Source organism: Salvelinus sp. IW2-2015, linkage group LG36 (assembly GCF_002910315.2).
Source record: "Salvelinus sp. IW2-2015 linkage group LG36, ASM291031v2, whole genome shotgun sequence".
Lineage (NCBI taxonomy): Eukaryota > Metazoa > Chordata > Actinopteri > Salmoniformes > Salmonidae > Salvelinus > Salvelinus sp. IW2-2015.
The window spans coordinates 33,545,537-33,617,625 of NC_036875.1; the positions used below are offsets into that span (position 1 = coordinate 33,545,537).

A 72,089-nucleotide genomic window follows, 5' to 3' on the forward strand; every position below is an offset into this window, starting at 1 on the left:
GACAAATACAATTTGATTTGATTTCATAATACTATTTTATACAATCGGAGCTGGTTTGCTGGACACAGATTAAGTCAAAAAATACACCGACCATGTTCGGTACACCGACCATTTGAGTTCTAATCTTGAACTTTTGAACTTTGCTTTTGTATGTTTATCTCCCATTCCCCCCATAACATAGAGCAGGGGAACTTAAGTATTATTTATGAAGGTCAGGTCACACAAATGTCCTAAATGACAAAGGTCCGGATGGATATTCTCATTTATCGGCGTAGTATCAAATCCCCACCTCCCAACCCGTGCTACGTATAAATGTCAAACCTGTTCACACCCCTCTTGTTGACGGAGAGAAAATGTTGCGGTTTTAAAGCAAATTTCCTTGAATTTTACACAATTTCTACATGTCTATATGTACAGTACCAGTCCAGGGTTTTGTAGAATAGTGAAGAATAATATTTAAAAACTATGAAATAACATATTTGGAATCATGTAGTAACCAAAAAAGTGTTAAACAAATCTAAATATGTTTTAAATTTGAGTTTCTTCAAAGTAGCCAAGTGTGTGCCTTGTTAATTTCTTTTCTTCTTAATGCGTTTGAGCCAATCAGTTGTGTTGTGACATGGTAGGGGTAGTATACAGAAGAAAGCCCTATTTGGTAAAAGACCAAGTCCATTTATGGCAAGAACAGCTCAAATAAGCAAATAGAAACGACAGTTCATCATTACTTTAAGACATGAAGGTCAGTCAACCCGGAAAATGTCAAGAACTTTGAAAGTTTATTCAAGTGCAGTTGCAAAAACCATCAAGCGCAATGATGAAACTGGCTCTCATGAGCACCGCCACAGGAAAGGAAGTCCCATAGTTACCTCTGCTGCAGAGGATAAGTTCATTAGAGTTACCAGCCTCAGAAATCGGCAATTAACTGCACCTCAGATTGCAGCCCAAATAAATGCTTTACAGAGTTCAAGCAACAGACTCATCTCAACATCAATTGTTCAGAGGAGACTGCGTGAACCAGGCCTTCATGGTTGAATTGCTGCAAAGAAACCAATACTAAATAATAAGCAGAGACTTACTTGTGCCAAGAAACACGAGCAATAGACAATAGACCGGTGGAAATATGTCCTTTAGTCTGATGAGTCTAAATGTGAGATTTTTGGTTCCAATCGCCGTGTCTTTGTGAGACGCAGAGTAGGTGAACGGATGATCTCCGTATGTGTGGCTCCCACCATGAAGCATGGAGGAGGAGATGTGATAGTATGGCTGTGATTTGCAGATGACATTGTCTGTGATTTATTAAGAATTCAAGGCACACTTAACCAGCATGGCTACCAAAGCATTCTGCAGCGATACGCCATCCCATTTGGTTTGTGCTTAGTAGGACTATCATTTGTTTTTCAACAGGACAATGACCCAAAACAGGCTGTGTAAGGGCTATTTGACCAGAAGGAGAGTGATGGAGTGCTGCATCAGATGACCTGGCCTCCACAATCACCCGACCTCAACCCAATTGATATGGTTTGGGATGAGTTGGACCGCAGAGTGAAGGAAAAGCAGCCAACAAGTGCTCAGCATATGTGGGAACGCCGTCAAGACTGTTAGAAAAGCATTCCAGGTGACTACCTCATGAAGCTGGTTGAGAGAATGGCAAGAGTGTGCAAACCTGTCATCAAGGCAAAGGTTGGCTACTTTGAAGAATCTAACATCTAAAATATCTTTCGATTTGTTTAGCACTTTTTTTCCATCAATTCGCAAGTGGCTGAATCGCACCGGAGAAATCATCCGAGGGAGGGAAACAGCGCCCCTCTGTGTCAGTATGTGTAGCCTATGTATTTGATGCTGTCTGGAACAAAAGAGTATGAGGGAACACAACCAAGGAACAGACAGATATACAGGGGGTAATCAACAAAGTGAAGGAGTCCAGGTGAGTCCAATGAGCGCAGCTGCGTGTAGCCTGGCAGCCTCGAGCACCAGGGAGGAGGAGCGGGAGCGGGAGCAGGCGTGACAGTACCCCCCCCCCCCTTCAGGGGGTGTCTGGGCGAACCGGCCGAGACATGAGCGCTGGGCAAGCCGGTTGGGGCGTGGAAGTCCGATGAACCGGCAGAGGCATGGGAGCCTGGCGAACCGGCTGAGGCGTAGGAGCCTGGAAATCCAGTCGAGGCGTGAAAGCCTGAAGATCCCGCTGCGGCGTAGAAACCCAATGGGCCGGCTGAAGCATGACATGGGATGGGAACCTGCCGAGCGAACCGAGGCAAGGAAACCTCTCGAGCCAGCTAGGGCGTGGAAGCCCGACGAGCTGGCTTAGGCATCCCCGGTTCCATCGGTGGCGGCCCCCGAGTCCGACGTCACTCACAAAACAAAAATAACTCCCCGATGCTTCTTGTAGTGGTGTACGCATTCTGTCACATATTGTCACGGGAGCGGCGCAGGAGATGAGAAGCAGGTACGGGGAGTGAAGGTTTATTAGCTGACGGATATGAAACGGAACAGGAACAGCGTCTGGACAGGAACACATAACAAACACAATACGGAACAATGCTGACACAGGGAACACAACCAAGGAACAGACAGATATACAGAGGGTAATCAACAAAGTGAAGGAGTCCAGGTGAGTCCAATGAGCGCAGCTGCGTGTAATGTTGGTAACAGGAGTGTATGATGACGGGTAGCCTGGTGCCTTCGAGCGCCAGGGAGGAGGAGCGGGAGCAGGCATGACACATTTGGCCTCACTTGATAAAAAAATTATAAAAAAATTAGCCAATCAGTGTTGAGCTGAGCTCAACTGTCGGTTGTCCTGTCGCAGCAAAACGTCCCCCAAGGGAGGCCAGTTTGTATTTGGCTTCACACCAATCAAATCACATCCTAAGCAAAACCTCATCACTGACAGACAAATGTGTCTGTTTCTGGTCTGCTTGTGTTGATGTCCTGCAGTAGCTAGCTTGCTAAATTAGCCCTTTCCTAAGCCATGGATGGAGATGTGGATTTGGACTTGTGGTTTTTACTTAATTCTGTGTACAGGCCAATGATTATGACGCCGATTCTGATCTGACCATAAATTAATATACTGTGCCACTGGCCTGAGACGATTGAAGTCCAATATGTAGCCTAGTAGGCTCAAGTTAACTAGCTAGCTAATTTAGCTGCTTAATTGTTTGAGAGGCTCAATTAAATATGTTGCAGAACTGCTGTATTTGAAGCACCACTTCCTTCTGTTTCCTTGATGTTGCTACGGCAGTCAAGTTGTTTTTATCATCCCTCTAACTGTTGCTTCTATGGAGAGATCATTTTCTAAACTAAAATTCATAAAGAACTGCCTAAGAAGCATTGGACTCTGTGTCTGATATGCACTTTTGAACACCGGAGTAAACTCCACTCATTGCACTTGCGCCGTCGTAGCTTTGATCACAGCACTTGTTCACCGATATCCCCTTTTACGTTCAATCAGTTAAATATTTTTATTTTTCAAGGCCTGAGGCACTTTTTCAGTCACAGTCCTGAATCCCAAGAAACAAACACTTAGCTTCCTAGTACATATGGAAATAAAAAAGGCTTAGGAAATACTTTTTGAAGGGTTACTGTCAAAATAAGTTATTACATTTTAGAAAACAAGCATCGATGACAAGCGCATGGGCCCTCACAGCTCGTGCCCCCCCCCCCCCCCCCCCCCCCCCCCCCCCCCCCCCCCACACACAAGTGGATCTACAGGGGTGTCCCGTACGCCAGTGAAGGTACTCATAAGCAATCATTTCTGGTGAAAAAAAATGGATATAGCATTTTGGAAATAAACTCTTCATATATAGTATTTATAATTTTTTTTGTCAGGGACCCACGGTCCGCCAGTTGAGTGTTGGGGCCATAAAAATCACACCAGGCTTTGACACGGATTGACATCAAGCTGTTTAAAAAGGGGAGTTGTGCTGATAACGTTTACACTGAAATAGCCAACCGAAGCCATTTCCACTTAGACAAGGGCTGGGGCACAGGCCATGGACAGAGCACTGTTCATAGAAATTGATTCCCTATAGAATTCCATACGGAAGGATTCCATTTCTATGGCACTATTCACTCTCCTGACTAACAACAGAGCAACCGAGAGGTTGATGAGGAGGAGGTTTGTGTGGGAGAGGAGAGAGAGACACGAAGTGACTCGGGTGAGAAAGGAAAGCAGTGAGGTGGATGCAATAAGAAGGGACTGGTGGGGGAGGGATAAAGGGAGGAATGAAGGGAGGGAGGATAGTGCTGAGCGATTAACCGAAATGTCGGTTATTTCTCATTTTTTAAACAACTAATTGACCAATGTGGATCAAATATTTTGATTCCATTTCTTTCTTTCTTTTTGTGAGCTCAATGCCCACATTGTGCATTTCTCTACAGATAAATTAGATCAAGCCCATCAAGAGTTATTTTAACTTGTTTTGTACAGTAGAGGGCACTATATGCTGGGGTCATGGGTCACTGGTCACATGTATATAGGTAGCACAGGTGACCAGGAAGGGTTAGCACAGATGACCAGGAAAGGTTAGCACAGGTGACCAGGAAGGGTTAGCACAGGTGACCAGGAAGGGTTAGCACAGATGACCCGGAAGGGTTAGCACAGATGACCAGCAAGGGTTAGCACAGATGACCAGCAAGGGTTAGCACAGATGACCAGGAAGGGTTAACACAGATGACCAGGAAGGGTTAGCACAGATGACCAGGAAGGGTTAGCACAGATGACCAGCAAGGGTTAGCACAGATGACCAGGTAGGGTTAGCACAGATGACCAGGAAGGGTTAGCACAGATGACCAGGAAGGGTTAGCACAGATGAGAGGAGAGGGCATACAGTTCTTACCTTATCACAGCTTATAGAATCCATCTCCCTTCACCTTTTGTATAGGAATATGTGCATTGGCGCTATTTATATTTTATATGCGCAATAACTGGGAACTTCACCCGAAAAGAGTAACGTTTGGAAAGCTGATTCTTGTTAACGCATTATGGACGGCTCTCCTGTGCCAGTGGCTTTTCATAGGCAATCACCACTACACGTAGTAATGAACTACAATGACCATAATCCATTGCGCGATCGAGAGGGATCAAGAGCATTTGCTTTGTGAGGTATCTCTACCTGAAAATACATGATCTAAGTGATTGATAGTTGGTATTCAGCAGTCATAAAAGTATGCCTTATTTACTTTGAAGAACTAAAATAGTGATTTTGTCAGACAGAATAGGCAGCAGCTCTATAGAGATGAGATGATGACTTGGAATGAAATAATAAAGTCATCAAATAAAACAAATGTAATACACACAACAACTGACATATTTGATTAAAGTAAATGATGGTTAATACTGTAAGAAATAAGCAGTAATGGGCAGTCACTACCATCATGGGACTTGTATTAATTGTTTAATTCTGTGTTATTACAGCGTTCAACCCACATAATGCAAAGTGCTTTGAATGTTTAAAAAAATAATCAAAACCGAAATAGAAAACTGTGATTATTTTTTAATAATCGAACCGAAACCAAACCGACCTCAAAAAGCACTATTCACTCAGCACTAGTAGGGCGAGATGGGATGGGATGGAGGGAGGGAGGAGAGGAGGGAGGGACTGGCGGGGTAGGGTAGGGAAGGAGGGATGGGATGGGATAGAGGGAGGAGAGGTGCTGCTCAGCTGCTGTGATTATCACAAAAAGGTCTCCCTGTCCAACAGTTTCTCAAAGCAGTATACCTGGGTCTCTTTCTGTTGTTATTATCCTCTCTTTCTTGTATTTATGAATTGTTTTTATCTAGCAGGTGTGGACTGGGCCATGGTGCCTCCCTCTGTAATGATTAGGCTTAATCAAGTCCATGTTGTTCACAGTGGAACGTCAATAAAGGGGGTAAATAAAGTGATCAATAACGTGTAAACCAGAGGGCAACATTTGGACAGAGCTATAGCCTCTGCTTTGTGTCTTTGGCCAGAGAGAATTCTGAAGAGTAGAGGAATAGAAATGCAATGGCAAAGGGGTAGCTAAGAGATCATAAGAGATCCTGTTGCATGTGATATTGACTGGATCAACATTCTACACCTAAAACCTCTGTAATAACAACTAACATGATACTAGAAGATAAAAGAAGGAGGAGGTAGGAGGGGAGGTTAGGTTAGGGTAAAGTAAATCAAATAACACTGAGGCCAGCTGTTTCTCAATTATCTCCAATTTGAGCCTACATCTGTAGGCTTCGTCCCAAATGGCACGCTATTAGCTATGAAGTTCACAAAAGTGCACTAAATAAGGAATAGGGTTCCATTTGGGGTGCCAGTGTACACTCAGCGGCGGGAGGGAGGGTGAAGAGATGAAAAGACAGAGGTCTTCTTGCAGGGAAGATCTCTCTAAGAGGTTCTGGATGGTGTTGTGTTGTGATAAAGGGCTTATGTTGCTAAGATACTGGAAGCAGTGTGCATGCAGGATCTACGGGGGGGGGGTCACAGCCAAAGTGGTTTCTGAGAGGTGATGGGGATGATGACGTTTGGTCCTCAAGATCAACTCCAAACGCATGGGAAATACACCTATCTACTGGGCTAACTTTTGACCCTAACCATTTTTAACCCTAGCCCTTTTTGACCCTAACCCTTTTTGACCCTAACCCCTTTTGACCTTAACCCCTTTTGACCCTAACCCCTTTTGACCCTAACGCTTTTTGACCCTAACCCCTTTTGACCCTAACGCTTTTTGACCCTAACCCCTTTTGACCCTAACCCCTTTTGACCCTAACCCCTTTTGACCCTAACCCNCCCTAACCCCTTTTGACCCTAACCCCTTTTGACCCTAACCCCTTTTGACCCTAACGCTTTTTGACCCTAACCCCTTTTGACCCTAATGCTTTTTGACCCTAACCCCTTTTGACCCTAACCCCTTTTGACTTTTCCACAAAATGTGACTTCCCTTTTTACTTGTACACACCTCATTGTACATGTGGTCACGGGAATCAACCAAAAACCAAACTGTTCTGATAGAATACACCTGGACATGGACAGACACAAGAGGGAGATTGGGGCTGCCAGATTGCTTAAGTATACTGTATAGTATACACTGAGAGTACAAACCATTAAGAACACCTGTTCTTTCCATGACATGGACTGACCAGGTGAATCCAGCTGAAAGCTATGATTCCTGATTGATGTCACTTCTTAAATCCACTTTTATCAATGTAGATGAAGGGGAGGAGACAGGTAAAAAAACAATGTAAGCCTTGAGAAACTTGAGACATGGATTGTGTACAGTATGTGTGCCAAAATATTTAAGTGCCTTTGAACGGTCTAGCGCCAGGTGATTCAGAGCCTCAGTCCCCGGACCACTTTCAGCGAGGGCTCGTTCTAGAATGCACATACTCCAGTACTCAGGAGGTGGTTAAATGGTTCCATGGGGGTTGAATCTCAGAGGAAAATTAATAGCAGATCTGTCGGGGGAGATTCACGTTACGGCACAGGGGAATTCAATTACAGTGGCTACAAACCTGGTTACAGCTGGAGGGGAGCCAGGAGAGACTTGAGCCCGCTCACCTACACAGTCAAATCGGCAGAATGAATTCAACTACCATGGAGTCAAATGCAACACTATTTGACCCCCATTTTGTGTTAAAACAACTCTGGTCATGGTGTTGATGTTTTGGAGGTAATTAAAATTATATATTTGTTGTTTTTAATTAACTACCTGAACATTTTACACTTTTCTGTGTTGTTTTGAATTAACAATCAACTACAGCAGAGTACACTTACCTTTCAATTGACTTCCTTTGAGTTATAAAGGTGTAAAGCTTTATTTGAATATTTCTTAATGTGTCACATTATGGTGGTTTGCAGTGTGATATTCAATCTCTTTTGGAAGCCAATGAAATGGAAGATGACCAGAGCTTTTACGTCTCTCAAAACTTGCATTTAGAATGCCTGACAGAGTAGGGGAGGAAATCCAGCACATGAAGACTACCTACACCATGTAAACTGGAACAACTATCTCACTAACAGTTGCTATATATCCAACCACATACAGATTGGATTAGTATAAAAAAATATATATTTCTTATATTTGTGTAGCATAAGATCCCTGTCCGAATACCCATACTAGATAGAATGTGAAAAATGAATGTTTTATAGTACTTGACATTTTGAAAATAGTGCTAAAAATGTGTCATATAATGCGCGATTGCGTTGACTCTAGCCATTCGTTCATTTTGGAACAGCATGTCAATTTATCTGATTAGCACTAGAACCACGTTTTTCTCCATCCACATTGACTTAAAACGAAGGGAGCAGAGAAGAAGAGGAGTGAGCTGGCTAACTGCCACACAGCCCTGGCTGGTTCATTCTGTGCTGTGTGTCACCTGACTGGACGTCCCCCCTCTGAAGGCCCCTCTCCAGCCAGGCGAGGCAGGGACAGTGGCACTGTCTGCCAGAGACAAGCCAGGTGATATGGAAGGTACTGCAGGTGTGAACTCCCTAGGGCTTGGGAGGAGCAGGGCAGTCTCCTCCTTCCTTAAAATATAGAAACTCCTGTCAAACCAGGAATTAACCCTTCATAGATGGATAGAAGAGAAGGTCAACACTATATTGAAGCATGTCAAACTATTGTCGATGTAGCCATTTTATCAAGGTGAAAAGGCTAAAAGTCATATTCATGGTGATTTTAGCCAATAAGCATCCAGTATCTAAACTACCAGGTTTATAAATGTTTTTCTGGTATTGTCAACTTTTAGACAGTTCAAGGTACCTCACTGTTAAGGAAGAAGCGGGTCATCCCTGCAGGCATCTGGAGTACAGTGCACATACACAAAATACAAAGCCACCATCTCAAGCCAAGACTCAGCCAGCATGGTTATTTTGTGCCTTGGGCTAATTCATGTGATCACTCCTGATACAAGCATCATCTGGGGAGCTTACATAAACATACAGCTCAACAGTGGAGAGCTGCTGGGACCTATATAAACAGGGGGAGTTCTGATATAGTAAAAACAACAGGATCGTGAGGAAAGAGAAACAAATACAGCAGTCTGTTCCCACACTTAGATATAAGGGTCACATGTCTGTATCACAAACTCTCTGACTGATATAATCAAAAGACAAAGAAAGTGGATAAGACTGATCTAGAATGCTGTATTGGAACACAACACACAACTGACCCATTGTAGCCTATGGGAAAGAGGTGGTATTGTGTGGAGTCTTGATTTTAAGTTTGAGTAATCTTTTTCACTTGCTCAATAATTAATTTACAAGCCCTTAAATTTCAATAGGGGACTGATGAACTCTTTCCATTACCCAGGTTTGTAAAACAGCAGTTCTTTGGAAGAGCACATCTTTATATGTAGTAGAGAGAGAGAGAGAGTGTAAGAGAGCGAGTGTAAGAGAGAGAGAGACCCCCAAAGACCCAAAACGCATCCTATTCCCTAGTGCACTACTTTTAACCAGAGTCCTATATGTCCAGGTTAAATGTGGTGCACTATATAGGGGATACTGCCATTTGGGATGCACCCTTAGTCTCCTGAATTGTTTTTGGAATATTCTACAGAGCACATAGACATGATCTGGTGAGGCTCGCAAACACAAGTTCCTTCTGACATAGAACTTGATACTAAAAATGTCTTATCTCTTACAAACATCCTAAGTAATTTAAGTGGCCGAACCAAACATTTCCCCTACCTCAGACACAATCTATAAAGGCCTAGTTTATTGTAAAGCAATTCACATTTCAATAGGACAGACGCAATGATACAAAGGGCCCCCAAGTGGCACAGCGGTCTAAGGCACTGCATTTCAGTGCCAAAGGCGTCACTACAGACCCTGGTTTGATTGCAGGCTGTATCACAATCGGCCGTGATTGGGAGTCCAATAGGGCGGCGCACAATTGGCCCAGTGTCATCCGGGTTAGGGTTTGGCCATCATTGTAAATAACAATTTGTTCTTAACTGACTTGTCTAGTTAAATAAGGTAAAATAACAAATAAAAATGATTTAATATACCATCAAAACGCCAAATGATCAATAGTAAGCCGAATAATAAGAGGGGAATGAGAGATGACATGCATGGAGTTTTACAAATCAAGAGCTCTGAGCTCTGATGGTCAAAGTTTTTAAAATGAATAAAATAGAGCCGTGGGCCTCAACATTTTATTAGGAACATAATACAACACAATGAAACCAAAACAGCATATAACTGTTGTTTCTCTACAGGCATATCCTTCGCAAAATCTCAATAACAAAATAACCCCATGTTCCATCCCAATTCTTCTGAAGTCTACAAATCCTAAACAGTAAACACTGTAACTTCAGGAGGATGCTCATCTGTGGCAGCACTATCATCTCCATTCTGCCTCATAATTCTAGAACTTCTTCTAGAACTGTTATTTTAATTTTATTTTTTTCCTAAATTCTTAAAACTTCCGTTTTACCCAGTGCGCTCTGATTGGCTTCGTATACGTGTTTTTTTCGCTATCTAATATTAAATGGATGCTTTTGCTAATGGTCTTCTCCATGATAACAACTAGGGAACTGAGCAATGGTCAATCGAGACCGTTTCCGTAGCAACAAGCATCAGCAGCACCTCAAGACAAATGCAGCATCATTATAAGTCACTGTCTATTAACCAGTGAAAAGCGTTGAATGTGGGAAACATTAGTTCTAGCAATAATGAGAGACATTGCATTCCTGTATTTCCTAATGAGTATTCGGTCAATTATGAGAAATTGAATTATTTGCAATAAAATAGGCCTTTGACTCAGCAATTATGCTCCAACCTGGCGTAATAACATTGCCACTTGGTGGAAGGCACCCCCCAAAATCCATCTTTAAACTAAAAATATTTGGTAGACTATTCCATGCGTAAAGTTACTTTCACATGTATCAATTTATTCATGAGTAATAAATGCGTCGCCTAATAAGAAGTTTATAAAACAGGACTTACCTGCTTCCATACAAAGGCATCCTTTTCGTTTAACTTCCAAGACCCGACCACATGGATGGCAGACAGTATAACTCCAGTGATAACAGCAGCCCGCATCCGAACCGGGAGCAGCGTGTAAATGACATGGATAAAAAACACTGTCCACCAAATTCCCTCAGAGGCACTTTGCGGATGTACGAGGAGGACCCCAATCACTTGTAATACCAGCACGACTAGAATGACCACATAGCAGACTATCCACATGTGGTCCTGATGAAACCCGTTCCGATTGCACACCACCATCAAGATGAGGATAAGTAAGGTGGCCAAAGAAAAGACCACAACGTAAGCTATCCGGCATCCTCCCCCCGCGCAATGGAATGTCAGCATAACCGCGCACAGGAGCACCAAAACGGCCATGAGCATGGTCAAACTGCTCTGGTTGAGCCGGAAAAAGTAACGCTGGTAAAGCCTCTCCAACTTCTCCGATTGGAATTTCTTGGATCTGAAAATCTGCATCGCGCTGCTGCAGCACGCGACCATGGAAAAGTGTACTTCAGACATGAGTTCCTCCTCCTCGGGTTTGGTGCCCTTCACTCTACGGTCCTCCAAGCCCAACTCCACAGACTTGGGTCTCACTTCCCCGGCTCCATCTGCGTGTTTAGGGGACGATCGGTTGTTGTTACGGCTCTCCTCTCCAGTGCCATGCTCTTGCCACGCAGATCTAGACCTAAAACTGACCCTGCTAACCATTGTCGTGGCTCGTCCTGGTCTGGGCTGTCGGTCGGGATCATCATCTCCTTCAGTCCATCTGCTGTTCGAACGGGCGAGCTTTTTGCTCGGAGATCTAGCCGAGTATGGGCATCCGTTGGCAATAGACTCAGACTCGCCCCAAGCTGATCTCAGTTCAGTCCCTCCCCTCAGCCCAGGCGCACCGATTCCGGGCGGGCTAACACTGTTAGATCGGGACATGATATTTCTCAGATAAAAAATAATAGAAAAAGCAACGCACAGGACCACACACGTGCCTGCTCAAAGTTTCTTATGAAAGCCAACTCGACCCTAACCTTTTTAAGAATTAGGCTATTGTTCTTATTACAATTTTGTTACATTTGTTACATTGTTACAATGTTTTCTTCAGCGGCAGGTCTATGAAACGCCTGGTAAATCAGTGACGAGTTAATTCTAGAGGTAAGGTAACAATCAGAGGACGTTAAAGTAAATTAAATGTGTCCAGTTAAAAGTCCACTATGGTAGAACAAATGTGTGTCCAGGATACTTTTGAAAATGTGATGCATAGGCCTATTCATGACTTGGGATACATTTGGCAGCAGATGGTAAAATGCTCTGAAAATCACTTAAAATCAATGAAATAGGAAGAAAAGTCACCTGGGAGATATACGATAACAACAAACGCAACTCTGGTGGATAATATATTTCCAGGAGAAGTTCGTTTTAATTAATTATAATCCAAACATGAAGCTCTGTATGCAGAAATGTTGCCGAATGTTGTTATATAGGCCATGGAATAAAAACGTTACACAACTCCAATAGTTGGCCATACAAACATCTATTACGTTGCGAATATGTTGCCCAAACACTTTATTTTAAAAAATTATGAAAATAAAAAATGTGATGTTGTGGGGGACACTCCCATATTGACGTCTAGGCTACATTAGTTGAGCGTCTCATCCAGTGCTAGAAGTCGTACACCTGTGCATCTCATTGCAGCCTTGTCGATGCTTGGATGGTTACATCCTTACAATTAATATGAAAATGTATCCACTCACTACTGTACATCGCTCTGGATAAGAGCATCTGCTAAATTACTCAAATGCAAATGAAATGTAAATTACGAAACCGTCACAGCACGACCCTCGCGCGCTTTCATTGCCGAGCAGAGGAGAGGAAGACTCCGCGATTCCACACACCCAAAAGCCCACACACCCACATCCAAAAAACGGTTCTCATCTGTATTAGCCTATGACTGCATAGTATGACAAACTGCTAAATCCCTGAAGACTCAATCCAGTTTTGATCCATGCGATTCATGCAGCACACATCACCAAACGACACCGCAGCATTTGGTCCTAGTTCCGTCCCCTATTTGGATTCCTGCAACGTCGAACGTAAAGTATTCAGACCGATTGACCGGAATTTAAAAAAATTCTGCGCGCAATCCCTGCAGGGTATGATATGGAGTCATGCATTGTGGTTGTAGGCGATCAATCAGGCAGGCATCATCGGTTTACTGCTCGTTGTTGTTGGGTTGCCATTCAACCAAATCTGATTCCGAAAGTCGGCCTTTTGCTCATTCCCATTGGATATGCAAGAGTATGACTTTCACTTTGAAGCTTTTCATTGGCTTTCGACCGTGTCACTTGGAGACGCGACTCCTGCGCGGTCTCCTGCGTTTGGATAAATCGGCGGGTCTGTGATCACAGCTGGACCTCGAGCGAAAGCAAATGAAACCCCCGAAGTGCTGCTGGACCCCTATGTAGCTTATTTGGTGGGGCATATTGATAAGCAAATAGAAGACACTTTTGCTGTGACCTGTGCAGCAGACCTAATTGATTTTGGGTGTGACTTCTGCCACCCTGGAAACCAAGGGTCATTTTCCTTTTATGGTCTCTAGACCAAAGCCTGGAGGAGACTGCTATAAATTTCAGTTGACAGCCCTGTACCTTGCAAGTCAATGTCATTCTTGAGTCAAATGGCCAAGGTATTTGTTGAGTTAGTGAGATATAGACAAGTTGAGCAGTATGGTGGGGCGAAATCTTTATTCTAATAACTTTCCAAACTTGTTCTCTCTCAGTTATCATTTCAACTCATAATATAGTCCATGATAGTAATGATATGAACATAGGGTTACATAGGTTTAGGTTAAGAATTAGTAAGAAGTCATTGGACACACAGCCAGTGTCATTACGATTTACGATACAAATACAACATCTAAAACGAGCATGTTCTTAGGACGTGCTGCGTGCAACACGATATAGATAGTAGACACAGTAGCATATTGTCTCTCCTGGTTGTAATTCATGCAATCGGTTTATCAGGTGACCAAAGAAAAAAACACGGAATGTATAAAATGGTGACTTGGTGTGGTTGGGATCTTAGCTTCCTGTTTTTTTTATGGCCATATAAGGAGTTATACATGTGACAGAGTCACAGAGAGCTCCTCTCAGCATTAAAAACCCCTTCACCAAGCGGTCATATGACAAACATGCCGTTAAAATTGCGGAATTTAGATCGACATGTGGTTTCAAGAGGCTAACCTCTTGAAAGGCGAATAGTGTATATGTTTCACTTTCCAGGGACAGGACATTCTGGAAACAAGCATAATAGGATCACTGAAACTACACAATGGTAAGGAACTTGATCGCATGTTTCAACATCAGAGTCCGTCATTATGGCATACAGTATCATTGCCTTTGTTGGTGAGTGAAACAAATGGCTCTGAACAAAACGAACACAAAACACACAGAGTAGGGAAGTGCACGTGACCCTTGTCTTTCCGACAGCTCTACTATCTGTCATTTTTTTTTTTTTTTTACCTTTATTTTATTTAACTAGGAAAGTCAGTTAAGAACAAATTCTTATTTACAATGAAGGCCTACCCTGGCCAAACCCTTCCCTAACCCAGATGACGCTGGGACAATTGTGCATCACCCTATGGGACTCCCGATCACGGCCGATTGTGATACAGCCCGGGATCGAACCAGGGTCTCTAGTGATGCCTCTAGCACTGAGATGCATTGCCTTAGACCGCTGTGCCACTCGGGAGCCCCAAGCATTAAAAAAACTACCAACATCTTGATCATTAATTCTGCTGTTTCCCGATGAACAGTTATATTACTGTGGGAATCACAGTGAGGATTAAACCTGTATTCAATAGGCATTCGTGGAAACGTGAGACTCACCCCATTTCTTCCAATGGAAACTGATGTCTTTGCCTGTACCTGGACATACTGGAAATGCAGTGACCCTGGCCTGTGTGTAGCATCAGCATGCGTTTCAGTCCTCAGTTTTGATGTACATAAGGGGCGTGGTGGTCAATATAGAACAACAGGAATCTGATTTATGGGATAAAGTTACCCTGCTAAAGCAGTCGTCCACACGTGCACTGGCAAAAAGTGTCTGAATATAGTTATTTATCTAGGGGGAAAGGGTACAACTGTAACATCTGACATAGCTTTGGCATAGAACATTACTGCCATCATGTGAGTGGTAAATGCATTTGTTCCACATCAGTACTGCTTCATCGCTCTCTCACATACACACACACAGACACACAAGTACAGTAATCAGATCACAGATGTGGATCATCAAAACAGTCCTCAAAATTGAAAAAATAAAACATGAAATCTGTTTTACTTCCCATGTTAAGAGTTTATTGTAAATATATAGTTATATAACTAATCATACTTATACAAAGTCTGCTGGTCCCCATGCAAAACGTTTGTATCAAAAAGTTCAGTAGAACCGGTGGATGGAATAGCATTGTGCCATGCTTTTTCCATACTGTAAATTGTACCAAAGTATCATCACTTTGGTACATGCAAATGTACACTCTAAAAAATGCTGGGTTAAAAACAACTCAATTTGGGTTATTTGGTTACCCAGCGCCAGGTAAATATTGGACAGAACACGTGCTGGGTTATTTTGACCCAGTCAGTTGAGTTGTGTGAATAACCCAAAATGTTTGGTTGTCTGGATTACCCAAACATGGGTTAATTTTACCATCAGTTTTTTGTAACCATCAATTGGGTTGACCCAGCAGCTGTTTTTTTATTTTTATAAATGTAATCCATAGGTTATTTTCAGGAGGTGTGGCCTACAAGGGGCGTGGTTTTCAGAAAATGTTTGGCCACCTGTAAGAGTAAATGTAATTCCTGTGCATCATGTTAGGTTTGTATACGGCAAATTCCAATTTTCCTTCAATATTTTTTGCACGTTACATATTCTAATATAATATTCATAACATTATTTACATATCCCAAAATTGGGATATGCATAGGCACTCATTCCTCTCGCAAGCATTTCCAACAGTTCTGGCCACACTTAATAAATGTCCTCCTCTACACCAAGGGAATGTTAAATCAAGTTAGTTGGAATGTTGGGTGGTTGTTGATGTACTAAAGGCACCTTCAGTTCACATTGCTAGCTCAACTCTTTCATAGGGGTGTAGACTACATTTAAGGTCAACAAAGAACAGAAACACAGGAACTCAACAACTACCAGGACAACGGGACATTTGGAGAAAAGGAGGGAAACAGACATTATTTATGAGAACAATGGCTTGCAAATAGTAGGCCTTTCACAGCATCATTCAGGGTATCATAAATATACGCAGCTCAAAGAACATCAGGCCAATACCCGTGTGAGGTAACTCCTGATCGATGTCTACAACTGCATGCAGAGATGCAGTCCCACAGACAGGGATCACTACTCAGACACAACCTGGACACTTTGTTTGTAGGCTAACAGGTATTCATTTGGATGTGAACAGTAACTGCACTGCATGAGCATTGACTGCTCAAAGAACCAGATTTTCATTTCAGCTACTAAATTGTTGTAGAACAATTGTGAAAGACAACCTACATTTTGTGGACTTAAAAATGGTTCTACAACAATTTAGTAGCTGAAACAAAAATCTGGTTCTTTGAGCAGTCAATGCTTGTGCAGTGCAGTTACTGTTCACATCCAAATGTACTCATATGCAAAATAATTTCTCAGTTAATTTCTAAGCCAGGGAGATGGAAAGAAACTCTGAACCACACACAGAAACACCTGACTGACTCCCAGCTCTCTCTGTTTGTTGTTAGATTTAACTCATTGGAAATGCATGACTACAAGCTCTGTAATTCAATTGGCTCCCGTGTCTACGCAAGCTTCCTGTCGATCAGTTCATGTCCTGGCACCCTACCATAGTTCAACACAAACCTTTAATGAATAAAAAATGAATTAATTGTCCAAAATGGCTCGTGGGTGGTTTGCTTTGAAAACATATTGAAGAGCTATGTCCACCAGTGTCTTGGTCCAACGTCACACGAAGACAACCTTTAGTTTTAAAGCTTAAATCAAATAATTGAGTTTCCTCTGAAAATATACACAAGAAAGCACAAGTACATTTACAACTGGTCCACCTATCAACGTACTATCCACTCTAGGTCATGGAGGCCTACCCCTACAAATCAATAACCAACCCACAATCAACATTAATATATTCATGTAAAGAAACCCAATGGTCCAAATAATGTCAACACACAAAAAAAATCCTAAACATAAAAGCAAGAAGCTATCTTATGACAATAAGCACTCAGTTACTTCAGTTAGTACGTGAGTATTTGAAAAGAAAACTATGTAAACACAGAATAAAATAAAAATTGTTTTATTACACCAAAACAGGGAATGTGATCAGAAGTTCTGCAGATTAAAATAAAGGAGTAGGTCTCAGAAATAAATGACTCAAATCATTTAACAGCATAGTGCTCAGACTAATATGGAACCTTCTATCTTAACAACAATAACAACTATTCATTTGAGCACAAGGCATTGCTGTGTCCCAAATTACACTTTATTCCCAATATAGTGTTCAACTTTTGACCAGGGACCATAAGGCTTATAAAGAAAACAAAAAGCAGTTTGTATATTGTAAATGACTTGAGCATCTGATTAACCAGGCAACAGTCCAAAACTGAACCAAGTGATTACCAAGAACCATTGTTAGAACGATCGTCCCCATTACCCATGTTATTTTCTTGATCTGAAAAAGAGATGGCTTTCTATGATATTTCAACAAGCAGACATAAAAATAAAATTAAAATTAAAAAACATGCTTGACCAATTTAAAAGGTTCTCGTCTTTTTCCATTCCTGCCCGTGTCATGACGTGATCAGGCTGCTGTGTGTCATTGTGTTTGTTTACTCTGTTTTGTACTCCTCCACATGGCACAAGACTTTCTTCCTCTGACGCATCATGTGGAAGTAGAGCTGAGGAAACACTGGAAGGAAAACAGTCAGATCAACAACAAGGAACCATAGAGTCATACTCAGATCTATCAATTTAAGTGTGTTGACAATAATACATGGGATTTTTACAGTGCTAACCCTTTTTCCTCTTCCAAAAAATTAATTAATGAGCAGTTTCATAAAATGATGAATGCTAAAATGGGTCACCATAAGATCTAGAGCAGGAGTCTAACCTTTTCTAGCATGAAAGGTACTTAAAAAAAATAATGAAACGTTGACTGCTACTCTTTTTTATAGCTTTCAAATAGGCACATTATTCTCCTCTACCCTGAAACTCTTTCCCGGGTCCTTGGTATAGAAGAGATGTGTTCTGACAATATACTTTACCTGGTAATATAAATGGTTAATAAACAGTATTTGGCATGACAGGCCCCATCAAATTATCTTTGTATTTTCCAGAATTCTGTTTTCTCAGTTTGATTTTAGTTTTTTTTTACTCTCAATATAACAATTATTCATACAGAAAAAACAAAAATGTATGTTCCGAGTCCACATCAATGCTTTAAATCACATTTTTTAAGTATGGAAAAAATAAATAACAAAATGTAGATTTTTTGGGGTGTAATTCCCCATTAATTGAGCATCTATCAAGAGAGGAATGTGTCAGTCTAGAAAGGTTTCTGCTGTTAGGACGACTGTTTCAGAAAATGTCATGGCAGAGTTTGCAATACAATGGCCACCCAAATTGATAGAACTATATCATGATTCATTGTGTCAGCCTACTTTGCAGTTTACACTTAATTGAGACAGTTTATAGGGAACGTCTTTCCGTCTACCCACAAGACACCCGGTTTTCACTACCTGGCTATTTACGGACTGATAGACAAACTCGCACCAAACAGACAGGCAGGCAATATTGATGGAAATGAATTGGCAGATATTGTGTTACGTTTAACTTTAAGCCAATAGTGGCTAACCAGAGGTGGGATAATGTCATTGTGGCTTTGATTGGATAGTAGCCGGGAGCTTTATGTTTATGACAGTTTGCCATGGAACACATGAAAAAAAAGGCATGTACTTTCAGATTTGATTGGTGAGCTACTCGTAGGTAGGCTGAGCTCGCAATCTACCTGTTGGAGACCCCTGATCGAGAGTAAGCAAGCACGAAGTGCAAGGTAGAATATTACAATTCACAGCACGAAGCTGATTCACCTTATACATAGCTAGGTCTTTCCACGAATAGAGTGCATTTTGGGTAGTGTAACTTGGTAAAAAAAAAAGTTTTAAATCACCTAATTTTAACATTCTGTCATAAAGAGCATATGTTCAACTCCATAAAAAAAACATGTTCCCCCATCTCAGGGGTTAAATCAAATAAAAATACTATAGTAATTGCCAATAAAGCGGCATTAAAGAAACAGGCTTGACTGTGACAGTACCGACTGACAGGGTTGAGGTTTTCATCTTAAAAATCAGCCATAAATCCCCTTGTGACAGGGGGAATGGAAGCTTGTGTGCAACAGGGAGGGGCAATTGAATGCAAGCTTCACACGTTTTTAATAAAAGGATCAGACCCTTTTTTTCAATTCTCACCTCAAATTACATACCCAAATCTAACTGCCTGCCTGTAGCTCAGGACCTGAAGCAAGGATATGCATATTCTTGATACCATTTGAAAGGAAACACTGAAGTTTGTGGAAATGTYAAATTAATGTAGGAGAATAACACATTAGATCTGGTAAAAGATAATACAAACCKKAAAAAATTGCGTTTTCTATTTTGAAATGCAAGAGAATAACCATATAGAGTTAGGATCTAGGTGTAATTTTGATTRTGTCCACAAGATGGCAGCAGTGTGTGCAAAGTTTCAGACTGATCCAATGAATATTTACATCACTACACAATATTTTGTATCAAGTCTGCCAGGAGTTTACCCAAATGTGCCGAATTGGTCAATTTATACATTTTCAAATACATAACTATAAAGAACATACAAAAATGCTATGGTAGTAAAACATTTACACTCCCAGGAAGTCATACATGAATAATTAGCTTCCCTACAGAAAATACACCAACATTCACACATCTAGATGGCCGGGCAGGGTGGGTGTGGAGCCAGAGACAGCAGTTCAAACTGTAGACCCTAGTTCCTACTTTTGAATATGAAAATGYATTTTATCAAATAAAACTATGCTACATTTTATCTCTGGGACCCTCAGGATGACAAATCAGAGCAAGATTACTGAATTTAAGTACATTGTTTACCTTCAGAGGAGATTCAATCAAACCAGTTGCTGTGGTAAAAGTGTTTTGTTGTTGTGCACTATCCTCAAAACAATAGCATGGTATTGTTTTTCTGTAATAGCTACTGTAAAATTGGACACTGCAATTAGATTAACAGCTTAAATTATTTTCTGCCCATATAAAACATGTCTATGTTCCGGAAAGTTGGATGTTGTATACAACTTTTRCCGGTCACATTATCGCATATTGAGCAACAACAATCCCGMTTTAGGGACACCGATCCTGTAGAGGTAAAAAAAATGTCTAGCCTATCTATGGGTAACAGGGTTGACATGTTATGCTTGACGCACTCAGTTTACCACCATTAAACACCAGAAAATGGGCAAAAAGAGTAGAACCAGCTCACCTGCTTTTACACTATGATGTTCAATGTTTCTTTTGAAAAAACTATTTAAAAAGGAATAGTTTCACTATATTAAAACGAGAGTTCAGTTCACGTAACAGGGTTGACCTTAAAATGAGGGACACATGTAAATTAATCACATGATGAAATCAATAAAAATCTTCAGAAATGACTGCCAAAGCAAGAATATAACTAGGGCTTTACAATGATGGTGAAAACTTGAAATGTGGTTAAGTGGGTTAAAAATCGTCCTAGAAGTCAGAAAAACATGGCGGAGGTACTTTAGCAAGTCTTTTTTCATATAAAAAAATCWGATTTATTGAATTTTCCATGTGGTCACTTCATTTAATATAACAGGCTTTTAAAATGCAATATTGGTGAACAATTTCTACTTAGAATATCAAAGGGTCACCCCGCTCCTCCGCTCTCTCCACTGGCTTCCAGTTGAAGCTCGCATCCGCTACAAGACCATGGTGCTTGCCTACGGAGCTGTGAGGGGAACGGCACCTCCGTACCTTCAGGCTCTGATCAGGCCCTACACCCAAACAAGGGCACTGCGTTCATCCACCTCTGGCCTGCTCGCCTCCCTACCACTGAGGAAGTACAGTTCCCGCTCAGCCCAGTCAAAACTGTTCGCTGCTCTGGCCCCCCAATGGTGGAACAAACTCCCTCACGACGCCAGGACAGCGGAGTCAATCACCACCTTCCGGAGACACCTGAAACCCCACCTCTTTAAGGAATACCTGTCTCTTATACACATCTAGATGTGTATAAGAGACAGATTGTAAAGTGGCTGTTCCACTGGATGTCATAAGGTGAATGCACCAATTTGTAAGTCGCTCTGGATAAGAGCGTCTGCTAAATGACTTAAATGTAAATGTAAAATGTACTCTATTCATGGAACAACCCAGCTACAGTAGTACTGTACATCAGTGGTGTATTGTGGTGGGTAGGAGAGAGACTTACATGGAATGTAGGAGACCATGGTGAGGATGAGGAAGGTGTGGTAGTCAAATGAGAAGTTGTACTTGTTGGGAAGGGTGACAGAGTAGAGGCCTGTCTTCTGAACGTAGGGCAGGGCTGCATAGACAGTCAGCAGTTCGCCAGTTACTCCCATGGGGTACAGCACTAGGAAGAATGTGTACCTGGAGAGATTTTATTTCATTTTTTAGAAACCCTTTATTGGCACCATTTAGCTACTGGAAAGAGGGAGAGGAGGCACCACTGGTAAACAGGGACTAGCACACCAAATGGGTAGCTCATGAAGATAACACTACAAGTTGCTTGTAGTAGTAACYCTGTAATTACAATAGTAACATTGTATTATCATTAGTATTTGCATTATAATTGCATAGTAATGGGGTGTGAGACCTGCTCTAAATCACTGAGAGGCTAATCTTGGGACCCTTAGTTGAATTTCTCACCTATGTGACGCTACCTGTCATATACCTCAATCTGCCTTTGAAAAGCAATTTGAATGTGAAAAGAACAAAGCACCAGAACATTGGCCGACATTGGGAGAAGATTCATCAACATTTGCCACCAGGCAACAAAAGAAGGTCCTTCCCCACCAGTAGGCCTACTGGAGCTCATTAAGACTTTGTTGCCATGGTTGTGACTGAGAAAAAATATATTATGGAGGTGGAGTGTCATAACAGTTTCAAACACTCCCATGTTCCATCATTCTATATTTAACTTCCATGGACATATAGAATAAGAAAGCCTCCAAGGACAAAGTCAAAGGCAAAGTTTCCCCTACCAATTAAAATATAGCTTTTGTTTTGCTTTATGGCCTTAGACTTTTAGTGAATAAATAGAGGGGTGTTTTTGGACCCACGTGTTAAAATGATACAGATCATTACGCTGTATTTATTACATCCTATTAGATTAAATGTGAGTGCCTGTGTCATCCACCTGTCCAAGTCAAATCAAATGTTATTAGTCACATGCGCCGAATACAACAGGTGTAGACCTTACAGTGAAATGCTTTCTTACGAGCCCCTAACCAACGATGCAGTTTAAAAAAAAAACAGATAAGAATAAGAAATAAAAGTAACATGTAAAAAATAAGTTACAAACGCAAAGAAACGAACAAAAAAAACACAATTGGTTGGGGACACGTAAAACTTCAGCCTTCTTCTCCGGCGCCAGGGTTATGCCATAGAGATACATAATGCATTCAAAAAATTATATCGTATCTTCAAATATAATGATTTTGTTATATTTCATTATGTGAGCCTTACCGTGCCCATTTGATGAGGTAGGGCAGGTGGTTGAGCAGACTGAAAGTGTAGAAGGAGTAACGGATGATCTCTGTGATGGTCCAGGCTGACACAAAGAGCAGGACACTGTCTTCATTCTGGACCTGTAGGGACCACACAGGCACCAGACAAGCATGAGGGTGGGAAACAGGAAGCACTCTAGCAGGAGATAGGCGGGGGTTATGGCAGAATCGTGCAGTTTGTAGCACCCACTACATACAGCATTCTATAGTAACGTTGCATCTCGTGACAGGCATGGAGACAGAGACATGTCAGCACAAGTTAAAAAGCTAAACTCAGTCTTGGTAAGTTAACAGATTCAAATGCTCACAAACATATAGAYCGTTTGAATGTTTCAGAGCTCACAAGCATGTCAGTGTTATTCACCATGTTGATTTCAAGCATGTTTACTATTTCAGGCTCACAGACCTTAGTGTCTCCGCAAAGCTCTTTCTTTGGGACGAAGACAACTGCTGACGTAAAAAGGACTTTATAAATAAATGTCATTGATTGATTGACACTGATGCACATAGAGAGAAGGGATAAGAGAAAGAGAAGAGACGTACCTCTRGAACACTGTGTGTCACGGCCCAGGTGAGGAAGACTCGTGACAAGACCTGAAACCCTGTTAAAACTACTGAGGATGGCACGATCCCTGGAGCAGGAGAAGACAACGGTTAGAGAAGATGTATCACCTCAGTTTTACCACGTTTTAGAGCACGGTGATATGGAGAAAATGATATGATTTCAATTAGCCAATCAAGAGTTGACTACAAATAAAAAGTATGCTACAAAGAATGATAAATAGGTAGCAAAACCTAATGCACAGTAGCAATATTAGCTCATTCAAATACAGTAGCATTCAACTGTATAACTCTATAGTACATGAGAATACATGCTATGGTGTGGCATCTGTGTTTGGCCAGTAGGGAGTAGCAGAGAACAAGGCCAAGTGTAGACAGACAGCTGCAGTATGTGAAAGGTCAGGTTTAGCTTTAAATCCCAGATAATGAGTAGTGGACTGTGAACCTGGAACGCCACGACCACAACGTAGCAGGGCCAGGCTGTTATCAGCCTTAGCTTATCCACCATCTTCTATATAGACTCTGAGCTGAGGGAATGGCTTTTTGTAGTAGGCCTATAGGTCCACATGCCTGGTTTAGTCATAAAGAAATACCACTATGTGGTCACCCTTGAACCTGTATGGGACTTTCAACAGGAGCAGAAGAATGAACTTACCTACTGCACAGTGCAATATCTGAGGGGAAAAGAAAATAACTTAATACATAAACAACACATGGTCAGTGAACATACTAAACATGCAATAATATAATTTCCTAGATAAATACTCAAGCTGAATTGTCATAATAATGTTGCAATAACACAGCTACGGTATACTGTATGTAAAAAGTCCTCAAATTGTTCTTCAATGAACCATGGTTAAAAATTTAAATAAGATGTTTGTTGGAACACAATAGATATGTGCACCAATACAGTTCTTTCCACTAGTCAAGGAATAGATAATAGCCTACACTAGTCTCTAAACCTAATCACAGCACAGGAAATGGCCAGTGTTTGAAGACGTTTTTATGAATGAATGGAGTTAGTATGACTGAGAGGACAATTACCCGGTAGACAGAGCTGGAGTTACACTAGGCCTAATCCCTTATCTCTGTGTTACAGTGTGGCTGGCTGGAGAGGATCACATTAACACCCTACTAGGCATTTGTACTGAGTAGAGTAGGACAGAGGGGAAAGGCCAAGGCCATTCACTATGGAGGAGTTTCTATTTCTTTTTAAATGTAACAGCACTGTGAGACTAAACATTCCTGCCATTAAGTTGTATTCGTACAGTAGGGGACATACCCAACTCACCACCCACAGAAAGCGATGAGTCTGTTCTATTTACCCTTCTCTGAATAAAAGCTTGTATTCAGTGGGGASAAAACGTTTGGAAGGGAGTGAAATTCACATGTTTTTATTAGTCATTTAGCAGGCGCTCTTATCCAGAGCAACTAGTGCATTCATCTTAAGATTGCTAGGTGAGACAATAACATATCACAATCATAGCAAGTATATTTCCCCTCAACAAAGTATAAAAATACATTGCTGTAAGTTCGTTAATGTTTTTAAATAAGGGGGGAGGCACTACCGAAACAGATTTTCATTTTCTGTTGCATAACGTTTTGCTAGTGTACCTAATGAACATGACCCAGGTCTGACCTATACAACAGAGACTCGGGGGGGTATTCATTACGGAAACCATTTACTGTTTGGTTCTTAAACGGAAGCAAATGGAACAAAACAGGGAGGGACCTACCTGAATTTGTCCAATAGAAACTCTCGTCTGTATTTTTAGTTTAGAGTAAACGTTTTCTGTTGCAAAACGTTTTGCAACAGAATCGGCATAATGATTACACCCTTGGCCTTCAGCCACTCACCTCCAGAAGAGCTCCGGTCTGGAAAAACTTCAGTGGTTTCTCTATAGAGTAGTACAGGCCGTGGTAGCTGCCTCTGGCCAAGTAGGCCCGCACCAGGCCCACGGCTATGACCAGCCACCTGGAAGAACACACACATTTTCAGTTAGGTCATTTAGCCAGGATAGTCCACTCGGTAACAAATGTCACTATTGTCCAAGGAGTCCTGGGTGGGAATATGTTTCTGATATAAAATAATAGCCTCAGTTTGCTCTTAGAGGACAGGGTAAAGCAAAACAGTCCAACCACGCAGAACGGAGGCCCAATACATAGATAGAAGGAGCATCTGCATAATAATATACTTGAATAGGCATGATTGGTATGAGTGACTGAGGTTTTGAACAGATAGAAACTCATCTACTAAATAAAGTAATAGATACTGAGCAGGCTACATAGCTCCTGAAAAGGCGGGATGTACCCCACTGTAGCTGGTATTCAATAGACAGAGAAAGTATGACACAGGGAAAATATCACCTCACCACACAGGAAACAGACAATAAGACAATGGTTACTTAAGGCAAAAAAAGGAGGGTGGTTGGTAGGGGTAGATGAGTGGGAGTATAACGTGAACGTCAACTTTAGCATCTTTTCAACTACTTTTTAGCTACAACTACTTAGCTAAGCCTTCACTTAACCCTAACCCTTTAACCTAACTTAACCCTAACCCCTAGCCTAGCTAACATTAGCGAGCTAGCTAACGTTAGCCACCTAGCTAGAATTTGTAACTTCTCATCCATTTTTCAAATTCATAACATATAATACGAATTGTAATTCGTAACAAACCATACATATCATACTAAAATCTGTGTCTTGCATTTACATACTCAATAATACAAAATGTTCTGAGACCAGGTTGTGTAAAGTCACCTAACTGGTCAGGATGGGAGAGCATCCATAATTCTGCACTTGTGCAATTTCTTTCACAACTTTGTGTCATAATAACCTAAGTGAAATCAGAGATATTGCCAGCACATTTTAGTCAAAGCAATACAAATATGTATTTAATGTAACCAATTATGATTAGATTAAAACTACATGCAGTAAAGAACAATAGGTATAACTGTACATAATGACACCGTGGGCGCCAATTGTTTCTTGAAATACACCATTCACGGGATTACAGTACATTTTATTTCACTAGGCAAGTCAGTTAAGAACAAATTCTTATTTACAATGATGGCCTACACCGGTCAATCCCGGACGAGGCTGGGCCAATTGTGCGCCGCCCTATGGGATTTCCTTCACAACAACTTTGTGCCATAATAACCTAAGTGAAATCAGAGATATTTCCAGCACATTTTAGTCAAAGCAATACAAAAATGTTTTTTTTTTGTATTTTAGACGCTCACTCGGCAACAATGTAACCAAAGACACAGACAATTGATACATTCCCGACGAAGGAGGTTACAAAGTAACAACACAGAAGTTCAGTGTGTGGCTGAGTTGATTTGCTACAGTGTAGCTGAAGGCAGCACAATGAAACGAGGCATTATTGTGCAAAATATCCATAAAAACAGTTCGGGATCGAGTCTCGTAGCAGGCGCGTGTGTTCTTCCCAAGCCATTCACTCTGGCATGTCATGCACGCTTGCACCCAATTGTCGTCAAGTAGCCTACAACAAGAAGTGTATCAGAATTGTGTACATACCCAGCTGTCATAACCACGTTATATATAACCAGATACGCCGTAGCCAGTGCACCCGGTCCCCTCTTTTTCTTCGGGGCCACATCACTGTGAGCCGTCTTCGTGGTCCCCATAGCAGGTGCCGACATGACTGAAACCCACTTGGCGCTGCCGGATAAGTGTGCCCCATGGTACTAGTATTCTACAAGCAGCACAAACTATGACGTCACTTTCGTATGGTAATGAGGAAACCTTCTAAATAAAAGCCTGCATTTCAAAACATTGCAATGTGGATAACTCATTCAAATGATATTGAATTTTAATCAATAGCTACGTTTATTGTGACAACAAGAATATGCAATAAGTAAAGAAGAAATATGGTTATAAAAACATTTTTTAAGACCAATAATGAAAAAAATACAATAACACTGGTATGTTGCGAATATTGGGCTGTAGAGAGAAAAATGGTCTACCTGTCTCAGCTCAAAGTGGGGTGGGAAATACTCAGTAGGGTCTTTACTAACCAAATATGCTTAGTTTTGGAGAGGGACTGTGTCATACATACCAGCAGCACTTCATTCTCTACCCCTTCCATAGCCACCAATGCAATGCACTGTAATAGACTGTACATGGTATACATATTGTCTTTTAGAGAGAAAGCTTGTACCTGTCTCAGCTAAAGTGTATGGGAAACTTTAACTTTAACACTCTTATGTTGCTTACCCGGTTTGCTTCCAATGTGAAATAAAATGAAAATTTAGACAAAGACAAAATGTAAACAATGATGGAATGGCATACATGTAAACAACCCAGATTAATTTAATGGCGATGGTAATGGGTTCATCTTTACAGATTTAAATCAGCTCAAGGCCAGCCTTGACATGTGCCAAAAAATGCATATGGAAGCAAGCACAATATGAGTCTGAAATACACTTTTCACCTGTTTTATACTTTATTTTAAAAAAATGTTGTTTTAACTTGTGCTCCTTCCCTTGTGGTCCTTCCAACCTCCCTTTCAATTGCTGGGTAGAATTTCCAAAATAAATCTCTAATTTGATAGGCCTACCTGTAAAAGGGGAGGGGTGTCATATCCCCTCAACCAGTATGAAAGAGAATTAAAGGATACACTACTTCCCCTTCAGAAATACCTGGCATTACAGTATCTGGTACTTCATGGATGTGACACTTAACTATTCATTTTCTCATCGGTGCCCCAATTTAATGCCTTTGCTGACCTTGAAAGATAATCAAGACAATGTTGCTTATAAATAATCTTGTCTATGTTATTACCCTTTTAAACTAGGTAACAGGCCTTTACTCTATACCAGTGTTTCCAAACCCTGGTCCTCGAGTACCCCCAACAATACACATTTTCATTGTAAGCCTGGAAAAACATACCTCATTCAACTCATTGAGGGCTTGATGATTAGTTGACAAGTTGAATCAGGTGTGCTTGTCCAGGGTTACAGTAAAAATGTGTACTGTTGGGGGTACTGGAGGACCAGGGTTGGGAAACACTGCTCGATACGGCAAAACTTCATAGATAAGACTTGTAAATAATTTTCTCCATTGCTGTTCAGAAAGTGTGATTATACTGTGTCCTAGCCTGGTTAATATTCATTACATTTCTTATTTTGATTTAAAAGGTTGCTTTTGTGTTTATTTTCTTTTTTGGTGTATTGTTTTCAGGACCGTGGATACTGCTGAGTCATTTAAAGCTGTGTTGCTGGATATGTACGACACCGTCCCACWCCAAAACGAACCATATTTGAGGTTTTCCCACCACACTGAGACAGGTGGAATAGTTCTCTACAAGCCAATATGTATCCCATGTACAGTCTGTTACAGTGCATTGGGGGCTATGGAGGGGGAAGAGAATTAAGTGCTGCTAGGTATGTACGACACAGTCCCCCTACAAAACAAACCATTTTTGGTTAGTAGAGACCCTACTGAGTATTTCCCACCCAACTTCAGCTGAGACAGGTCAAAAAGCTCTCTCTACAAGCCAATAAGTATCCCATATACCGTGTATTGCAGTGAATGGAGCGGGTGGAGTAAGGAGTCTACAAGTACTCTGTATTAAACCCGTTGCCGAGCACAGGAGACCTATTTAAGTTTTACAGACTATATTGAGTAATTCCAATAACATATATTTGTATTTTATTAAAAGTGTATTTCTTTAAATATAGCCTACCTATACAATAGCTTCCAACATACCAATATTTTGTGTACACTTTCAAAATAAATGCTGGTATAAGTAATACATTATTAAAAATAAAATACGCCAAATGATCCTTTTATTTATTCAAATGTAGTTGCAATGCTATGCAAAACAGTTGAAATGCACTAGAGTTCCAAAAAAGTATCAATATTCCCCAAATATAGCATGTCTTTGCAGTGGGACTCTTATTCCCTCCCAAAATCAGCGTGCTGCCAGCATAATATAAAATATTTGTATAACTATCTCTGATAATATCCTGCTGCTAGTTGAACGGTAATCCCAATGCTAAGGAATCGGTCCACCAAATCAGGAAATGAAAGGCGTAAAGTGGGCCTGCGCGGTATATTATGGGACTGTTTCGGCAGCGTTTGACTTTACAGAGAACAGTTTAGTTTAGTGCTTGTTTTGGCGCAAACAAAATATTGTGTGCAAAGCCTATATTTCTAATTACAACAAATTATGAATATTGATCGGTGTGGCAATTTAGACAGATTTACTGCTGTTGCTGCATGACTTTTTGTGAGTGGCAATATACATCATGCTTTTCGAACCATTCCATTATTATTAAAGCCTTATCATAAAATAAAATTAACATTGGGATATTCTCATACGTACTTCTTCCTCCCTAGGGGTGGCAGTGTACACCGGGATTTTTAATTGGGTCATAAAATGTGTCTTTTTATCTGCCTGTACATGATACATTTGAATGCAGAAATACAGCAATGTTAAATGTACGCTCATTAATGATCTTAAAATATATATTAATAAGTGTCGATATGATTTCAGTTCTATTTATTTTCCATGTAATGCTCACAAATGTGTTCAGGCATTTTCGCAGCCACCTAAGTGTACGGAAGAGCAACTGGTGAAAGTGTACAGGGTTTGATGGATGAGCAGGGGATTTTTTTATATTCTTGAAATAAATATTCTAGCTACATTTTCTTTCTCAACAACGTCGGTTTATTTAAAGAAGTAGACATGCCTTTATTTGCGCAGAATCCATTCGACCAAGATGTTGGTAAGTTGAGCGCTTCATTTGGCATTTTGGTTCGGAGTGACCTAGCGTAACTACCGTAGCTTCGTACATAGCGAAACCTCTCGCCCGTGAGCTAACAACAACTAGCTAGCTAACGTTAGCCAGGCTACATGTCTGTAGCTAGCTACCTTGACGTTCTGATCAATTGTGAGATTATCCACATAGCTAGCTAGTTATGCGGTTTGGTAAACTCGGTAACTAGCTTGTAGCAGACAGTCATTGGTCAGACTTTGTGCTAGCTATGTTAGCTAGTAGCTAGTTGTTGTGTCATCACTTTATCGTAATGAACAATTTTCAATAACAAGACTGACTAAACTGCAACAAGCTCACACATTCAACAAGATCAACATTATCTAGCTAGTTAGTTAATTTAGCTTGATGCATTCATGAGTTGGGTTAGTTTTAAGTTTACTGAAAGGGAAGGAGGATCTTGTATGCAAACGTTGTATGCATATACTATACAGTGCATTCGGAAAGTATTCAGACCCCTTGACTGTTTCCACATTTTGTTACGTTACAGCCTTATTTTAAAATTGATTTAAACATGTTATCCTCAGTCTACACACAGTACCCCATAATGACAAAGCGAAAATAGTTTTAAAAACATTTTTGCCCCTCCAAAAAACGTATTTACATAAGTATTCAGACCCCTTTCTATGATAATCGAAATTGAMCTCAGGTGCATCCTGTTTCCATTGATCATCCTTGATGTTTTTCTGCAATTTGATTGGAGTCGACCTGTGGTAACATGATTTGGAAAAGCACACACCTGTCTATGTAAGGTCCCACAGTTGACAGTGCATGTCAGAGCAGAAACCAAGCCATGAGGTCGAAGGAATTGCCCGTAGAGCTCCGAGACAGGATTGTGTTGAGGCACAGATCTGGGAAGGGTACCAAAAAATGTCTGCAACACTGAAGGTCCCCAAGGACACAGTGGCCTCCATCATTCTTAAATATAAGAAGTTTGGAACCACCAAGACTCTTCATAGAGCTTGCCAAACTGAGCAATCGGGGGAGAAGGGCCTTGATCAAGGTGACCAAGAACCCCATGGTCACTCTGACAGAGCTCTAGAATTCATCTGTGGAGATGGGAGAACCTTCCAGAAGGGCAACCATCTTTGCAGCACTCCACCAATTAGGCCTTTATGGTAGATTAGCCAGACGGAACCTACTCCTCAGTAATAGGCACTTGACAGCCTGCTTGGAGTTTGCCAAAAGGCACCTAAAAACTCAGACCATGAGAAACAAGATTCTCTGGTCTGATGAAACCAACATTTAACTCTTTTGGCCTGAATGCTAAGTGCCACYTCTGGAGGAAACCTGGCACCATCCCTACGGTGAAGTATGGTGGTGGCAGCATCATGCTGTGGGGATGATTTCAGAGCCAGGGACTGGAAGACTAGTCAGGATCGAGGGGGAGATGAATGGAGCCATGTACAGAGAGATCCTTGATGAAAACCGGCTCCAGGACCTCAGACTGGAGCAAAAGTTCACCTTCCAACAGGACAACGACCCTAAGCACACAGCCAAGACAACGCAGGAATGGCTTCGGGACAAGTTTCTGAATGTCCTTGAGTGGCCGAGCCAGAGCCCGGACTTGAACTCGATATCTGGGTAGACCTGAAAATAGCTGTGCAGCAACGATCACCATTCAACCAGACAAAAGCTTGAGAGCATCTGCAGAGAAGAATGGGAGAAACTCCCCAAATACAGGTGTGCCAAGCTTGTAGCATCATACCCAAGAAGACTTGAGGCTGTAATCGCTGCCAAAGGTGCTAAAACAAAGTACTGAGTAAATTGCATGAATACTTTTGGTAAAGCGTTTTCAGTTTATTTCTTTTACAAAGTCGTAAAAATATCTAAACTTGTTTTTGATTTGTCATTATGGGGTATTGTGTGTAGAATGATGGGGGGGAAAACGTCATACATTTTAGAATACGGCTGTAGTGTAAAACAAAATGTTGATCAAGTCAATGGGTCGGATCACTTTCCCAATGCACTGTAGCTAGCTAACCCCCTCGAGGGTGAGCAGTTTAACCACCATCTTTGGAACAGATGCTCTCGTATCTCCAAGTGTCCTTGTAGCTACAATAATACGAATTTCACTCTGTACATAAATATGTAGTTAGCCATGTGTAATGGCTTTATCACAAATAAAATAGTCTATTGGTCGGGTACACAGATTTGCAGGTGCAGCGAAATGCTTGTTTCTAGCTCCCAACAAAAAGTGCAGTAATAAAAAATACCTACCAATCACATAATCCAGAAAGTAAAAAGAAAGCAATTAAGCCAGGCCCGGGATGTCGACATTTCTATTGAGTGACTAAGTAATAATACATATGGTCTGAGCAAATAAAAAAATACTGCAAAGTTGGCTAGGAGCTAGAAACACGGTGACTGTGCCATCTTGTATCACAAATCAGATACGGAATAATTGACTTTATTCCTAGTCTAGTCATACAACTTCCAGAATTATGTATTAACTGTCAATCCTATACAAATATAGTGGTGAACTAAAGCAATGAGAACTAGAGGTATAATATTGAGTTAATGTTGGCCCAACACACTACATGCCAACCACAGATTGTATTTTCCCAACTAACCACATGTATCCTGGTGTACCACATTTTCAGAGAAAGCCACCAATGAAACCAATACAGTGGAGGACTGGGCTCTGATTATGGATATCTGTGACAGAGTTGGACAGACGCCCAATGGGTAAGTTGAAGTCCCGACTTCCTATTTCTAAAATATCAGCATTGTTTAAAAAAAAAAAAAAAATTATACCAAAAATGAACAGGACAGGTTATTGTATGGGACAATATACAAACATTTGAGAAAGATCATTTGAAAAGACAATTGAGTACATTTGTTTTTGTTTCCTTTAAAAAAAAATTAACCTTTAACTTTGTTTCATCTTGATATGAGATGAACATGAATTAATTGAAGGTTATTTGTTGATGTACAAATCGAAATGTAGCGATTTTAAGGTTGTCATTATTGGTGGGGTGGGTTCACGAGAAATMAGGTTCCTGCTGAACAAGTTATAATGCCACTGCTCTAAACTAACTCCAGGACTCAAGTTGAGGTTATTGGTTATGATTTTTTTTTAAATAGCTATGGCATTGAATAGCAGTGACTCAAAATTCAATTCGTATTCATATCTGTATGAAAAAGTATGCAGTCACCACTGGAATTTGCTCTGGATAAGAGTGTCTACTAAATGTAAATACAGTGTCTTCAGAAAGTATTCATACCCCTTGACTTATTCCAAATTGTTGTTACAGCCTGAATTCAAAATGGATTAAATATTTTAAAAAATAAACATCTACACACACACACACACAATACCCCATAATAACAAAGTGAAAACATGTTTGCAAATCTCTTAAAAATGAAATACAGATCTATTTTACATAAGTATTCACACCCCTGATACTTTATAGAAATACCTTTGGCAGTGATTACAGCTTTGAGTCATCTTGAGTAATCTTGGGTTGTCTGTATCAGCTTTGCACATCTGAATTTGGGGATTTTCTCACATTATTTCTTGCAGACATTCTCAATCTCTTAAGCTAGATGGGGTGCGGCGGTCAACAGCAATCTTCCAAGATTTACCACAATGGGATTCAAGTCTCGGCTTTGGCTGGGCCACTCAAGGACTTTCGCATTCTTGTTCTGAATCCATTCCAGCATTGGTTTGGCTGTATGCTTGGGGTTATTGTCCAGTTGGAACGTACATCTTCGCCCCCAGTCTAAGGTCGATGCAGGTTCTCAAGGATTTGCCTGTATTTGGCTCCATTCATTGTTCCCTCTATCCTTACCAGTATCCTAGTCCCTACCTGCTGAAAAGCATCCCCATAGCGTGATGCTGCCACCACCATGCTTCACAGTAGGGATGGCATTAGGCGTGTGAAGAGCTGGGRTTGATTTTTTTRCAGACATGGCGCTTTGCATTCAGGCCAAAGAAGTTTTTCTCTCATCAGACCACATCTTTCGCCTTATGATCTGTCTTTCATGTGCATTTTTGCCATCTCCAAGCGTGCTTTTTTTCTCAGGAGTGGCGTCCATCTGATCACTCTCCCATAAATCCCAGATTGGTGAAGTGCTATAGAGTCTGTTGTCCTTCTGGCAGGTTCTGCCATCTCAGCCAAGGAACTCTGTAGCTCTGTCAGAGTAGTAATTGGGTTCTTGGTCACCTCCCTGACCAAGGTTCTTCTTGCCCGTTTGGCCGGACGGCTGGGTCTAGGCAGAGTCTGGGTAATTCCATATTTTTTCAATTTCCCAATGATGGAGACATCTGTGTTCTTGGAAACTTTCAACAATATAGAAATTGTTTTAAACCCTTCCCCAGATACAGTTGAAGTCATAAGTTTACATACACATTAGCCAAATACATTTAAACTCAGTTTTTCACAATTCCTGACATTTAATCCGAGTAAAAATTACCTYTCTTAGGTCAGTTCGGATCACCACTTTATTTTAAGAATGTGAAATGTCAGAATAATAGTAGAGAGAATTATTTATTTCAGCTTTTATTTATTTCATCACATTCCCAGTGGGTCAGAAGTTTACATTCACTCAATTAGTATTTGYTAGCTTTGCCTTTCAATTGTTTAACTTGGGTCAAATGTTTTGGGTAGCCTTCCACAAGCTCCCCACAATAAGTTGGGTGAATTTTGGCCCATTTCTCCTGACAGAGCTGGTGTAACTGAGTCAGGTTTGTAGGCCTKCTTGCTCGCACACGCTTTTTCATGTTCTGCCCACAAATTGTCTATGGTATTGAGGTCAGGGCTTTGTGATGGCCACTCCAATACCTTGACATTGTTGTCCTTAAGCCATTTTGACACAACTTTGGAAGTATGCTTGGGGTCATTGTCCATTTGGAAGACCCATTTGTGACCAAGCTTTAACTTCCTGAGTGATGTCTGGAGATGTTGCTTCAATATATCCACATAATTTCCCTCCCTCATAATGCCATCTATTTTGTATAGTGCACCAGTCCCTCCTGCAGCTGTCTCTTATACACATCTAGATGTGTATAAGAGACAGCATTATGGCCAAACAGTTCTATTTCTGTTTCATCAGACCAGAGGACATTTCTCCAAAAAGTACGAGCTTTGTCCCCATGTGCATTTGCAAACCGTAGTCTGTCTTTTTTATGGCGGTTTTGGAGCAGTGGCTTCTTCCTTGCTGAGCAGCCTTTCAGGTTATGTCGACATAGGACTCGTTTTACTGTGTTTATAGATACTTTTGTACCTGTTTCCTCCAGCATCTTCACAAGGTCCTTTGCTGTTGTTCTGGGATTGATTTGCACTTTTCGCACCAAAGTACGTTCATCTCAAGGCTGTCTCTTATACACATCTAGATGTGTATAAGAGACAGGTTTATACTTGCGTACTATTGTTTGTACAGATGAACGTGGTACCTTCAGGCGTTTGGAAATTGCTCCCAAGGATGAACCAGACTTGTGGAGGTCTACAATTTTTTTTCTCAGGTCTTGGCTGATTTGTTTTGAGTTTCCCATCATGTCAAGCAAAGAGGCACTGAGTATCAAGGTAGGCCTTGAAATACATCCACAGGTACACCTCCAATAGACTCAAATGATGTCAATTAGCCTATCAGAAGCTTCTAAAGCCATGACATCATTTTCTGGAATTTTCCAAGCTGTTTAAAGGCACATTCAGCTTAGTGTATGTACATTTCTGAAAAAATCTGTCTGTAAACAATTGTTGGAAAAATTACTTGTGTCATGCACAAAGTAGATGTCCTAACCGACTTGCCAAAACTATAGTTTGTTAACAAGAAATTTGTGGAGTGGTTGAAATACGAGTTTTAATGACTCCAACCTAAGTGTATGTAAACTTCCGACTTCAACCGTATATGCTTCATCACAATTCTATCCCTGAGATCTAAAGACCGTTCCCTGGACTTCATGGTCTAGGTTCTGCTTTGACATGCCCAGTCAACTGTGGGACCTTTTTTAAATAGACAGCTGTGTTTCATGTCCAAACAATTGAATTGGCCACAGGTGMACTCCAATCAAGTTGTAGTGACATCTCAAGGACGATCAAAGGAAATTYGATGCACCTGAGCTCAATTTGGAGTGTCATTATGTAAATTAGATTTCTGTATTTCAGTTCAAATAAATTAGCAAAAATGTCTAAACTTGTTTTCACTTTGCTATTATAGGGTATTGTGTGTAGATGGGTGAATTTTCTGTTTTTTTTTAATCAATTTTGAATTGCAGCTGTAACACAACAAAATGTGGAATAAGTAAAGGGGTATGAATACTTTTTGAAGGCACTGTAACTGTATATTGAAGATGGTATACTTTTGGAAAACTCATGTAGGAATAACCTTCTACTTGAGCCATAATAACCATGTCTCTACCTGCCATTCTTCTCCCAGAGCCAAGGACTGCTTGAGGTCCGTGATGAAACGAGTCAACCACAAGGTCCCACACGTTGCCATGCAGGCCCTCACCGTGAGTTCTTTATTGTGTTATTCAGGACACCTGGAGCAAAAGCTGCATATCATTTGGTAGACCGTTGAAAAACCTACTGCTTAACTGTGTAACAGGTTTTATTATACATGAATAAACCGATGTCAATAGAGAAATAGTCTGCATAGGGTGTGGGGTTAGTGTAAGGTCAGGTGTTTTAGTCTCAGCATGGTGTCAGGCCCTGGAGCTTGTTTAGTGACTGCGATCATAGACACAGTTAATGAGTCATGAATCCTGCTATGGGATGGATAGCAGAGTTTAAACAATTTGCTTGTATAAAGTCTGAGTGTGAATTTCTTGGTTCAGACTAGAGGTCGACCGATTATGATTTTTRAACGCCGATACCGATTATTGGAGGACCAAAAAAAGCCGGTATCGGCCTTTGAGTGTCATCTGATGAAGATCATCAAAGGTTAGTGATTKATTTTATCTCTTTCTGCTTTTTGTGACTCCTGTCTTTGGCTGGAAAAATAGCTGTGTTTTTCTGTGATTTTGCGGTGACCTTAACATAATCGTTTGTGGTGCTTTCGCTGTAAAGCCTATTTGAAATCGGACACTTTGGTGGGATTAACAACAAGATAACCTTTAAAATGGTATAAGATACATGTATGTTTGAGGAATTTTAATTGAGATTTCTGTTGTTTGAATTTGGCGCCTTGCACTTTCACTGGCTGTTGTCATATCATCCCGTTAACGGGATTGCAGCCATAAGAAGTTTAAATAAAGGTGTAAAAAATAAAATAAAATCTGCAAAATCGGTGTCCAAAAATACAGATTTCCGATTGTTATGAAAACTTGAAATCGGCCCTAATTAAACTTCTTATGGCTGCAGTCCCGTTAACGGGATCGATATGACAACAGCCAGTCGAAGTGCAGGGCGCCAAATAAAAAAACAACAGAAATCTCATAATTAAAATTCCTCAGACATTCATGTGTTTTATATCATTTTAAAGGTAATCTTGTTGTTAATCCCACCAAAGTGTCCGATTTCAAATAGGCTTTTCAGCGAAAGCACTACAAACGATTATGTTAGGTCACCACAAAACCACAATAACCACAGCCATTTTTTCCAGCTAAAGATAGCTTCACAAAAACCAGAATAGAGATTAAATTAATCACTAACCTTCGATTATTTTCATCAGATGACACTCATAGGACTTCATGTTACACAATACATGCATGTTTTGTTTGATAAAGTTCATATTTATATAAAAAAATCTGAGTTTACATTGAGGCGTTAGATTCACTAGTTGCAAAAACATCAAATGACTTTGCATAGCCACATCGTTTCAACAGAAATACTCAACATAAATATAAATGATAATACAAGTAATACACATAGAATTATAGATATACCTCTCCTTAATGCAACRGCTGTGTCAGATTTCAAAAAAACTTTACYGAAATATAAACCATGCAATAATCTGAGACGGAGCTCAYATGATTAGCCAAATTAGCCACCATGTTGGACTCAACAGAAACCAGAAAATACATGATAAATGTTTCCTTACCTTTGATGAATTCATCAGAATGCAMTCCTAGGAATCCCAGGTCCACAATAAATGCTTGATTTGTTCGTTCATGTCCGTTATTTATGTCAAATTAGCTACTTTCGAATTGTTTACCAAATACCCTAACCAAAGTCTCAAAGCGCGACCACTATAACGTGACGAAATGTCCAAACGTTCCGTTACAGTCAGTAGAAACATGGCAAACGATGTACTGAATCAATCTTTAGAATGTTGTTAACATACATCTTGAATAACGTTCCAATTGGAGAATTAAATCGACTTCAATTGAGAGATGGAACAGAGCTGCCTCTCTCGCGTGTTGAATGCATGATCACCTCTTGGCACCTCATACTAAATTCTGTCTCCTTCGACCCCCCTTCACATTAGAGTCATCAGACTTAGTTCTTTTGACTGCTGACATCTAGTGGAAGCCGTAGGAAGGGAAAACCCATCCATATCTCTCTGTATTTTGAATAAGAGCTTGGTTGAAAATATGGCACCCCCATAAAAAAATCCAAAAGCCTGCCATATGAGTTCTGTTAATCTCACAGACTTAATTCAAACAGTTTTAGAAACTTTTGAGTGTTTTCTATCCAATACTAATAATAATATGCATATATTAGCAACTGAGACTGAGGAGCTGGCCGTTTACAATGGGCACCTTTCATCCAAGCTACTCAATACTGCCCCTTCAGCCATAAGAAGTTAATCGGCCATTCTGATTAATCGGTCGACCTCTAGTTCAGACAGTGAGGCTGGTGGATCAAAAGTTCTCTGACTGTTGCCATAAGCCTCAGTGACACCCTCCAGTCTGACGTAATAAAGTATTTGGGAAGAGTGGTCCATCTCCTGCTGCTCTTGGCAGTTATAGAGCTCTGAGCTCGTAATTCTCCTGCTCTGGGTAGCCAGTCAACCAGAGTGTGATGATCCATGGCCCTGGATAAGTTTTTTTACTGCTTTGTTCTGTTCTCTCTGCTGCTTAGAGTTGTTATAGAGTGATGATGCTAAGCCTCAGACCATGTGATCCTTCTCTCTGACTCACCATTAGGGTAGATATTCACATGGCTGTTATATTTTTAGATCTCTCTCCTCACTCAGTCAACTTTAGCTCCCTCTGTCATAAAATCATGCATAATTTCAATGGCGTTACATTTATTAATGTTAATAAATGTTTCTGTTATTCAATTAAATGTGGATGTGTGGAAGTGAATAAAAGCGTTAGGCTACTTCTCTTGCTGTAATGTGAAACTTCTACATAAATCATCTATACTGACTACTGTACTAACCTGGCTTTTCTCCTTGTTACAGTTGCTGGCTGCCTGTGTCAATAACAGTGGAAGAATATTTCACTTAGAGATCTGCTCGCGGGAGTTTGCCACTGAAGTCCGAACTGTGTTGAGCAGGGTACGGAAGCCATCTCAAGTTTTTTTCTTTTGCAATATTTGTGATGAATTGAGGATGTTCAGACTTACACACACGTGAGCAAGCATAACAATTAAATCAAATCAAATTTTATTTGTCACATGCGCCGAATACAAAACGCTTACTTATAAGCCCATAACCAACAATGCAGTTCAAGAAATAGAGTTACTCAAATACTAAAATATTTACTACATAAACTAAAGTAAAATTAAAAAGTAGCACAATAAAAACACAATAAAATAACAATAACGAGGCTATATTACAGGGGGTACCGAGTCATTGTGCAGGGGTACAGGTTAMTCAAGGTCATTTGTACATTTTGGTAGGGMTAAAGTGACTATGCATAGATAATAAACAGCGAGTAGCAGTAGTGTAAAAACAAATGGAAGGGGGGGGGTCAGTGTAAATAGTCCGGGTGGCCATTTGATTAATTCTTATGGGCTGTGGGTAAGAGCTGTTAAGGAGCCTTTTGGACCTAGACTTGGTGCTCCAGTACCGTTTGCCGTGCGGTAGCAGAGAGAACAGTCTATGACTTGGGTGACTGGAGTCTTTAACKATTTTTAGGGCCTTCCTCTGACACGCCTAGTATATAGGTCCTGAATGGCAGGAAGCTTGGCCCCAGTGACGTACTGGGCCGTACGCAGTACCCTCGGTAGCTCCTTACAGTCGGATGCCGAGCAGTTGCCATACCAGGCGGTGATGCAACCGGTCAGGATGCTCTCGATGGTGCACCTATAGAACTTTTTGAGGATCTAGGGACCCATGACAAATCTTTTCAGTCTTCTGAGAGGAAAAATGTGTTGTTGTGCTCTCTTTACGACTGTCTTGGTGTGTTTGGACCATGATAGTTTGTTGATGTGGACACCAAGGAACATGAAACTCTCGACCCTCTCCACTACAGCCCCGTCGATGTTAATGGGGGCCTGTTCAGCCCTCCTTGCCTGTAGTCCATGATCAGCTCCTTTGTCTTGCTCACATTGAGGGAGAGGTTGTTATCCTGGCGTCACACTGCCAGGTCTCTGACCTCCTTATAGGTTGTCTCATCGTTGTTGGTGATCAGGCCTACCACTGTTGTGTCGTCAGCCAACTTAATGATGCTGTTGGAGTTATGCTTGGCCACGCAGCCGTGGGTGAACAGCGAGTACAGGAGGGGACTAAATACGCAGCTCTGAGGGGCCCCAGTGAGGATCAGCGTGGCAGATGTGTTGTTGCCTACCCTTACCACCTGGAAGCGGCCCGTCAGGAAGTCCAGGATCCAGTTGCAGAGGGAGGTGTTTATTCCCAGGGTCTTTAGCTTCATGATGAGCTTTGTGGGTACTATGGTGTTGGAACGCTGAGCTGTAGTCAATGAACAGCTTTCTCACATAGGTGTTCCTTTTGTCCAGGTGGGAAAGGGTAGTGTGGAGTGCGATTGAGATTGCGTCATCTGTGGATCTGTTGGGGCGATATGCGTATAGGACTGGGTCTAGGGTTTCTGGGATAATGGTGTTAATGTGAGCCATGACCAGCCTTTCAAAGCAATACATGGCTACCGACGTGAGTGCTTCGGGGTGGTAGTCATTTAGGCAGGTTACCTTAGCTTTCTTGGGCACAGGGACTATGGTGGTCTGCTTGAAACATGTAGGTATTACAGACTCTAATGTGCACTGTCCCTGTAAAAAATAAACTCAACTCGGGCAAGGAGAGGTTGAAAATGTAGTGACAGAAGTCAGTTGTTACGCGCATGCTCTGAGTACACGTCCTGGTAATCCGTCTGGCCCCACAGCCTTGTAAATGTTGACCTGTTTAAAGGTCTTGCTCACATCGGCTACTGAGAGCGTTATCACACAGTCGTCTGGAACAGCTTGTGCTCTCATGCTTGCTTCGGTGTTGCATACCTCGAAGTGAGCATAAAAGGCATTTAGCTCATCTGGTAGGCTTGCGGCTGGGTTTCCCTTTGTAGTCTGTAATAGTTTGCAAGCCCTGCCACATCTGACGAGCGTCGTTGCCGGTGTAGTAGGATTCAATCTTAATTCTGTATTGACGCTTTGCTTGTTTGCTGGTTCGTCTGAGGGCATAGTGGAATTTCTTTAAAGCATCCGGATTAGTCTCCCGCTCCTTGAAAGCTGCAGCTCRAGCCTTTAGCTCGGTGCGGATGTTGCCTGTAATCCATGGCTTCTGGTTTCGGATATGTACGTACTATCACTGTGGGGATGACATTGTGCACTTATTGATAAAGCCGGTGACTGAGGTGGTATACTCCTCAATGCCATTGGATGAAACCTGGAACATATTCCAGTCTACTAGCAAAACAGTCCTYTAGCGTAGCATCTGTGTCAGACCATTTCCGTGTTGAGCGAGTCACTGGTACTTCCTTTTTTAGTTTTTGCTTGTAAGCAGGAATCAGGAGGATATAATTATGGTCAGATTTGCCAAATGGAGGGTGAGAGAGAGCTTTGTTTGTGTAGTAAAGGTGGTCTAGAGTTGTTTGCACATGTGACATGCTGGTAGACATTAGGTATAACTGATTTAAGTGTGCCTCCATTAAAGTCCCCGGCCACTAGAAGCACTGCTTCTGGATGAGCTTTTTCTTGTTTGCTTATGGCCTTATACAGCTAGTTGAGTGCAGTCTTAGTGCCAGCATCGGATTGTGGTGGTAAATAGATGGCTACGAATAATATAGATGGGAACTCTCTTGGTAGATAGTGTGGTCTACAGCTTATCATAAGGTACTCTACATCAGGCGAGAAATACCTCGACTTCTTTAATATTAGACATCGCGCACCAGCTGTTATTGACAAGTAGACACCCCCCCTGCCCCTCGTCTTACCAGACGTAGCTGCTCTGTCCTGCCGATGCACAGAATACCAAGCCAGCTCTATATTATCCGTGTCGTCGTTCAGCCACGACTCAGTGAAACATAAGATATTAGTTTTTAATGTCCCATTGGTAGGATAGTCTTGATCGTAGATCATCCAGTTTAATCTCCAGTGATTGCACGTTGGGCAGTAGGACAGATGGTAGTTGCGGTTTACCCACTTGCCGTTGAATTCTCACAAGGCAGCTCGACCTCCTCCCCCTGTATCTCCGTATTTTCTTCATGCGAGTGACAGGGATTTGGGCCTGGTCTTGGGAAAGCAGTATATCCTTCGCATTGGACTCAATGAAGAAAAAAATCGTCCAGTTGGAGGTGAGTCATCACTGTTCTGATGTCCAGAAGCTCTTTTAGGTCATAAGAGATGGTAGCAGCAACATTATGTACAAAATAATTTACAAACAATGTGAAAAAAACACACAAAATAGCAGAGCTGGTTTGGAGCCCGTAAAACGGCAGCCATCCCCTCTGGCGCCATTATTATCATTCAGCTGGCTCTTTGTGTCAATGTTTTGTTTGTATCTACCTCTATCAAATAAGTAGCCTAATAATAATTATTACTATCCCCAATGCAGGCCCACAGCAAGGTGTGTGACAAACTGAAGGGGATGATGGTGGAGTGGTGTGATGGGTTCCAGAAAGATCCACAGCTCAGTCTGGTCAGTGCCACCATCAAGTCTCTGAGAGAGGAAGGGGTCGTCTTCCCATCCTCTGGGTCACAGGTAATATAGTCAACAACCTATCGTCTATCACCCTAACCCAGTGTTGCCTCTATTATTGTATAGGCCAGGCAGTTTCCCCTCACTACTAACTCTGTTACCCCCTTCCTAAAATAGTTAGTTTTTTATTTGTTTCAATTGACAATGTTGGTGCCAGATGGCCTGGATGTGCCTCACCTGGAAAATAGAGCCGTTTGAACCGCAATGTCTTTAAAAAAAAAAAAATCTCCCCAATTTCGTGATATCCAATTGGTAGTTAGTCTTGTCCCATCGCTGCAACTCACCTACGAACTCGGGAGAGGCGAAGGTCGAGAGCCATGCGTCCTCCAAAACACAACCCTGCCAAGCCGCACTGCTTCTTGACACACTGCTCGCTTAGCCCGGAAGCCAGCCGCACCAATGTGTCGGAGGAAACACTGTCCAGCTGGCGGCCGAAGACAGCTTGCAGACGCTTGGCCCACCAAAAGGAGTCGCTAGAGCGCAATGAGACAAGGAAATCCCGGCTGGCCAAACCATCCCGGGACCCGGACAATGCTGGGCCAATTGTGCGCCTGGGATCAAACCTGGGTCTGTAGTAACGCCCCAAGAACATATACTACCCACCACTGCGACCTGTATGCTCTCGTCACCAAAAACACTGGCTCCAGGTCATCGATAAGTCTTTGCTAGGTAAAGCTCTGCCTTATCTCAGCTCACTGGTTACCATAGCAACACCCACCCGTAGCACACGCTCCAGCAAATGACATCGCCGAAGTCAAGGATTGGTAGGATATTCAGTTTTACTAGGGTATGTTTGGCAGCATGAGTGAAGGATGCTTTGTTGCGAAATAGGAAGCCGATTCTAGATTTCATTTTGGAAATCATTTTGGAAGTCTAACCAGACACCTAGGTATTTGTAGTTGTCCAGATATTCTAAGTCAGAACCGTCCAGAGTAGTGATGCTGGACGGGTGGGTAGGTGTGGGCAGTGATCGGTTGAAGAGCATGCATTTTGTTTTGCTTGCATTTAAGAGCAGTTGGAGGCCACGGAAGGAGAGTTGTATGGCATTGAAGCTTGTCTGGAGGTTAGTTAGCATAGTGTCCAAAGAAGGGCCACAGTATACAGAATGGTGTCATCTGCGTAGAGGTGAATCAGAGAATCACCAGCAGCAAGAGTGACATCATTGATGTATACAGAGAAAAGAGTRGGCCCGAGGATTGCTCCCTGTGGCACCCCCATAGAGACTGCCAGAGGTCCGGACAACAGGCCCTCCAATTTGACACACTGAACTCTGTCTGTGAAGTAGTTGGTGAACCAGGCGAGGCAGTCATTTGAGAAACCAAGGCTGTTGAGTCTGCCGACAAGAATGTGGTGATTGACAGAGTCGGAAACCTTGGCCAGGTCGATGAATACAGCTGCACAGTGTGGTCTCTACAAAACGTAAATGAATAACCGATTTCTTATTTTAGATGAATTCTGACGCTATGGCGTCTCAAGATGGACAAACAGTACTATTGCTGCTTTTTTCATGTTTTTCAAGCAAGGTCTTTTAAGGGAGTATGCAAGCACATTAGTTTGGTTCACCTAGCCGAGTTTGGGTTAGCCGAACCWAAGCATGCTGACGCCTTTACTCACTCTGTTTACTACCAAAATACTGCCTGTAAAGCCTGTAGTACTTATCAATCCCTACAGGTGGCACCACAGTCACAGCTAATCCCAAATCCCCTCTGCTCTGGAAGGCTTCTCTCTAACCAAACACCTCTTATCAACAGGGGTCCAGCCTAAAGGGCACCACTCCTGCTGTTAGTAAACCATCTGACGATGACGACCTGGCCAAAGGTACAAATAATATTAGATTCTAGAATACCACATCATATTACATTATGAATTGTGCATGTTGATGAATGAATTAATACATTTATTAGACACATTAAAATCATTGAGAATGACGCAGTGTATTTAAAAAAAAWTCAAATCCCTCTGTCCTCCTCCCATCTGCAGCCATCGAGCTGTCCCTGCAGGAGCAGAAGCAGTATGTGGAGGCGCGACCCCTCACCGTGACCGCCGACCCCCCCTTCAATACCAACGGGGGCGGGGGTAGCAGGGACTCCCGGAAGTTGCGGGCGCTCTACGACTTTGAGGCGGCCGAGGACAACGAGCTCACCTTCAAGACCGGAGAGCTCATCCTCGTCCTGGACGACAGGTAGCTGACGACATGCTGCTATGGAAACCTGGCTCTGACCCCCCCCTGCTGTGATGACCCATATGATGGCCTACTGTATAGGCAAATATGGGAACAAAAGTTCTTCAGTTACATGTCTGTTGTTTTGCAATGCAATGCATGCATTCATTTAATTTATAATGGGAAGTGTTTACTTACAAGAATGTTTTAACTGATTTAACCATGTTGATGCCACAGTGACCCAAACTGGTGGAAAGGAGAGAACCACAGAGGAGTAGGTCTCTTCCCGTCCAACTTTGTCACGACCAACCTCAACACTGAGCCTGAACTAGGTACGTTTCCCRTCTTTATCCTGTCCAGTACCATACCTCACTCTTGTACCACCATAGTCCTTCTAGTRTAGTGTTTGGTTTCATGTTTTAAATCCTGACTCTAAAGTGGCTCTGAATAAGAGCATTAGCTAAATGTGTAAAATGTAAATCCCTCTCCTAACAGTAACGTATGTAGAGAAGACACCAGCCCCGGAGGAGCCCAGCATAGAAGCCAACGTAGAGCCTGAGCCTGTCTTCATAGATGAGGTGGGTGGTTCTACGTACCGGACCTACTGCATGACTGTCCATACATGTAGGCCTAAATCATGTTATATCATCGTGTATCTTTTCTTCTTAGATATAATCAGTCCACCATCAGTTTTGATCGTTTGGCCATTGAAAACCCTCTTCATCAGTCTGTCAGTTGTAACTTAGTAAAATGTTTAGAATGGTTAATAAAGTCTAGCATTGCTTGTTATACAAAGTTGCAATGTAACATCGTATAATAAGAATCTTTCTCCCACCTCTCCCCCTCTCTCATCCCCACCTCTCCCTTTTTTCTCTCTCTCTCTTCCTCCCCCTTCTCCCCCCCAATCATCCTCACCTCTCTTCCTCCCTCTTCTCATCCCCACCCCTCTCTTCCTCCCTCTCTCTCATCCCCACCCCTCTCCTTCCCTTCCTCCCTCTCCATCCCCTCATCCCACCCTCTCTCTTCCTCCCTCCCTCTCTCTCATCCCCCCCCTCTCTTCCTCTCTCACTCATCACCCTTTCTCTCTCTCTTCCTCCCTCTCTCTTCCTTCCCTCCTCTCATCCCCCACCCCTCATCTTCCCCCTCTCTCTCGCATCCCACCCCTCACTTCCTCCCTCCCTCCCTCTCTCTCATCCCCACCCCTCACTCTCCTCCCTCCCTCCCTCTCTCTCATCCCCACCCCCATCTCTCTTCCTCACTCCCTCTCTCTCATCCCCACCCCCCTCTCTCTTCCTCACTCCCTCTCTCTCATCCCCACCCCTCTCTCTTCCTCACTCCCTCTCTCTCATCCCCACCTCTTTCCTCCCTCTCTCTCATCCCCACCCCTCTTCCTCCCTCTCTCTCTCTCATCCCCACCCCCCTTTCTCTTCCTCTCTCTCTCATCCTCACCCCTCTCTCTCACTCTTCCTCTGTCTCTCCCCTCTCTTCCTCCCTCTCCCCACCTCTGTCTCTGCAGGAGAAGATGGATAGAGCGCTGTATCTGCTCCAGAATACAGACCCTGCTGATGCAGCACCTGACTGCCAAGAGCTGGTCCAACTGGAGGGTATAAAACAATGACTTAATGCTCTGATAAATCCTAGTAGCCATGTAGCCACAGCCATGCCCACTGACACTGCAGTTGGACTATTTTCTAACCACACACACACACACACACACACAAACAAAAAAACAAACAACACACAACACACACACACAACACACCACACACACCACACACACACACACACACACACATTGTAGTTGGCTTGACCACTGTACTCACATTGTTTTTGTCTGTTTAGCCTCACCTTATCAATGCTTTACCCATCCAGGTGCTTGTGAGCAGATGAATCCAATGATTGATGACAAGCTGGAAGACATTGACAGGTAAAATGAATTTAACTGTAGTATAATTATTCATAATGGACTATATTTTCAATTGCATGTCAGAGTTTTATTTATATTGGTTAGGCATATATGTTGTACAGAGTTATTCAAATTGTATGTAGTTATACATACTTGATATAGTTCATATTGACTATATATATATATATATATATATATGTATCTGGATGATCGCTACGATCATCAGTCTTTGTCCTACTAGTGTCGTGATGACCTCTATCTCCACCCCTCCCACTCTCTCTCCCTCCCTCCCTGGCAGGCAACACTCTGAGCTGTCTGAGCTGAATGTGAAGGTGCTGGAGGCCTTGGAGCTCTATAACAAACTGATGAACGAGGCACCGTTCTACACAGCCTACTCCAAACTGCAGTCCCAGCAGCAACCGCAGCAGCAGCCCCAATACGCACCTGCCTCCCAAGTCCCCATTCAGGTCAGGAGAAACAAACTATCTAACCACTGTCACATACACTACATGACCAAAAGTATGTGGACATCTGCTCGTCGAACATCTCATTACAAAATCGTGGGCATTAATATGGAGTTGGTCCCCCCCTTTGCTGCTATAACAGCCTCCACTCTTCTGGGAAGGCTTTCCACTAGATGTTGGAACATTGCTGCGGGGACTTGCTTCCGTTTAGCCACAAGAGCATTAGTGAGGTCGGGCAATTAGGCCTGGCTCACAGTCGGCGTTCCAATTCATCCCAAAGGTGTTTGATGGAGTTAAGGCCAGTCAAGTTCTCCACACCGATCTCGACAAACCATTTCTGTATGGACCTCGCTTTGTGCACGGGGGTGTTGTCTTGCTGAAACAGGAAATGGCCTTCCCCAAACTGTTGCCACAGTTGGAAGCACAGAATCGTCTAGAATGGCATTGTATGCTGTTACGTTAAGATTTCCCTTCACTGGAACTAAGGGCCCTAGCCCGAACCAGGAAAACAGTCCCAGACCATTTTTCCTCCTCCACCAAACTTTACAGTTGGCACTATGCATTGGGGCAGGTAGCACTCCCCTGCCATCCACCAAACCCAGATTTGGCCGTCGGACTGCCAGATGGTGAAGTGTGATTCATCACTCCGGAGAACGCATTTCCACTGCTCCAAAGTCCAATGGTGGTGAGCTTTACACCACTCCAGCCGACGCTTGGCATGGTGATTTTAGGCTTGTGTGCGGCTGCTCGGCCATGGAAACCCATTTCATGAAGCTCCCGACAAACAGTTCTTGTGCTGACGTTGCTTCCAGAGGCAGTTTGGAACTCGGTAGTGTTGCAACCGAGGAGAGACCATTTTTACACGCTACGCGCTTCAGCACTCAGCGTTCCCGTTCTGTGAGCTTGTGTGGCCTACCACGTCGTGGCTGAGCCATTGTTGCTCCGAGACGTTTCCACTTCACAATAACAGCACTTACAGTTGACCGGGGCAGCTCGAGCAAGGATTTTGTCCCCCAAACTGACTTGTTGGAAAGGTGGCATCTTATGACTGTGCCATGTTGAAAGTCCTTGAGCTCTTCAGTAAGGCCATTCTACTGACAATGTTTGTCTATGGAGTAGAGGTCGACCGATTAATCAGAATGGCCGATTAATTAGGGCCGATTTTAAAGTTTTCATAACAATCGGTAATCTGCATTTTTGGACACCGATTATGGCTGATTACATTGCACTCCACGAGAAGACTGCGTGGCAGGCTTACTACCTGTTATGCGAGTGCAGCAAGGAGCCAAGGTAGGGTGCTAGCTAGTATTAAACTTATCTTATAAAAAAACAATCAATCTTAACATAATCACTAGTTAACTARACATTGTTGATGATATTACTAGTTTATCTAGCTTGTTCTGTGTTGCATATAATCGATGCGGTGCCTATTAATTTATCATTGAATCACAGCCTACTTCGCCAAACGGGTGATATAACAAGCGCATTCGTGAAAAAAGCATTGTCGTTGCACCAATGTGTACCTAACCGTAAACATCAACGCTTTTCTTAAAATCAATACACAAGTATATATTTTTTAACCTGCATATTTAGTTAATATTGCCTGCTAACATGAATTTCTTTTAACTAGGGAAATTGTGTCACTTCTCTTGCGTACTGTGCAACAGAGTCCGGGTATATGCAGCAGTTTGGGCCGCCTGGCTCGTTGCGAACTGTGTGAAGACCATTTATTCCTAACAAAGACCGCCAACTTCGCCAAACGGGGGATGAGTTTAACAAAAGCGCATGTACCTTACCATAAACATCAATGCCTTTCTTAAAATCAATACACAGAAGTATATTTTTTTTAAACCTGCATATTTAGTTAAAAGAAATTCATGTTAGCAGGCAGTATTAACTAGGCAAATTGTGTCACTTCTCTTGCGTTCATTGCACACAGAGTCAGGGTATATGCAACAGTTTGGACCGCCTGGCTCATTGCGAACTAATTTGCCAGAATTTCACCCGTTAGATAAAATACGGAACGGTTCCGTATTTCACTGAAAGAATAAACGTTTTGTTTTCGAAATMATAGTTTCCGGATTTGACCATATTAATGACCTACGGCTCGTATTTCAGTGTTATTATATTATAATTGAGTCTATTATTTGATAGCGCAGTCTGACTGAGCGGTGGTAGGCAGCAGCACGCTCGTAAGCATTCATTCAAACAGCACTTTCCTGCGTTTGCCAGCAGCTCTTTGCAATGCTTCAAGCATTGCGCTGTTTATGACTTCAAGCCTATCAACTCCCGAGATTAGGCTGGCAATACTAAAGTACCTTTTAGAACATCCAATAGTCAAAGGTATATGAAATACAAATGGTATAGAGAGAAATAGTCCTATAATAACTACAACCTAAAACTTCTTACCTGGGAATATTGAAGACTCATGTTAAAAGGAACCACCAGCTTTCATATGTYCTCATGTTCTGAGCAAGGAACTTAAATGTTAGCTTTTTTACATGGCACATATTGCACTTTTACTTTCTTCTCCAACACTTTGTTTTTGCATTATTTTTACCAAATTGAACATGTTTCATTATTTATTTGAGACTAAATTGATTTTATTTGATGTATTATATTAAGTTAAAATAAGTGTTCATTGTTCATTCAGTATTGTTGTAATTGTCATTATTACAAATATATATACAGTGGGGCAAAAAAGTATTTAGTCAGCCACCAATTGTGCAAGTTCTCCCACTTAAAAAGATGAGAGAGGCCCTTGAAATCTCGTCAATAGTACACTTCAACATCACAGACAAAAGAGAGAAAAAAAAATCCAGAAAATCACATTGTAGGAATTAAAATGAATTTTTGCAAATTATGGTGGAAAATAATATTTGGTCATAACAAAAGTTTCTCAATACTTTGTTATATACCTTGTGTTGGCAATGACAGAGGTCAAACGTTTTCTGTAAGTCTTCACAAGGTTTTCACACACTGTTCTGGTATTTTGGCCCATTCCTCCATGCAGATCTCCTCTAGAGCAGTGATGTTTTGGGGCTGCTGGGCAACACGGACTTTCAACTCCCTCCAAAGATTCTATGGGTTGAGATCTGAGACTGGCTAGGCCACTCCAGGACCTTGAAATGCTTCTACGAAGCCACTCCTTCGTTGCCCGGGCGTGTGTTGTTGGATCATTGTCCTGCTGAAAGACCCAGCCACGTTTCATCTTCAATGCCCTTGCTGATGGAAGGAGGTTTTCACTCAAAACTCACGATACATGCCCCATTCATTCTTCCTTTACACGAATCACGTCCTGGTCCCTTTGCAGAAAAACAGCCCCAAAGCATGATTTCCACCCCCATGCTCACAGTAGTATGGTGTTCTTTGGATGCAACTCAGCATTCTTGTCCTCCAAACACGACGAGTTGAGTTTTACCAAAAAGTTCTATTTTGGTTTCATCTGACCATATGACATCTCTCCAATCTTCTTCTGGACATCCAAATGCTCTCTAGCAAACTTCAGATGGGCCTGGACATGTACTGGCTTAAGTAGGGGAACACGTCTGGGCACTGCAGTTGAGTTCCTGGCGGCGTAGTGTGTGTACTGATGGTAGGCTTTGTTACTTTGGTCCCAGCTCTCTGCAGGTCATTCACTAGGTCCCCCCGTGTGGTTCTGGGATTTTGGCTCACCGTTCTTGTGATCATTTTGACCCCACGGGGTGAGATCTTGCGTGGAGCCCCAGATCGAGGAGAGATATCAGTGGTCTTGTATATCTTCCATTTCCTAAAATTGCTCCCACAGTTGATTTCTTCAAACCAAGCTGCTTACCTATGCAGATTCAGTCTTCCCAGCCTGGTGCAGGTCTCAATTTTGTTTCTGGGTCCTTTGACAGCTCTTTGGTCTTGACCATAGTGGAGTTTGAGTGTGACTGTTTGAGGTTTGGACAGGTGTCTTTTATACTGATAACAAGTTCAAACAGGTGCCATTAATACAGGTAACGAGTGGAGGACAGAGGAGCCTCTTAAAGAAGAAGTTACAGGTCTGTGAAGCCAGAAATCTTGCTTGTTTGTAGGTGACCAAATACTTATTTTCCACCATAATTGCAAATAAATCGTTAAAAAATCCTACAATGTGATTTTCTGGATTTTCTTTTCTCATTTGTCTGTCATAGTTGAAGTGTACCTATGATGAAAATTACAGGCCTCATCTTTTTAAGTGGGAGAACTGGCACAATGTGGTGGCTGACTAAATACTTTTTGCCCCACCGTAATATATACAGTGGGGAGAACAAGTATTGATACAGCCGATTTGCAGGTTTTCCTACTTACAAAGCATGTAGAGTCTGTAATTTTTTATCATAGGAACACATCTAAAACAAAATTCCAGAAAACACATGTATGATTTTTAAGTATTCATTTGCATTTATTGCATGACATAAGTATTGATCACCTACCAACCAGTAAGATTCCGGCCCACAGACCTGTTAGTTTCTTAAGAAGCCCTCCTGTTCTCTTCACTCATTACCTGATAAACTACACCTGTTTGAACTCGTACCTGTATAAAAGACACCTGTCCACACACTCATCAACAGACCCAACCTCTCCACAATGGCCAAGACCAGAGAGCTGTGAAGACATCAGGGATAAAATTGTAGACCTGCACAGGCTGAGATGGGCTACAGGACCATAGGCAAGCAGCTTGGTGAGAAGGCAACAACTGTTGGTGCAATTATTAGAAAATGGAAGAAGTTCAAGATGACGGTCAATCACCCTCGGTCCGGGCTCCATGCAAGATCTAACTTCGTGGGGCATCAATGATCATGAGGGATCAAGCCCAGAACTACACGGCAGGACCTGGCAATGACCTGAAGAGAGCTGGGACCACAGTCTCAAAGAAAACCATTAGTACCAACATACGCCATCATGGATTAAAATCCGCAGCGCACGCAAGGTCCCCCTGCTCAAGCCACGCATGTCCAGGCCATCTGAATTTTGCATAATCAGACATGCTGGATGATCCAGAGGGAGGAATGGGAGAAGGTCATGGTCTGATAGACAAAAATAGAGCTTTTGGTCTACTCCACTCGACAGTGTTTGGAGGGAAAAGAATGGATCCGAGTATACCAACCCCAAGAGACATCACCATCCAAAGACCGTTCGAAGGCATGAGTTGAAACATCATCTTTGGGTATGCTTTCTGCAAAGGGGACAGGATGACTGCACTGTATTGAGGGGAGGATGGATGGGCCATGTATTGCGAGATCTTGGCCAACAACCTCCTTCTCTCAGTAAGAGCATTGAAGATGGTCGTGGATGGCTTCCAGCATGACAACGACCTGAAAACACACAGCCAGGGCAACTAAGGAGTGGCCCCGTAAGAAGCATCTCAAGGTCTGGAGTGGCCTAGAGAGTCCCAGACCTGAACCCAATAGAAAACTCTTGGCGGGAGCTGAAAGTCCGTATTGCCCAGCAAGCCCCCGAACCTGAAGGATCTGGAGAAGGTCTGATATGGAGAGTGTGGCCAAAAATCCCGCCGCAGTGTGTGCAAACCTGGTCAAGAACTACAGGAAACGTATGATCTCTGTAATTGCAAACAAAGGTTTCTGTACCAAATATTAAGTTCTGCTTTTCTGATGTATCAAATACTTATGTCATGCAATAAAATGCAAATTAGTTACTTAAAAATCATACAATGTGATTTTCATTCTAGTAATGTTGGTTGTATATAGTAATGTATAGTTTAGTGGAGTAATGCAATGTACACTGTACTATGAAATGTGTTTTACCCAATTTGAACTTTCTCTTTTTGCTCCCCCCCTCCCTCTCTCAGGGTTACCCAGGTCAGCCTGGTGGTTCCTACATGCCTCCAGGGATGCCCCAGGGCCCCCCAGCCCAGCAGGCCTACATGGGCTCTGACCAGCCCGGACCCCTCCACTCACTCCCCCCTAACGTCACATCTCCCAACGGTCAGCCAGCACAGCTTCCTTACAGGTAAGCCTCGTACTTTACAGGGTTACACGTCTCCTCGGTATACCAGTACTTTACAGGGTTGCATGTCTCCTTTGTATACCAGCCTTGACTAGGAAACTAGCTAGCTAAATGGCAGCCATTTTGTGAGGCCATTCTTGTGTCTGCATGTTTGTGTTTTGAGACATCCCACTAGTGGATTTGTGAGTATTACATTTTTGGGGGTGGCATTGCTCCTGTGTTAAGAGGGTTAAATGTCACTCTTAATGCTTGTGTTAGGTAGTAGGTAGCTAATATTGTACCATTCTGTCTCTTCACCGCAGTGTACCATATGCACCTGCCGGATACCCTCCACAGATGGGTGTGGCCCCACAGATGGACATGTCGGCCTATCAGAACGCCAACCTGCCTCCAGCCTCCTATCAAATGGCTGCTCCATCGCAGCAGGCCCCACAGCAGCAACAGGCCTACTATCAGCAGCCTCTCCTATAAAGGCAGGCCGTGCAATACTATCAGGGCTGTCTGAGTGAGCAGCAGCATATCCCCACCAACAGACACAGTACAATGACACAATCCTCCCCCTCTTTTGTCCTTTATGAAAAAATTATGGCAATGGTATGAGGTATGCCTGTGTAGGCTTGTGTCCCAACTGGCAACCTATTCCCTATGTAGTGCTCTACTTCTGACCAGGACTCATAGAGCTCTGGTCAACAGTAGCACACTATTTGGGGAATAGAGAGTCATTTGGAACACCCCTAGATTGTCACAAAGGTCAGTGTCTGTCTGAGAGGTGTGGAGACCCACCGGAGGAGACCAAATGCCAACCTACCACCCACCACGGCCTGTTTGGAAGGGATGAATGTTTTGAAACTGTGTGTGAAATAAGTACTTTTCCTTGTCTTGATTTGCCTCTTTAAAACAGTTAAGGGGGCAGCTCATCAGCTGATCATTTCCAACCTGCTTCATTAATGTTGTGTGTATTTGTCCTTGTTCAGAGATATCTTTTGTTTGTTTTGTTTTTTTAATCATCTTCTATTTTTAAATGTTTGTTTTTCTGTTCACCGTCTGGTTTGGTGTCTGTCTGTCTGGAGATCAGTCCAAATGAAGGAACCCATGACTGGCCAGGACCAGGGTTCGAGTCAAACCTTTTACATTGTCAATTCGAAATGGAATTGACCCCAACCCTGGCCAGGACTTTTCTATCCCCCTCTCTCTAACAGCGTCATCCACTTCAGTTGACCCTTCTTGGAGCCAAAGGTTATGGAGTGCTCTAGGTATAAGTCTTTTTGTGCTATAATCAGTACCATGTTTTATTAGATACTATGGTACAGTTAGAGATTAGCTTCCCATACACTGCCTGCCTTGCAACACTGTTTAGGTGTTTAATATGTTCTAGGAGTGACACGTTTTATCACTTTCATTTGTGTGCAACTTAAAGGTGATTTTGTTATGAAATTAACTGAGAAGTCATTGTTAAATACATTTATAATTGTGACCATGCAGCCTTTCCAAATTACTGCTATTGTAGGTTTAGTGCACATTTTCATACACAAATCCCTTTTTTAGTAATGCAAATGTAATCTAGCCTGGGTGCCTGTCTGTTTCTACTCCATTGCCAACTCCTTATGGAATTTGTCATGTTTGCCTTGACAATGACTACAATGCAGTTGGCAAGACAGCATAAACAGATCTGGGACCAGGCTAAATGGAATCTTCAGACGATATGGTTGTTGATTAACAACATTCATGTGCCAAGGCTCTTGGCAACTTGGTAGATGTCCTAATATATCTTGAGTAACAAGTTGTAATAGATTGATTTGGAAATGAGCCAAGTCCTAGCTATATCTTTCTATGGTCCTTCTTCATTCACTCTTCTGTTGAAAAGGCTTTTGACCATAGACGTTAGTAATAGATGTTTGTAATTATTAAATTATTATCGGTGTGCTTTTCATGTTTCTGGGCTGTAGGAGGTCACGTTTTCATATAAATCTTTTTATGGAAATAATGGGTATCTTTGGTATGGCTGTTTGCTCTGCATTTGGACCTTTAATTAGAAATTGTAAATGACATCACTTGTATATTATCTTTCTCTGGATTATATCCATATGATCAGATATTATTTTATGGATTATAAATGTAAGGTATACTTTCCCCTTTAATACTTTTTGGTTTTACTTTATTTGTGTCAGAACAAATGGCTACCGTGACCAACAGTTAGAACTGTCTCATTGGTCTTTATTGATAAATGTGTGAATTGTACAAAGTTTTATAGCTAGAGAACTGTTTGGCCTAAAATGTTCATCTGAAATTAATGAAACTGTTGGGTGTAACCGAGGACCAGATTTATTTACTTTTTCCCCCCTTTAGCTGGATAGTCTACTCTGACTAAAATAATAACTGTGTACACTTTATTTTTTCTTTATCTGCATCTGAAAAGGTGTTGTATATTAGATGTAAAATATCTTCTGGCATTGTCGGTATTGCACCTTAACTTTGTAAACATTTTATTTACCACTGGATGCCTTGTTTTCTTTAGAAATAAAATAAAAGTGGAAACATCTTTGGGAAAGGAATTGACCCTGAAGCTGCTGTATATCTAGAACTCTATATATTTAAAAATATTCCAGGGAATGTTCCCATTCAGTACTACCGATTTATTATAACTGACTCCATGTTTTGTTACTTCAAGATTTCTCTGTGTTATCATTGTAAATCCTTTTGTAACACCGGCAACTCTAATATTCTTTAAAATAAAATGTACCTGTGTTCACAGCTTTCTACTGATGGATGCAGTTTTTTCATGTTGTAATATGTGTTATCTGAATACTCTGAGATGGACATCTTGTAAGTGCGTGCTTTTTGAGGGGATACTTTTGAGTTTGAGAACAGTTCAATGACACATTTCTGATGTAGAAAGAGAATAAAAGGAATTTCTATATGCAGCACAGATGCTGTATCTTAATTTGAACCAGTTTCTCATAGCAGGAAAATAATCAACTGGAAATGAGAATTATGTAAATTATCATTATTGGGCATTTTTTTTGTAGGGGCCGAACAAAAATTTGTTGAGCAAATCAGGTCTGAAATTTAAAGTGGAAATTACAATCTTTGGACACCTTTTAAACTTTGAATATGCTACAAGTTTGCATTTCCTGCTGTAAATGGAAAATACCTGCAACAGGATGATCAAATTAAGATACGGCATCTATAATATACAAGACAGATGGTGTGGGAATTTGTTCTCACGTGCAGAAAACATAGTCATATTCCCTTGTGTTACACAACTTAAGTCTCAAGTCTTTTCAGTTTCTTGTTGACCATGTATGGCAGGGGTAATAAACTCTTACCCTATGAGATCTGGAGTTGGAAGTTTTTTTTGTTCTACTTGATACTTAATTGCACCAACCTGGTGTCCCAGGTCTAAATCAGTCTGTGATTAGAGGGGAACAATGAAAGAAAGCAGTGGAACTGGCTTCGAGTGATGTATGGGGTCATATCTATTTGGAAGAGGGAGACCCATAACCACTATTCATCTTGTACCTGTGGAATTGGAGGACTAGAGGTAGTCCCTTATTGTCCGATATGTCATGTTCAATGGGTCACAAGGTTTGTTTCATCCTTTCGATCTGTGAAGGGGCTAGGTCCATTCTGTTATTATAACAACTTTGGTGAGGGGTGTGAACAATGGTCTACTGAGCAGGAAGCATATTCACACTACATAAAGAGAATCTCACTGTGGCCAGGAGACACGTTTTATTCAGTGAGCCTTTTCTTTATGATTTCTTTATATGATAGCTGGGGTGCTTTAGCTTAGTAAGGTTCTAGCACAGAGGTTGAAGGTTCAACAAGCCTGGTGTCCTGTCTAATTATCCCACTTCATGGGAGCTGTCTTGTACTGGCTTGTGTGCACTTCCAAGATCCTCTAGGGGCAGTGTTTCCCAACTCCAGTCCTCCAGTACCCCCAACAGCACAGATTGTTGTCGTGCCCCCAGACAAACTCACCTGATTCAACTCATTGAGGGCTTGATTAGTTGACAAGTTGAATCAGTTGTGCTTGTCCAGGGTTACAATACAAATGTGTGCTGTTAGGGCTACTGGAGTTTGGAAACATTGCTCTATGGCAGGGTCAATTTCTTGACTCTTTTTCCCACTCGAAAATGTCCTTGGAGAAGACTGAATGCACTCAGTGTACAGAAATATTATGAACACCAGACATAGACTGATCAGGTGAATCCAGGCGAAAGTTATTATCCCTTTTTGATGTCACTTGTTAAATCCACTTCAATCAGTATAGATGAAGGGGAGGAGACAGGATAAAAAATAAGGATTTTTAAGCCTTGATACAATTGAGACATGCATTGTGTATGTATGCCATTCAGAGGGTGAATGGGCAAGACAAAAGATTTAGGTAACTTTGAACGAGGTATGGTAGTAGGTGCCAGATGCACCAGTTTGAGTGCGTCCAGAACTGCAACGCTGCTGGGTTTTTCACACTCAACAGTTTCCCGTGTGTATAAAGAATGGCCCACCACCCAAAGGACATCCAGTCAACTTGACATAGCTGTGGGAAGCATTGGAGTCAACATTGGCTAGCATCCCTGTGGAACGCTTTTGACACCTTGTAGAGTCCATGCTCTGACGAATTGAGTCTGTTCTGAGGGCAAACGGGGGTGCAGCTCATTATTAGGAAGGTGTTCCTAATGTTTTGTGCACTCAGTGTGGTCCTCCATTGCTATGCCTAAATGGTTAGTATTATCTGGGATCCTTGGGACGTCCCTACCCTAGAGCCTAACCCTATCCCCCTCCTACCCTAAACCCTAACCCTTAACTATCATGTTTCAGGAGAAGACCCAGATACAGACAGATGGAAACAGGAGACAAAGGGCTGTGAGACATGGGTTTGATCCTAGACACATGAAAAGTGGGATGTATACGGAGGGTACCAGGCAACAGAAGACGAACAGCAGAGGGGCTAATGATCTTGGAGATGGGGAAAGGGCTGATAAACCAGGGAGAAAGTTTGCGGGACTCCACCCAGAGGGGCAGATCTCAGGTGGACGGCCATACCTTCTGCCCGAGACGATACCGGGGAGCCGGTGTCCGGTGGCGGTCCGCTTGTCGTCGATACCTGGAGGTGGTCTTGAGAAGAGGGCTCTCTTCCAGGTACGACGACAGCAGCGGACAAACATCTTGACTGAAGGTATGCCGACCTCTTGCTCCAGGAAGAGCGGGGGCTTATAAACCAGGGAACACTCAAAGGGCGAGAGACCCATGGCAGAGCAAGGAAGGGTGTGGCGGGCACATTCAACCCACACTAGTTGCTGGTTCCAGGTGGTGAGGTTGGCGGTGACCAGGCAGCGAAGAGTCGTCTCCAGTTCTTGGTTGGCTCGCTCCGACTAGCCTTTGGACAGGGGGTGGAACCCGGAGGACAGGCTGGCCGATGACCCAATGAGTGTGCAGAACGCCTTCCAGAACCGGGACGAGAACTGAGGACCCCGGTCGGAGACCATGTCCACTGGGAGTCCATGGATCCGGAAAACATGCTGCACCATGAGCTGGGCCGTCTCTTTGGCAAAGGGTAGCTTGGGGAGAGGAATGAAGTGGGCGGCTTTGGAAAACTGGTCCACTACTGTCAGGATGGCGGTGTTGCCATCAGACGGGGGAGACCCGTGACAAAGGATATGTGAGAACAGGGACGGTGAGGAACAGGTTGAAGGAGACCAGCCGGAGCTTTCCGGGAGTCTTATTCTGCGCACAGATCGTGCATGTGGCGACGCCAGGAACCATGGTAGGCCACCAAAAGCGTTGTTGCACCAAGGCCAGGGTCCAACGGGAGCCCGGGTGGCAGGCAAGCTTGGAGGAGTGGGCCCACTCCAGGACCGGGGAGTGGACAGCGTCAAGAACAAACATCCGGTTATCTGGGACCAATCCACCACCGCTCTCACCTTCCCGGGATCCATCTGTACACTCCCTGCAACGATGATGTAACCCAGGAAGGGGATGGTGAAGCGATGGAATTCACACTTCTCTGCTTTTATGAAAAGCTGGTTCTCCAGGAGGCGTTGGAGAACCTGTCGGACATGGAGTACGAGGATGTCGTCGAGGTAGACGAAGACGAACCGGTTCAACATGTCTGGAACACAGCAGGGGCGTTGGTAAGGCCAAATGGCATGACCAGATACTCGAATGACCGCTGGCCGTGTTGAAGGCAGTCTACCACTAGTCACGTTCCCGTATCCGCACCAGGTGGTAGGCATTCGGTAGGTCCAGCTTGGGGAACATGGTGGCCCACTCGAAGGCCGAGGAGATGAGTGGTAGCGGGTAGTGGTTCTTCACTGTGATGTCATTGAGGCCCTGGTAGTCAATGTATAGGCGCAGGGTTTTGTCCTTCTCCACAAAGAAGAACCCTGTGCCGGGCGGGGAAGGCAGAAGGACGAATGAACCCTGCAGCTAGGAAGTCCTTAATGTAGGTCTCCATTGTCTTGGTCTCCGGACCCGACAGAGAGTACAGTCGTCCCTGGGGCGGAGTGGTGCCTGGGAGAAGGTCGATCCTGCAGTCATAGGATTGTGGCGGCAGGAAGCGAAGTGGCCCGGGCCTTACTGAACACCTCCCGGAGGTCCTGGTACTCCGCGGGAATGGCGGAGAGGTCCGGGGCAATTTCCAAGTCCCCAGAAAGACATCCCGGGGCAGGCTGCGTTGACTTCAGGCAATGAGCATGGCAGAACGGGCTCCAGCCTATGATGGCACCAGCAGACCAGTTAATAAGGGGATTGTGTCGCTGGAGCCAAGAGAAATCCCAAAACCATGCTAACCTGAGGAGACTTAATGAGCAGGAATTGGATCGCCTCGCTGTGGTTCCCTGACACACGTAGGTTGATGGGGGTGGTATTGTGGGTGACCCAGCCTATAGAGGGCTGTCCAGCACTCTAACGTCCATGGGAATGGAGAGGGGCTGAGTGGGGATGCCCAGCTTGGACGCCAGGGTAGCGTCCATAAAGCTCTCCTCAGCCCCAGAGTTGATGAGTACCCGGAGTGATTTCGACTGGTTCCCCCACAGCAAGATGGCATGAAAAGGGGTGCGAGTAAGGGGAGAGGAAAAGTTCTCCGTATGGCCCACCAGAGTACTCGCTCCTACCGGTGAGCCTGGTCTGTTAGTGGACAGGTGGCCACGAAATAGCCAGTAGTCCCGCAATGCAGGCAGCTCTTAGTGTGAAGCCTGTATAGCCGTTCAGCTGGAGACAGCCTAGCTTTGCCTAGTTGCATTGGCTCGGAAAGAGGTGAATTGGCAGACTTCGGAGACTCTTGGGGGATCTTGGGTAGCCTCGGGTTCTCTCTGCAACGGAGCCGTCTGGGACTTCCGGGATGTCTCGGAGGCGAGGTGGAAGCCTTGGGCGGGCGAGTGAAATCGAACCTCCTCTCCTTTGCTCCCGTAGTCGCCCATCGATCTGAATGGTCAAGGCGATGAGCGAGTCGAGATCCATCGGTGGTTCCCGGGCAGCAAGCTCGTCCTTTACTTCCTCCGATACTCCGTGCAGGAACATGTCGAACAGCGCTTCCGGGTTCTAGGCACTCTCAGCTGCCAACATACAGAAATCTACTGCATAGTTTGCCACACTGTGGGAGTCTTGCCGTAGCTGGAGTAACTTTCGGGCAGCCTCTCTCCCGGACAATGGAGCATCAAAAACTTTCTTCATATCCGCCACGCACTCCTCCAGACTGAAGCATACGGTCAACTGCTGTTCCCATACTGCTGTGGCCCAGGCAAGAGCCCTCCCGGACATTGCGTGATGAGGTATGCTATCTTCGAGGGGAAGGAGGAGGGCTGCAGCTTGATGATGAGGGAACACTGAGCGAGAAATGCCCGACAGGTGCCCGACTCTCCATCGAAGTGTTCCGGGCGAGGTAAGCGGGGTTCCCGGGATATCGGGGTGGCCGGGTTACTTAGGGGCTGGGAAGTTACCGTAGTGGTAGGCTGCCTAACAGACAACCCGCGGAATTGCTCCAATAATGTGTTCAATGCTCGTTCATGACGTTTGGCCAAGGTCTGGAACCCTTCCATAAGACCATGAAGCAACTCCTTGTGCCTTCTAATGGTGGCTCCTTGGGAGGAAATGGCGTTGCGGAGCTGGTCTTAGTCTGCTGGGTCTGGCATGGCCAGTTTGTACTGTCACAATTCAGGAGAAGATGCATACAGTGTCGAAGTAACAAAGTGTATTACTAGAACAGGGGGCTGGCAAAACAACAGGTCAAGGGTAGGCAGAGGTCAGCAATCCAGATCAGAGTCCATAAGGTACAGAACGGCAGGCAGTCTCAGGGTCAAAAACGGGAAAACTAGAAAACGGGACCTAGAAAAAGACAGGAGCAAGGGGAAAACACTGGTAGGCTTGACGAACAAAACGAACTGGCAACAGACAAACAGAGAACACAGGTATAAATACACTGGGGATAATGTGGAAGATGGGTGACACCTGGAGGGGGGTGGAGACAAGCACAAAGACAGGTGAAACAGATCAGGGTGTGACATTAAAATAACCCTTACCATAACTGTTTTTTTCTTCTTCTTACCTTAACCGTTTTAAATGTCAACTTCAATGGGGTGACATCAGATTTGGGATCTCCCTTTCCATGCCTGTTATGGAGAGGAAGAGGAAGCCCCTGGGAGAGGGAGTGCTTTGATCAACCAATCACACTCTCTTGACTAGCAGTGGATTACAAACAGTATACTTTAATAGAGGGCATCACAGCTTTCTCTCTTGATCCCATCACCACACCACAGCTCATTAGTCTGTTGAAATGTAAATATTCAATGTGTGTAATGCTATATGTATGTTTTATGTCTGTTTTTATATGTTTACCCTGTAAGACAGAGCACCAAATACACATTTATATTTAGTGTTAAAATAATGGACAATAGTTTTATTGTCTTATCAATTCCCAAAATACATTTCAACAGGATTTCTTGTTTTCATATTTCATTCTTGGGTAAATTGTTACATTATTTACATTCCAAATATATATGTACAGACCCGCAGAGGTTATTCCAAGGTCAAAAAGAAATACAAACATAACATACAAACCTGTAATAAAACAAAACTGTAATGTAAGAAGCTGATGTCACTAGAAACATCAATACATTCTCCAGATGAGAATGACAGATAGAGCCATTGACATCATGTAAATAGTCAGCACGATGGATGATGCGAGAGGCAGAGCTCAGCAGCCAAGAGCGTGCCAGTTGCGCGTGCACATCTGTAGCGTTACCTACAACAGCAGCACAGAGAAGCACTACTGCACGCGCGCAAACAGATACCGGTTGGTTAATTCACACGGACTGTTTACCAAGAAAGCACTGTATAATATCATTCCTCTCTCTGTTGACAGTTTGTAAGCAACAGTGCAAAGCTGGAGGAACCAACTCAACAACCGCAACAGCAGTTGCCATGGACCGGGACAGAGAGGCAGCCTCCCCCCTGGACCGACGAACTAGCCGAAATGTCCCGGCACATCTACACCCGTCACGGTGCAGGCGATGGACTCCAGAAGGTAAAGTACCGCAATATAGTAGATAGTCTGTAATATAGTAGATAGTCTGCTCTATAGGTTTCTGACTCGGTTCTCTTACTGCTGTTAATACTTTTTTTTGCACATTTATGTGTAATTAAGATTATCCTGTGGGATGACTACCAACTTCACTGCACCAAAATGGGGAAAGCATTCTCTATGAGACTACCTACCTTCAGAAAGTTAGTTACAGATTTATGTTGGCTATATATTTATTTATTAATAGGCTAGTTTCTTTATTTTCTCACATTTGTGAACAACGCTCAATAATCCGTGGTACGTCATAAACTTCGCACTGTATGTGATGTAGTCGTATTCAGTGTGAAGTTTAGCAGATGGTATGTGAATTTGATTGATGTGGTTTGAAATAGGGTATTTAATAATTCATCCATGTAGCTGGAATCCATTTATGAAGGGCAGACTGACTGAACACATGACCTAGTTTTACAGCCTTATACCAAAATATTAGACCATCTTACATATTTAAGATCTTACAACAAATAGTAAACATGTAATATATAGGTTCTAAAAATGACACACTTGTTTTTAAGTTAGGCAGAAATCCAATGTGATGCAGGTGTATTTTCTCTGCAATAAATTACATCCTTAGTTCTTATGAAAGGTCATAAGCTGAGCTTAGCCATTAGTTTGGGGAGCCAATGCAAGTCTTCAGGTCTCAGCCAGAAGTGGACAGCAGGCTACACTGTTACAGACGGGATGGAAATGCATACAATAGGGACAGGCTATACCCAGGCACCTGATCACCTGATCACCTGTGGGGCCCTGGTGTTCCTTATGGTGCCCTTGTTGTCGTGCTGCAAAGTGAGTGACAGTGAGAATGATGTGTGTGTTTCTGGCTGTACCTACTCAGGTGAATAGAGGAACCTACTCCAGACGCAGCCGGCTAAAGAGGTCTGACGGGAGCACCAACTCCACCAGCTTCATCCTCAGACAGGTGAGAGAGACAGATGGGTAACACATTACTACTCAATTCCAATAGATCCCTATGTAACAGCGTGTTATCACAACGTTGTTACGAGAGTAATTACAGCATTACTACACAGTCAGGAGCAAAAATTGTATCGGGGCACAAATCCCACTACACTCTCTATGTTTGTCCAAAACAGGCTATGCACAATACTATAAACCATATTTGCTGATCATTTTTCAGCAGGGACTGCTCTTGTAATCCACAACCAGTTGTGTTATCCAATTAACAGTTGTATACTGTCTGTACTACACCCCGTACAAAATGTATTGTCCGAATGAAACATTCTGAATGGTTAAATTATTCTGGGATAAGAGAACGGTCAACAAGACCAATATTGCTTCAACATGGGGTTGTCACCTCTGTTGCAGGGGAGCCAGTGGCCTTGATTTGAGTGTTATTGGGAATTCACTTCCTCTCATTATCTCTGTATTCACTACCATTCATGTATTATTTTTTATGAATGAGTGAGACATATTGTTCTGGACAAAGTCATAGTTGTCTCAGCACCTGTGTTCAACTGTATAACAAATGTAAAATATGTAAAATAATCCTTCGGTGTAAAACTATTATTCCGTAATACAGAGGGGACCATTTGCTGCTGGACTGTGACATCCAAACTAATGGGTTGCCTAGGGAACTGGCTTCCATCAAGGCTATTCAACAACACAAGGACACCTGAATGTTATTGCCTACCTTTGTTCTGCTTCTCTATCTCTCTGTCAGGGGGCTGGTCTACCACGTGCTAGCTAGCGTGTGTGTCTGTGTGTCTGTAAAGCTTAACAAATCAGGTTCAAAGTTTGGATGAGATAATTGACATGAACAAAATACATTACAGATTTTCAGAGATAGTATGTCCAGAGATTTGCTGACACTTATGAGGCTTAATGAATGCATACCAAAGGGGGGCTACGGTCAAGTGTTACATATTACGTTATATACTGAGTGTACAAAACATTAAGGACACCTTCCTAATATTGATTTGCATCTGCCCTTTTGCCCTCAGTACAGCCTCTACAAGGTGTCGAAAGTGTTTCACAGGGATGCTGGCCCATGTTGACTCCAATGTTTCCCACAGTTGTGTTAAGTTGGCTGGATGTCCTTTGGGTGGTGGACCATTCTTGATACACACAGGAAACTGGTGAGCTTGAAAAAGCCAGCAGCGTTGCAGTTCTTGACACAAACCGGTGTGCCTGGAACCTACTACCATGCCCCGTTCAAAGGCCCATTTATACCTCTGAATGGCACACATACACAATCCATGTCTCAATTGTCTCAAGTCTTAAAAATCCTTCTTTAACCTGCCTCCTCCCCTTCATCTACACTGATTTTTTTGTGGATTTCACAAGTGGGGGATAATAGCTTTCACCTGGTCAGTCTATGTCATGGAAAGAGCAGGTGTTTTTAATGTTTTGTACACTCAGTGTATGTTACAAAGAGCTTGGATCATTCAATGTGTTTGCTATACAAATGTATTTAATCTACTTTATATATAGGTCACTGCAGTCATGTCCTGTTTGAATGGTTACTTTGCATACTGTGGTATTTCAGGGCGCAGATGCGGTCTGGATAGGCAGAGAGTCTTAGTCTTCCTCATTCTATGTTCACCATATCCTACTTAAATGATACACTATTAATAATTTAAGTCTTTGAATTGGAAGTAGAGCACAGTTTGTTCCATTCACAGTTTATCTCTGAAATGGTAAATGCTTATCCAGTTATGTCTTGCAGACAGGCATCTCATGCTGTTTGCCAATTACAGAAGAATCTGTATGGGTAACTGTGTGCCCCATTGAGGCATAAGGTTAGAGGGAAAAGACAGCTTCTCACAAGTCGTCTAGGTAGACAAGGCATGCATTATTCATAGAAAATACACATGCACGCACGCACGCACGCACGCACACACACACACACACACACACAGAGATATCCTGCACTGCTGCCTGGCTGACCTTCCTCAGTTTGCCCTCATAACACTATATAGATGGATGCTAGAGGCAACATCTGCCAGAAGTGCCTAGTGACTCTTTCCAGAGTGGGGATTTACTGAGGATCTACTTAATGGTACAATCTGGGATCTGGGAATCTGTTCAATGGTCATTTCAATGCTACTGTTTTGCTGAAAAACAAATCCCAGATTGAATCTTTAATGGCCCACCTCAGAGAAAGTTGCTGCACTTATTACGAGTAATTCCTGTCCTAGAGCGGAAATTCTTATTTGGTTCCACCTCGAAGACTGACGCAGGCTGCTAATACGTATTCAGGCATTGGGGGTGGGAACGTTGTGTTGATCTCTACGTGTAGCAGAGAAATAACATCAAATAGGGCACTGACTGACAGCTGTCACTGTAACTAGCTATCATGCTAACCTTAGCTAGCTAATACACGTTATGTGAGCACCGTTTCAGAAAAAGACTACCAAGAGACGAGTCTCCGCTAAACTGTGCCTATTATAGCGGTTGACATGTTGAGGGTTGACGTTTGTCTGACTTTTGCCTTTTGTTAATTCCAGTGAAACTGTGTCGAGTTGCAGAAGTCATTGATATTTTGGACATACGCACGGACATTATCATATATTCTGTGTTCTCTGTTATCATCAGGTTTGGGGAGTAACGGATGACATATAATCTGTTACATGTAAGGGATTACAAAAAAACGGCAACTAATCCGTTACATTACCAGCAAAAACTTTTATTTTGAATATATAAAAAAATAATTGAATATAAAAATGAGTACAGCCTCTCCTAATTATGTATCAACACATAACATATATTTTACATAGATAAAACCACATACCTGCATCCAAAAGAAAATACAAAACATTTATAGAGCACTCTTTCTACAATAGACGCACAATACAAGGGACTGGGATCATTAGAGGAGCTAGCTATCGTTCACACATACAATAGCTAGCTAGTAACCACATGTTAAATTCAGATGTTAATATTATCCTAAAAAGTACAATTACATCTTAACAATACCATACACTTATGAGTAACCTCTAAATATACAACATTATTCATGAACAAAACACAATGTGTCTGACTTTGTGCTTAAAAGAATCAAACTTTTCTGAAGACGACAGAAAAAGCGTGTCTACCTCTCATAGTGCATCAAAATGATTTGAGCCCGGGCACTCAGGTCAACTTAAGTACAGTCGTGGCCAAAAGTTTTGAGAATGACTCAAATATTAATTTCCACAAAGTTTGCTGCTTCAGTGTCTTTAGATATTTTTGTCAGATGTTACTATGGAATACTGACGTATAATTACAAGCATTTCATAAGTGTCAAAGGCTTTTATTGACAATTACATGAAGTTAATGCAAAGAGTCGATATTTGTAGTGTTGACCCTTCTTTTTCAAGACCTCTGCAATCCGCCCTGGCATGCTGTCAATTAACTTCTGGGCCACATCCTGACTGATGGCAGCCCATTCTTGCATAATCAATGCTTGGGGTTTGTCAGAATTTGTGGGGTTTTGTTTGTCCACCCGCCTCTTGAGGATTGACCACAAGTTCTCATTGGGATTAAGGTCTGGGGAGTTTCCTGGCCATGGACCCAAAATATCGATGTTTTGTTCCCCGAGCCATTTAGTTATCACTTTTGCCTTATGGTGCTGCATCATGCTGGAAAAGGCATTGCTCGTCACCAAACTGTTCCTGGATGGTTGGGAGAAGTTGCTCTCGGAGGATGTGTTGGTACCATTCTTTATTCATGGCTGTGTTCTTAGGCAAAATTGTGAGTGAGCCCACTCCCTTGACTGAGAAGCAACCCCACACATGAATGGTCTCAGGATGCTTTACTGTTGGCATGACACAGGACTGATGGTAGCACTCACCTTGTCTTCTCCGGACAAGCTTTTTTTCCAGATGCTCCAAACAATCGGAAAGGGGATTCATCAGAGAAAATGACTTTACCCCAGTCCTCAGCAGTCCAATCCCTGTACCTTTTGCAGAATATCAGTCTGTCCCTGATGTTTTTCCTGGAGAGAAGTGGCTTCTTTACTGCCCTTCTTGACACCAGGCCATCCTCCAAAAGTCTTCGCCTCACTGTGCGTGCAGATGCACTCACACCTGCCTGCTGCCATTCCTGAGCAAGCTCTGTACTGTTGGTGCCCCGATCCCGCAGCTGAATCAACTTTAGGAGACGGTCCTGGCGCTTGCTGGACTTTCTTGGGCGCCCTGAAGCCTTCTTCACAACAATTGAACCGCTCTCCTTGAAGTTCTTGATGATCCAATAAATGGTTGATTTAGGTGCAATCTTACTGTCAGCAATATCCTTGCCTGTGAAACCTGTTTTGTCTAAAGCAATGACGACACCACGTGTTTCCTTGCAGGTAACCATGGTTGACAGAGGAAGAACGATGATTCCAAGCACCACCCTTCTTTTGAAGCTTCCAGTCTGTTATTCGAACTCAATCAGCATGACAGAGTGATCTCCAGCCTTGTCCTCGTCAACACTCACACCTGTGTTAACGAGAGAATCACTGACATGATGTCAGCTGGTCCTTTTGTGGCAGGGCTGAAATGCATTGGAATTTTTGTCGGGGGATTCAGTTCATTTGCATGGCAAAGAGGGACTTTGCAATTAATTGCAATTCATCTGATCACTCTTCATAACATTCTGGAATATATGCAAATTGCCATCATACAAACTGAGGCAGCAGACTTTGTGAAAATTAATATTTGTGTCATTCTCAAAACTTTTGGCCACGACTGTACACACTCCCCTATTCCCAGGATGCAGGCATGCATAATAACAAATCAACATGCTATATTATTTATATGAACCTGGTGAAATCCACAAAGTACTTTAACAACTGTTACACTGAAAAAAATATTTCACACTTCTCTGTTTTATCAATGACATTAAAATCATAATTGAAAAAAGGCGCAAATGTACATTTGTTCCACCTGAGCGAGTCTGACCACAAGTCATAAACAACTATGATGACACACCAAATGTGTTTGATGGATCATGGGAAAAGAGCCTCCTATAGGCTTTTGTAGGCCACAGTCCAAGCTATGTCTTCCAATGGTGCGACTGGTGTCGGCATCCAAAGATTATTAACGTTGACCGCTATTTTAATTTGCTCCATGGCTCAGGCAGCCAAGTACCAGAGACAGAAGAGGAAGCGAGACGCCCCACTCGCTGTTTTTTTTCTGGTTCAATGAAAGTCAGTGAACTAAGTAGACCAGACCCAGCTGCTATTGCGTTGGTGTCTATGGGAGCCACCATATTTCCTGTAGCTAAAGACAATCTATTATGTTGCTCAACTCAGTCGTGACGCACACATTTTTTCAGGTGTTTCTGATTAATAAACAATGCCATGCTGGTGGGTGGTAAACCCAACCCTAAAAAGAAACATGGGCAAAAAATAATTTGAACGTCATTTCATAGGAAAAGACACGTCATTGGCATGAATATGCATGAAGAGGGCAGTTCGGTTTTGTCACTTCAAGCCCAAATATATCATACTTTGACTATAACGATGACTTATTGACTTACATCATTGTGCAAAATCATGGGTAAACTCTGCCCATCTTCTTTCAGCTTGAAAAAGTGGATTTCTGCTGGTGTGTGCGTTTAAGGTGTTAGTCATGTATGAGCATGACAGTGTCTAGAGATGCAGATCTTGGGTGATCTTTAAAATGTACCTAACTCCACAGCCTGTTCAGACCAGGGGTTGCTCTGAGCTGTGTGATTGGACAGTAATCTCCTCCCAGAAGAGAATGGTGTCTGGAGGGTGTTAGGGACAGAAAGAGGGTTGAGAGTAATGAGGGAAGGATGGAGTGTTTCTGAGAGGCTGAATGAGGAGAAAGAATCGAGCTAGAGAAGACAGAGTCAAGAGAGAGGAGAGATAATGGACACGTTCGTGAAAAGGTGAAATGATTCAGACTGTCAAGCGATGCAGCAGCATTTAATGTGTTCATCGCTCACCCCCAGATGTTGTGTTGAACAGTGGCACGTGAGCTTCCTGTATCCAGATGTTCAGTGTTGGCTTTATGATGGGATAGTCATAGAATTACAATGAGTAATTAAAGTTCTATGGGAAAATTACGTGTTCCAATCTGACCTATGACCCTGATCGCGTCTCTTAGTCTGGGCTCTGTCCCATGAACATGTTTTTAGCTCACGACAACCCCTTTACTGAAATAAAGAAAAGGGGATGTTAACAGACTGAAATGACATTGCGTCTTTGCGGGATGTACCAACAATACTGTAAATTATGAAATAATCCCATCCCATGTGATTCCATGGTAGCAGGCTGACTTTAGTTGATCTGAGGTGGTATTATTGAGTCATAGACTGAATGAACAGTAGTTCCACAATCCGCATCCCTGGCTAACTCTGTCTGACAGCCTACCAGTTCTATTATTGTACACTACAGTATTAAAGACATCCCTGTTCAGTATTTGGTTCTGTTAAGTAGTGATGTAACGCTCGTCGTATGAAATAGGAGACAAAGGTGCAGCGTGGTAAGCGTTCATGATATTTAATCAAACTGAACACCGAAACAAAATAACAAAGTYGAACAAAACGAAACAGTTCTGTCAGGTGCAGACACAAAACAGAAAACAACTTCCCACAAAACACAGGTGGGAAAAAGGCTGCCTAAGTATGATTCCCAATCAGAGACAACGATAGACAGCTGCCTCTGATTGGGAACAACACTCAAACAAAGAAATATAAACATAGAATGCCCACCCTAATCACACCCTGGCCTAACCAAAATAGAGAATAAAAACCTCTCTATGGCCAGGGCGTGACAAGTGAGTCATAAAATAAAACACTTTCCAAAGATGGGATCAATAAAGTACTACTCTACTGTTCTCTACTCTCTGCAGCTCCTTTGCCTAATTCAGTAGTGACTATACTCAGATGAGATCATTTATCTCATCCTAGGTACTGGACAGAAACTTCCAGCCATGATTTTTCTGGGGCTCAAAGGTTACATCCATGACTGTCTGAGTTGGGAAGGGAGGGTTCATATTTAGATTTTCTAATGAATGGGCTTCAACATTTATTCACCACCAAAATAAATCACAATTTGGGGTGAAGCGATCCAGCGAAGCTCGTCTGAATTGACTGAATGTTGCCCGAGATGTCATTTCCTTTCTAAATCACAATAGATGTGTCCCAAATGGCACCCTATTCCCTCCTACATAGTGCACTACTTTTGATCAGTGCCCATAGGGTCGGTCAAAAGTAGTGCATATATAGGGAATAGGGTGCCATTTGGGACTTAGACAATGTCTTAAATAAAGCCATCCAGTTAGCCTATTTTTTTCTTTCAGTTATAGCATCAGCAGCTATAGGGAACGGATTACCTGGAGCTGATTTCTACGGTTAATCCCTCTTTCGTAGGTCGCATGGCTGAACTCTGGAACAGTTTATTCAGGAGTTTCTTCTTCATGAGGCTATGGACACAGCTCTCCCACTCTCACCCCATCCTCACCCTTTCACCGCCTCTCCTTACCCCTTCCTCACCTCGAGTTCATCCCAAAGTGTCCGATGGGGTTGAAGTCAGGGCTCTGTGCAGGCCAGTCAAGTTCTTCCACACCGGCCTCCCGGGTGGCGCAGTGGTCTAGGGCACTGCATCGCAGTGCTAACTGCGCCACCAGAGTTCTGGTTCGCGCCCAGGCTCTGTCGCAGCCGGCCGCGACCGGGAGGTCCGTGGGGCGACGCACAATTGGGCTAGCGTCGTCCGGGTTAGGGAGGGTTTGGCCGGTAGGGATATCCTTGTCTCATCGCGCTCCAGCAACTCCTGTGGCGGGCCGGGCGCAGTGCGCGCTAACCAAGGGGGCCAGGTACACGGTGGTTCCTCCGACACATGTGCGGCTGGCTTCCGGGTTGGAGGCGCGCTGTGTTAAGAAAGCAGTGCGGCTTGGTTGGGTTGTGCTTCGGAGGA

General features: G+C 42.7%; 3 protein-coding genes across 3 annotated transcripts in view; 1 reads left to right on the forward strand and 2 right to left on the reverse strand.

Moving 5' to 3' along the window:
• LOC111959501 (adenylate cyclase type 5-like) overlaps positions 1-11,728 on the reverse strand; it is a 68,492-nt gene extending 56,764 nt beyond the window's left edge. The window contains exon 1 of the mRNA XM_070437638.1: positions 10,917-11,728. Within this exon, the coding sequence (XP_070293739.1) occupies positions 10,917-11,648 (732 nt within the window). The 5' untranslated portion in view covers positions 11,649-11,728. The remainder of the gene's footprint in view (positions 1-10,916) is intronic.
• A 5,545-nt stretch (positions 11,729-17,273) lies between these two features.
• On the reverse strand, positions 17,274-27,069 carry LOC111959456 (very-long-chain (3R)-3-hydroxyacyl-CoA dehydratase 2). The gene is made up of 7 exons (XM_023981011.2): positions 26,902-27,069; positions 25,219-25,336; positions 24,017-24,035; positions 23,344-23,432; positions 22,760-22,881; positions 21,483-21,661; positions 17,274-17,901 (listed from the first exon to the last, which is right to left on the reverse strand). Exons 1-7 carry the CDS (start codon positions 27,024-27,026, stop codon positions 17,822-17,824), a joined length of 732 nt encoding a protein of 243 aa, XP_023836779.1. The 5' UTR covers positions 27,027-27,069; the 3' UTR covers positions 17,274-17,821.
• Positions 27,070-29,943: 2,874 nt separating this feature from the next.
• Positions 29,944-54,722, forward strand: stam2 (signal transducing adaptor molecule (SH3 domain and ITAM motif) 2). The gene is made up of 14 exons (XM_023981186.2): positions 29,944-30,116; positions 32,768-32,852; positions 36,546-36,621; positions 39,459-39,554; positions 43,002-43,148; positions 44,897-44,963; positions 45,126-45,327; positions 45,544-45,638; positions 45,802-45,884; positions 46,823-46,910; positions 47,179-47,233; positions 47,511-47,679; positions 53,492-53,652; positions 53,952-54,722. The coding sequence occupies exons 1-14, from the start codon at positions 30,077-30,079 to the stop codon at positions 54,118-54,120; spliced, it is 1,533 nt and encodes a 510-aa protein (XP_023836954.1). The 5' UTR covers positions 29,944-30,076; the 3' UTR covers positions 54,121-54,722.
• The last annotated feature ends 17,367 nt before the right edge of the window (positions 54,723-72,089 follow it).

Bases quoted from the DNA above. Each gene is read 5' to 3' on its own strand.
- stam2 (XM_023981186.2), top strand. From the start codon at position 30,077: ATGCCTTTATTTGCGCAGAATCCATTCGACCAAGATGTTG. The intron at 45,885-46,822 runs GTGGGTGGTTCT...CTGTCTCTGCAG, and splicing joins AGCCTGTCTTCATAGATGAG to GAGAAGATGGATAGAGCGCT. The intron at 47,234-47,510 runs GTAAAATGAATT...CCTCCCTGGCAG, and splicing joins AAGCTGGAAGACATTGACAG to GCAACACTCTGAGCTGTCTG.